Here is a 72,089-nt window from a genome sequence, read left to right on the forward strand (position 1 = left end):
AGTGGGTGGTGAGTGAGTGAGTGGGTGGTGAGTGGGTGGTGAGTTGGTGGTGAGTGAGTGGTGAGTGGGTGGTGAGTGGGCGAGTGGGTGGTGAGTGGGTGGTGAGTGGTGGTGAGTGAGTGAGTGGTGAGTGAGTGAGTGGTGAGTGGGTGGTGAGTGAGTGGTGAGCCAGCCACACAGTCACTTTCACACACACACAGTCACACACACACAGTCACACACACAGTCACACACAGTCACTATCACACACAAAGATGAAGACAAAGATCCCCCATATAGCCTTAACAGACTGTAGGGGCAAGTGCTGTTACCGAGCAGCACCTATGAAGGCCGGAACGGTACACGAGGGGGTGGGTGGCCAGCACCACGCCCGACCGCCTTTGTCTCCCTAGTGGCGATGTTTACACATCGAACCTTGTACTCATTTGAGGCTGAGTCGACCTAGGGGAGGCCCGGGACCGGTTCAGATAATCGTCACTGGTGTTGGCTGTGAGCGGGAATCGAACCCGGGTCGCCAGGTTCATAGCGCAGCGCGCTAACCGCTACACTATCGCTCCCCACACACAGTACACACACAGTCACACACACACAGTCACACACACACACAGTCACACACACACAGTCACACACACACACAGTCACACACACACACACAGTCACACACACACACACAGTCACACACACAGTCACACACACGCAGTCAGTCACTTTCACACACACACACACAGTCACACACAGTCACACACACAGTCACACACACACAGTCACACACACACAGTCACACACACAGTCACACACACACACAGTCAGTCACTTTCACACACACACACAGTCTCACACACACACAGTCACACACACAGTCACACACAGTCACACACTGTCACACACACACAGTCACACACAGTCACACACACACAGTCACACACACAGTCACACACAGTCACACACACAGTCACACACACAGTCACACACACACAGTGGGGAGGGGGAGGTCAGCCCCCGTGCACCTAGCCTGGCACAGGGAGGTCAACACGTGACAACTGGGTCTGCCCACGTGACCTCCTCGTGCACCTAGCCTGGCACGGGGCGGTCACCTTCTGTAACAGGAAGCCATCTTCCGTGATGGGTTTTCATTCCACCAATCAAAAGAGGGGTTGGGGGGGGGGGTGACGCGGCAACGCCGGCAGCCAATCGGTGGAGCGCCTCGCGACAGCAGGGGGCGTCTGAGGTCGCCGTGGTGTTGAGAGACGCTCGGACATCGCCAAGCAACAACAACAACTACTACTTTTATATCTACTGCTGCTACCTTGTGAGTATTACTATCACAACTAATACTACTTATATATCTACTGTTGCTACCTTGTGAGTATTACTACTGTTATTATCACTACTGCTACCCTGTGAGTATCACCACAACAACAACAACTACTACTTATATATCTACTGCTGCTACCTTGTGAGTATTACTACTGTTATTATCACTACTGCTACCCTGTGAGTATCACAATCACAACTAATACTAATACTACTTATATATCTACTGTGGCTGAGTGTCACTGTGAGTGTCACTGTGAGTGTCACTGTGGCTGAGTGTCACTGTGAGTGTCACTGTGAGTGTCACTGTGGCTGAGTGTCACTGTGAGTGTCACTGTGAGTGTCACTTTGAGTGTCACTGTGAGTGTTACTGTGAGTGTCACTGTAAGTGTCACTGTGAGTGTCACTGTGGCTGAGTGTCACTGTGAGTGTCACTGAGTGTCACTGTGGCTGTGTCACTGTGAGTGTCACTGTGAGTGTCACTGTGGCTGAGTGTCACTGTGAGTGTCACTGTGAGTGTCACTGTGGCTGAGTGTCACTGTGAGTGTCACTGTGAGTGTCACTGTGGCTGAGTGTCACTGTGAGTGTCACTGTGTCACTGTGGCTGAGTGTCACTGTGAGTGTCACTGTGAGTGTCACTTTGAGTGTCACTGTGAGTGTTACTGTGAGTGTCACTGTAAGTGTCACTGTGAGTGTCACTGTGGCTGAGTGTCACTGTGAGTGTCACTGTGTGTGTCACTGTGGCTGTGTCACTGTGAGTGTCACTGTGAGTGTCACTGTGGCTGAGTGTCACTGTGAGTGTCACTGAGTGTCACTGTGAGTGTCACTGTGAGTGTCACTGTGGCTGAGTGTCACTGTGAGTGTCACTGTGAGTGTCACTGTGGCTGAGTGTCACTGTGAGTGTCACTGTGAGTGTCACTGTGGCTGAGTGTCACTGTGAGTGTCACTGTGAGTGTCACTTTGAGTGTCACTGTGAGTGTTACTGTGAGTGTCACTGTAAGTGTCACTGTGAGTGTCACTGTGGCTGAGTGTCACTGTGAGTGTCACTGAGTGTCACTGTGGCTGTGTCACTGTGAGTGTCACTGTGAGTGTCACTGTGGCTGTGTCACTGTGAGTGTCACTGTGAGTGTCACTGTGGCTGAGTGTCACTGTGAGTGTCACTGTGAGTGTCACTGTGGCTGAGTGTCACTGTGAGTGTCACTGTGAGTGTCACTGTGGCTGAGTGTCACTGTGAGTGTCACTGTGGGTGAGTGTCACTTTGAGTGTCACTGTGAGTGTTACTGTGAGTGTCACTGTAAGTGTCACTGTGAGTGTCACTGTGGCTGAGTGTCACTGTGAGTGTCACTGAGTGTCACTGTGGCTGTGTCACTGTGAGTGTCACTGTGAGTGTCACTGTGGCTGAGTGTCACTGTGAGTGTCACTGTGAGTGTCACTGTGGCTGAGTGTCACTGTGAGTGTCACTGTGAGTGTCACTGTGAGTGTCACTGTGAGTGTCACTTTGAGTGTCACTGTGAGTGTCACTTTGAGTGTCACTGTGAGTGTTACTGTGAGTGTCACTGTAAGTGTCACTGTGAGTGTCACTGTGGCTGAGTGTCACTGTGAGTGTCACTGAGTGTCACTGTGGCTGTGTCACTGTGAGTGTCACTGTGAGTGTCACTGTGGCTGTGTCACTGTGAGTGTCACTGTGAGTGTCACTGTGGCTGAGTGTCACTGTGAGTGTCACTGTGAGTGTCACTGTGGCTGAGTGTCACTGTGAGTGTCACTGTGAGTGTCACTGTGGCTGAGTGTCACTGTGAGTGTCACTGTGGGTGAGTGTCACTTTGAGTGTCACTGTGAGTGTTACTGTGAGTGTCACTGTAAGTGTCACTGTGAGTGTCACTGTGGCTGAGTGTCACTGTGAGTGTCACTGAGTGTCACTGTGGCTGTGTCACTGTGAGTGTCACTGTGAGTGTCACTGTGGCTGAGTGTCACTGTGAGTGTCACTGTGAGTGTCACTGTGGCTGAGTGTCACTGTGAGTGTCACTGTGAGTGTCACTGTGGCTGAGTGTCACTGTGAGTGTCACTGTGAGTGTCACTGTGGCTGAGTGTCACTGTGAGTGTCACTGTGAGTGTCACTTTGAGTGTCACTGTGAGTGTTACTGTGAGTGTCACTGTAAGTGTCACTGTGAGTGTCACTGTGGCTGAGTGTCACTGTGAGTGTCACTGTGTGTGTCACTGTGGCTGTGTCACTGTGAGTGTCACTGTGAGTGTCACTGTGAGTGTCACTGTGAGTCTCACTGTCACCCTGGTTGTCCACAGCTCCGTCTCCGGCAGGAGGAAGAGAACGATGACTCAGATCACGCCGTCTGCAGCGTGCCCACAGGTGTGGGGGTGTGTGTGTGGGGTGTGTGTGTGTGACCCTGTGTGTGTGTGTGACTGTGTGTGTGTGTGTGTGACCCTGTGTGTGTGTGGGGTGTGACACTACGTGTGTGTGTGGGGGGGTGTGTGGGGGTGTGTGACCCTGTGTGTGTGTGTGACCCTGTGTGTGTGTGACCCTGTGTGTGTGTGACCCTGTGTGTGTGTGGGGGTGTGTGCGTGTGTGTGACCCTGTGTGTATGTGGGGGTGTGTTTGTGACCCTGGGTGTGTGTGGGGGTGTGTGCGGGTGTGTGTGACACTACGTGTGTGTGACCCTGTGTGTGTGTGTGACCCTGTGTGTGTGTGTGACTGTGTGTGTGTGTGTGACCCTGTGTGTGTGTGACCCTGTGTGTGTGTGTGACTGTGTGTGTGTGTGTGACCCTGTGTGTGTGTGACCCTGTGTGTGTGTGTGACCCTGTGTGTGTGTGACTGTGTGTGTGTGTGTGACCCTGTGTGTGTGTGTGACCCTGTGCGTGTGTGTGACCCTGTGTGTGTGTGACCCTGTGTGTGTGTGACACTACGTGTGTGTGGGGGTGTGTGCGTGTGTGTGACCCTGTGTGTGTGTGACCCTGTGTGTGTGTGTGTGACCCTGTGTGTGTGTGACCCTGTGTGTGTGTGACACTACGTGTGTGTGGGGGTGTGTGCGTGTGTGTGTGACCCTGTGTGTATGTGGGGGTGTGTTTGTGACCCTGGGTGTGTGTGGGGGTGTGTGCGGGTGTGTGTGACACTACGTGTGTGTGACCCTGTGTGTGTGTGTGACCCTGTGTGTGTGTGTGACTGTGTGTGTGTGTGTGACCCTGTGTGTGTGTGACCCTGTGTGTGTGTGTGACTGTGTGTGTGTGTGTGACCCTGTGTGTGTGTGACCCTGTGTGTGTGTGTGACCCTGTGTGTGTGTGACTGTGTGTGTGTGTGTGTGACCCTGTGTGTGTGTGTGACCCTGTGCGTGTGTGTGACCCTGTGTGTGTGTGACCCTGTGTGTGTGTGACACTACGTGTGTGTGGGGGTGTGTGCGTGTGTGTGACCCTGTGTGTGTGTGACCCTGTGTGTGTGTGTGTGACCCTGTGTGTGTGTGACCCTGTGTGTGTGTGACACTACGTGTGTGTGGGGGTGTGTGCGTGTGTGTGTGACCCTGTGTGTATGTGGGGGTGTGTTTGTGACCCTGGGTGTGTGTGGGGGTGTGTGCGGGTGTGTGTGACACTACGTGTGTGTGACCCTGTGTGTGTGTGTGGGTGGTTGTCTGTGTGTGTGTGACCCTGTGTGTGTGTTTGTGACCCTGCGTGGGTGTGTGTGACTGTGTGTGTGACCCTGTGTGTGTGACCCTGTGTGTGTGTGACCCTGTGTGTGTGTGGGGGTGTGTGTGTGTGTGTGTGACCCTGCCTGGCACAAGCGTCGTGGTGACATCACCGCCACTTAGTGGCGAATGGCGGTTGTTGTTGTTGTTGACCCTGTGTGTGTGTGTCTGTTAGATATATTTTGTCACGTGATTTTGTGGTAATTTATTGAAGGTGGAGGGGTTACCAGCCCCTCGCACCCATCCAGAGCCCCCATTTAGCCGCTGTGGTAGCTACAAACACCTTGAGGGGAAAAGCCAATCGGAATTGGCCCTCCCCCCACAGCACTGTCCACGACAGCATTGCCCGTCCGGCACTACGAGGATGTAGGGGGTTGTCTCCTCGGCCACGGTCTTTCCCTCCCTTCTCTACGCTTGCGAAACGTGGACCCCCCTAACGGAACATCTTCGCCGGTTATAAACACTTAGGCTGGCCTGCCTACGATCCATCCTGGGTTTAACCTGGCTGGATTGTGTTAGGAGCTCACAAATCCTTTAAAAGATCTGGGCAAGGTCCCATCTGTGAGCTTCACCGGCAGGCAAGGCTGCGTTGGCTGGGTCATGTAGCCGCATGCCCAGCCACCGCATGCCCAAACAGCTTTTGTTCGGCCGGATCGAGGGGGCTAAATGGGCTCGGCACCTCCTGCCAGCGGGCGTTGGACACTTCACGTGGCCTCAAGGTGCACATAGCCTGGCACAAGCGTCGTGGTGACGTCACGTAGCCACGAAGTTACGTCGCCGCCACTTAGTGGCGAATGGCGGTTGTTGTGACCCTGTGGGTGTATGTGACTGTGTGTGTGTGGGGGTGTGTGGGTTGGTGCCTGTGTGTGTGACCCTGTGTGTGTGTGGGTTGGTGCCTGTGTGTGTGACCCTGTGTGTGTGTGTGGGTTGGTGCCTGTGTGTGTGACCCTGTGTGTGTGTGGGTGTGTGTGGGTTGGTGCCTGTGTGTGTGACCCTGTGTGTGTGTCTGTGTCTGTGTGGGGGCGTGTGTGACCCACCACGGTGGTGGTGGTGGTCGGGGTGGTGGTGGTGGTGATGGTGACGATAGTGGCGATGGTGGTGATGATATCGGTGGTGGCGATGCCGATGGTGGTGACGGTGGTGGCGATGGTGGTGGCGATGGCGGTAGTGGTCACACTGAGGAGCGCTGGGCACCAGCCCTCGTCTCTCTGCCTCCCACAGGTCCACTGCCGCCACTGTACGGGGGAGGCCGAGACGCCTGCACGTGGAAGAGGAGCTGGCGCCGGTGATGGTGGTGATGGTGGAAGTGGTGGTGGTGGTGGTGATGGTGGTGGTGGTGGTGGAAGTGGTGGTAGTGGTGGTGATGGTGGTAGTGGTGGTGGTGATGGTGGTGTTGGTGGTGGTGATGGTAGTAGTGGTGGTGCTGGTGGTAGTTGTGGTGCTGGTGGTGATGGTGGTGCTGGTGGTGGTGCTGGTGGTGATGGTGGTGGTGATGGTGGTGGTGGTGGTGATGGTGGTGGTGGTGGTGGAAGTGGTGGTAGTGGTGGTGATGGTGGTAGTGGTGGTGGTGATGGTGGTGTTGGTGGTGGTGGTAGTGGTGGTGCTGGTGGTGGTGCTGGTGGTGATGGTGGGGGTGATGGTGGTGATGGTGGTGGTGCTGGTGGTGGTGCTGGTGGTGATGGTGGTGGTGGTGATGATGGTGGGGGTGATGGTGGTGATGGTGGTAGTGATGGTGTTGCTGGTGAGAAAATGGAGGAGGAGGAGGAGGAGGAAGAGGATGAGGGTGAGGAGGAAGAGGTGAGGGTCAGGACGCACACACTCACCCACGTGTGTGTGTGTAGGTGTGTGAGTGTGTAGGTGTGTGAGTGTGTAGGTGTGTGTGTGTGTAGGTGTTTGTGTGTAGGTGTGTGAGTGTGTAGGTGTTTGTGTGTGTGTGGTGTGTAGGTGTTTGTGTGTATGTGTGTGTGTGTGGTGTGGTTTAACTCGTGGTTTCGTGGACCCCCCTAATGGAACATCTTCGCCGGTTAGAAACATTTAGGCTGGCCTGCCTACGATCCATCCTGGGTTTAACCAGACTGGATTGTGTGAGGAGCTCACAAATCCTTGAAAGATCTGGACAAAGTCCCATCGGTGAGCTCCTCCGGCGGGCAAGGCTGCGATTGCTGGGTCATGTAAGCCCGCATGCCCAGCCAACGCATGCCGAAACAGCTTTTGTTCGGCTGGATTGAGGGGGCTAAGCGGGCGCGGCTCGGGCTAGAGAAGAGATGGAGTGATGTAGTACAGGAGGACGTGGAGCTGAGTGGACTTGCCGATGACTGGTACCAGCGGTGTCAAGATCGGCCTCTGTGGAGGAGGCTCGTGAAGGATGCTACTGGGCAGTTGGAGGTAGTCGCCCTCCAACAACAACGGAGGGCGGAGGAGCGACGCTCACAACAACGAGCGGAGTGCCGGGTGGCTAAAGCACAGCAGGTTGGCACAGTAGGGGGCACAGGTGGTGCATCAGCCAGTCATCTCAGTCAGTTGACCTGTGGCACCTGGGTCTGCCCCGTGACCTCCTGCCAGTGGGCATTCGCCACTTCACGTGGCCTCAGGGTGCACATAGCTTGGCACAAGCGTCGTGGTCATGTCACCACCACTTAGTGGCGAATGGCGGTTGTTGTTGTGTGGTGTGGGAAGCTGTAAGCCCCAGGCTACTTTGGGCTCGCCTTCCCATCAACCAGAGGCGAGGAGTGGTGGTCGTGGTTACTTAAGCCCCCACCGAAGACGGACATCTTTTGGGAGGATGCAGGCAAGGTCGATGAGTCAGATGCCTTCTATGACCTCCTGTAACAGGTGCTGGCTAAAGTGGCCCCTCGGGATAGAGTCGTCTTGTTTGGTGACTTCAATGCCCGAGTTGGTCATGATGCTGGCAACTGGTCTGGGGTGATTGGAAGGCATGGGCCAGATCAGCTCAATAACAACGGTAGGAGGCTGCTATTTTTGTGGAGCCCATGGGCTTGTAATTACCAACACGCTGTTCCGGCATCGGCGCATCCACACAACATCATGGATGCATGCCGGGTCCAAGCAAGAACATCTGCTGGACTACATAGTGACAGAACAGCGGATGCGGGCCGATGTCCTTCATGCCAGGACCTACCGTGGAGCTGATCTGCCGACTGACCATCGACTTGTCATCTGTAAGATGCGCCTGCCATTCTTCCACTCCGGTGGTGGGTGTACACCCAGGACCCCATTTCAACCTAAGGCGGCCTGGTCTCAACTAGTTGATGAAAGTTGCAAGCGAGAATTTCATCATCGCTTGCGGCTGGGGTTGGCATCGTCCCTCACTCCTCCAGATGTCGAGGGTAAATGGGCGAGGTTTAGGACTGTGACTCATGCAGCTGCAATGGCTGCTTTGGGTACGCGGTCCACACCTCCTCAGAGACCCTGGCTGACAGAGGACAAGTTCAGGCTGGCTGAGAAAAAGCGACAGGCCCACTCTCATTGTCTACAGCATTCCACGTCAGAGAATGAGGAGGCTGGCCGCAGCCTTCTCTCGGAGGTTCGGAGAACTGTGAGGCGCTGCAAGGATGGGTGGTGCTCGTGGGTTTTTGAGGCGATGGAATCTGCCTCAATGGCCCGTGATCACAAATCGCTCTTTAATTCCATCAAAAAGTAACCTGCAGCGGCACACCTATTACCATCATTAGGGGAAAAAAACGGTGATCCAATCTCCAACCCCCAGGAACAGGTTTTCAGATTTGCTGAGCATTTCTGTGAGGTCCTGGGGAAGGTGAAATCCCTCGGCCTGGAAAACATCATGGGACAAAGTGGGGATGACCCTGCTGAGGCTGAGGTGCCGCAAATATTGGAAGCAGAAGTCACCCCCTGTGAGTGGCTGGCTGAGGTGCCATCTGTTGAGGAAGTACTGAAGGCGATCCAGAGCCTGAGACCAGGAAAGGCACCGGGCAGAGATGATCTCCCAAGCGAAATGCTGAGGGATGGTGGCATTTGTGCATAGACTGCCCTACATGACATCATAACAACAGTCTGGACCACTGGATGGGTTCTGCAGGATTTGAAGGATGCCCTGGTGGTCCCCCACTTTGTAGTAAGGGGACCGCACAGACTGTAACAACGACAGGGGCATATCACTCCTCAGTGTGCCTGGAAAGGTCCTGACAAGAATTATTTAACATCGCTTTGCCAGGCACGCTGAGGAGAGGCTTGCAGAGCTCCAATGTGGTTTTAGGAAAGGGCGTTGCTGCACAGATGCCATATTTTCTTTCCGTCTGCTAAAGCAGAGGTGTAGGGAATTCCAGCAAGACCTACATCTCTGCTTTATTGACCTGGTCAAGGCCTATGATACCATCAGTAGGCCTGGCTCTGGGTTGGTCTTCGTGCTTTTGGAGTCCCTGACCCGCTGCTCACGATCATTAAGGACCTTCAAGATAGTGAGCGGGCCTGGGTAAATTTACGTGGCCGGGAGTCGGATCCATTCCCTGCTCACTTTGGGGTGCGAGAGGGATGTCATTTGGCTTCGACATTATTTAACATCTATTTCGACCACATAATTCGCGAAGCCTTCAATAGCTATACCGGAGGAATTTTCATCTGGTACAGATACAATGGGAGGCTGATCGATGCCCGGGTGGCTCCCTATTGCTCAACCATGTTATGTATGCCGATGATCTGGTAATTACTGCTTACTCAGCGGAGGAGTTGGAGGCGCTGCTGCTGAAACTGGAGCTTGCCACTAAGAGGTGAGGACTTACCATCAGCCCCACTAAAACTATGCACCTGCCAGGGTATTTTGTACCATCGGGCACTCAACCCCCACAACCCAATTGGTGATAGGGCAGTTGTGGAGAGAGTGGAGAGTTTCCCATACCCGACCAGTGTGCTCATGACCGGCTCCGGTTAAACAGCAGCGGTCTCCAAATCAGTTGAGCGGCATTATCTTTTAATAGGTTGCGTAACGCTGTGTGGAAGCTACCTGGTCTGTCGCTCCGCACGAAGCTTCGGGTCTTCTCAGCCACGGTCATTCTCTCCCTTCTCTATGCTTGCGAAACGTGGTCCCCCCTAATGGAACATCTTTGCCAGTTAGAAACATTTAGACTGGCCTGCCTATGATCCATCCTGGGTTTAACTAGGCTGGGTTGTGTGAGGAGCTCACTTATCCTTGAAATTTCTGGACAAAGCCCCATCGGTGAGCTCCTCCGGTAGGCAAGGCTGCGTTGGCTGGGTCATGTAGCCTGCATGCACAGCCACCGCATGCCCAAACAGCTTTTGTTTGTCCGGTTCGAGGGGGCTAACCGGGCGATGCACGGGCTAGAGAAGAGATTGATTGATGTGGTACAGGAGGATGATGAGCTCCAACAACAACGCTCACAACAAAGCGGAGCGCTGGGTTGGCTAAAGCACAGCAAGTTGGCACAGTAGGGGGCACAGGTGGTGCATCAGCCAGTCATCTCAGTCAGTCGACCCGTGGCACCTGGGTCTGCCCTGTGACTTCCTGTCAGCGGGCGTTCGACACTTCACGTGGCTTCAACGTGCACATAGCCTGGCACAAGCGTCGTGGTGATGTCACCGCCACTTAATGTTGTTGTTGAGTTGTAGGTGTGCAGATGTTTGTGTCTATGTGTGTGTGAGTGTATAGGTGTTTGTGTGTGAGTGTGTATGGGTCTCGGCAAGTGTGTCGATGAGTGTGTCAGTGAGTGAGTGAGTGTGTGTGTCGGCAAGTGTGTCGATGAGTGTGTCAGTGAGTGAGTGTGTGTGTGGGCACGTGTGGCGATGAGTGTGTCAGTGAGTGAGTGAGTGTGTGTGTGGGCAAGTGTGTCAGTGAGTGAGTGTGTGTGTGGGGCAAGTGTGTCGATGAGTGTGTCAGTGAGTGAGTGAGTGTGCGTGTGTGTCGGCAAGTGTGTCGATGAGTGTGTCAGTGAGTGAGTGAGTGTGCGTGTGTGTCGGCAAGTGTGTCGATGAGTGTGTCAGTGAGTGAGTGAGTGTGTGTGTCGGCAAGTGTGTCGATGAGTGTGTCAGTGAGTGAGTGAGTGTGTGTGTGGGCGGGTGTTTGTGTGAGTCTCTGTGTCAGTCTATGGGTGTTTATGTGAGTCTATGGGTGTTTGTGTGAGTCTCTGTGTGAGTCTGTGGGTCTCTGTGTGAGTCTATGGGTGTTGGTGTGAGTCTATGGGTGTTTGTGTGAGTCTCTGTGTGAGTCTGTGGGTCTCTGTGTGAGTCTATGGGTGTTTGTGTGAGTCTATGGGTGTCTGTGTGAGTCTCTGTGTGAGTCTATGGGTGTTTGTGTGAGTCTCTGTGTGAGTCTATGGGTGTTTGTGTGAGTCTATGGGTGTTTGTGTGAGTCTCTGTGTGAGTCTGTGGGTCTCTGTGTGAGTCTATGGGTGTTTGTGTGAGTCTCTGTGTGAGTCTATGAGTGTTTGTGTGTCTATGGGTGTTTGTGTGAGTCTATGGGTGTCTGTGTGAGTCTCTGTGTGAGTCTCTGTGTGAGTCTCTGGGTGAGTCGATGGGCCTCCGTAGCAGGTGAGGTAGACAACATATTCTAGCCACTGTCTCATTGTCACCTCTCCTCCGCCCCCCTTCCCAGGTGCTGCGTGGCAACCACAGCCTTGGTGAGTAGCACCGTAACTATACACTACACTATACACTACACTATACACTACACTATACACTACACTATACACTACACTACTATACACTACACTATACACGACACTATACACTACACTATACACTACACTATACACTATATACTACACTACACACTACACTATACACTACACTATATACTACACTACACACTACACTATACACTACACTATACACTACTATACACTACACTATACACTACACTATACACTACACTATACACTACACTATACACTACACTATACACTACTATACACTACACTATACACTACTATACACTACACTATACACTACTACACTATACACTATACACTACACTATACACTACACTATACACTACATTACACTATACACTACACTATACACTACTACAATACACTCTACACTACTATACACTACACTATACACTACACTATACACTACTACACTACACTATACACTACACTATACACTACACTATACACTACACTATACACTACTACATTATACACTACACTCTACACTACACTATACATTACACTACACTATACACTACACTATACACTACACTATACACTACTACACTACACTATACACTACACTCTACACTACTATATACTACACTATACACTACGCTATACACTACTACACTATACACTACACTATACACTACTACACTACATATACACTACACTATACACTACACTATACACTACTACACTATACACTACACTATACATTACACTATACATTACACTATACACTACACTATACACTACACTATACACTACTACACTACACTATACACTACACTATACACTACTATATACTACACTATACACTACACTATACACTACACTCTACACTATACACTACACTATACATTACACTACACTATACACTACACTATACACTACTACACTATACACTACACTATACACTACTACACTACACTGTCTAACTGGAGGTGTTGTGTCTGACCCCCACCCGTGTCTAACTGGAGGTGTTGTGTCTGCCCACCAACCCCCGTGTCTAACTGGAGGTGTTGTGTCTGACCCCCCTGTGTCTAACTGGAGGTGTTGTGTCTGACTCCCACCCCCCGTGTCTAACTGGTGGTGTTGTGTCTGACCCCCCTCCGTGTCTAACTGGAGGTGTTGTGTCTGACCACCAACCCCCGTGTCTAACTGGAGGTGTTGTGTCTGACCCCCCTGTGTCTAACTGGAGGTGTTGTGTCTGACTCCCACCCCCCGTGTCTAACTGGAGGTGTTGTGTCTGACCCCACCCCCCGTGTCTAACTGGAGGTGTTGTGTCTGACCCCGTGTCTAACTGGTGGTGTTGTGTTTGACCCCCCCCGTGTCTAACTGGAGGTGTTGTGTCTGACCCTACCCCCGTGTCTAACTGAAGGTGTTGTGTCTGACCACCAACCCCCGTGTCTAACTGGAGGTGTTGTGTCTGACCCCCACCCCCCCCCCTGTCTAACTGGAGGTGTTGTGTCTGACTCCCACCCCCCGTGTCTAACTGGAGGTATTGTGTCTGACTCCCACCCTCCGTGTCTAACTGGAGGTGTTGTGTCTGACTCCCACCCCCTGTGTCTAACTGGAGGTGTTGTGTCTGCCCCCACCCCCCGTGTCTAACTGGTGGTGTTGTGTCTGAACCCACCACCCGTGTCTAACTGGAGGTGTTGTGTCTGACCCCCCGTGTCTAACTGGTGGTGTTGTGTCTGACCCCCACCCCCCATGTCTAACTGGAGGTGTTGCGTCTGACCCACCCCCCGTGTCTAACTGGAGGTGTTGTGTCTGACCACCAACCCCCGTGTCTAACTGGAGGTGTTGTGTCTGACCCCCTCGTGTCTAACTGGAGGTGTTGTGTCTGCCCCCCCGTGTCTAACTGGAGGTGTTGTGTCTGACTCCCACCCCCCGTGTCTAACTGAAGACACCCAGAGGCTGCGTCTGATGCTGTCTTTGCCACAGCCAAGTACCAGCGGTGGTAACCACAGCGGCAACGAGGTGAAGACGGCCTAGCCCTGTGTCTGTGTGTCTGTGTGTGTGTGTGTCTGTGTGTGTGTCTGTCTGTGTGTCTGTGTGTGTGTGTGTCTGTCTGTGTGTCTGTGTATCTGTGTGTGTGTGTCTGTGTGTGTGTGTCTGTGTGTGTGTGTGTGTCTGTGTGTGTCTGTGTATGTCTGTGTGTGTGTCTGTGTGTGTCTGTGTGTGTGTGTCTGTGTGTGTGTGTCTGTGTGTGTGTCTGTGTGTGTGTCTATGTGTGTGTGTGTCTGTGTGTGTGTGTCTGTGTGTATGTCTGTGTGTGTGTGTCTGTGTGTGTGTCTGTGTGTGTGTCTGTGTGTGTGTCTATGTGTGTGTGTCTGTGTGTGTGTGTCTGTGTGTGTGTCTGTGTGTGTGTGTCTGTGTGTGTGTGTCTGTGTGTGTGTCTGTCTGTGTCTGTGTGTGTCTGTGTATGTGTGTCTGTGTGTGTCTGTGTGTGTGTGTCTGTGTGTCTGTGTGTGTGTCTGTGTGTGTGTGTCTGTGTGTCTGTGTGTGTGTGTCTGTGTGTGTCTGTGTGTGTGATCCCAAGTTCGATTCCCGCTCGCTCACAGCCATCAACACCATCAGTGACAGCCATTTTTAGAATCGGTCCTGGGCCTCCCCTAGGTCGACTCAGCCTCAAATGAGTACCTGGTGCGATGTGTAGTCAACATCGCTAGCACTGGGGAGACAAAGGCGGCCGGGCGTGGTGCTGGCCACCCACCCCCTCGTGTGCCATTCCGGCCTTCATAGGTGCTGCTCGCTAACAGCACTTGCCCCTACAGCCTGTTCCAGGCTACACGGGGGATCTGTGTCTTTATATGTACGTACATACGTACCGCTGGTGACGATGGTCACGGTGGTGATCACGATGGTGATGATGATGACGATGATGATGGTGATAGTGGTGGTGATGATGATGATGGTGGTGATGATGATGACGATAATGACGATGATGATAATGATGACGATAATGGTGGTGATGATGATGATGACGAAGATGATGACGATGATGATAATGATGACGATGATAATGGTGGTGATGATGATAATGGTGGTGATGATGCCGATGATAATGGTGGTGATGATGATGACGATAATGGTGATGATGACGATGATGATGATGGTGGTGGTGATGATGATGACGACGATGATGACGATGATGATAATGATGACGATGATAATGGTGGTGATGATGATGGTGATAATGGTGGTGATGATGACGATGATGATGATGGTGGTGATGATGATGACGATAATGGTGATGATGACGATGATGATGATGGTGGTGATGATGATGACGAAGATGATGACGATGATGATAATGATGACGATAATGGTGGTGATGATGATGGTGATAATGGTGGTGATGATGACGATGATGATGATGGTGGTGATGATGATGACGATAATGACGATGATAATGATGACGATGATAATGGTGGTGATGATGATGAAGATGATGACGATGATGATAATGATGACGATGATAATGGTGGTGATGATGATGACGAAGATGATAATGATGACGATGATAATGGTGGTGATGATGGTGATAATGGTGGTGATGATGCCGATGATAATGGTGGTGATGATGATGACGATAATGGTGATGATGACGATGATGATGATGGTGGTGATGATGATGACGAAGATGATGACGATGATGATAATGATGACGATGATAATGGTGGTGATGATGATGGTGATAATGGTGGTGATGATGACGATGATGGTGGTGGTGATGATGATGACGATAATGACGATGATAATGATGACGATGATAATGGTGGTGATGATGATGACGAAGATGATGACGATGATGATAATGATGACGATGATAATGGTGGTGATGATGATGTTGATAAAGGTGGTGATGATGACGATGATAATGGCAGTGATGATGATGACGAAGATGATGATGATAATGGTGATGATAATGACGATGATGATGATGACGATGGTGATGCTGGTGATGGTTTTGATGTTTCTTTAGGATTATCTGCGTGACGATCCTGTGTACCAGCTCAGTGTTGAGGAAACAAGAAGACTCGCCACACACAGATACTCAGCCAGCCTCGACCAGACGTCAACACAGTACTCATTACTCTCATCGTCATCACAATCAACATCATCGTCGTTATCATCACCATCATCATGTCCATCATGATCATCATGATCATCATCGTCACACACTCACACACACACTCTCATACTCACACACTCAAACTCACACACACACACATACTCACATACTCACGCACTCACTCTCATACTCACACAGTCACTCACATACACACTCAATTAAACACACTCACTCATACTCACATACTCACACAATTAAACACACACTCACACACACACTCTCATACTCACACAGTCACTCACATACTCACACACTCATATACTCACACTTACATACTCACACACTCACACACACATACTCACACACTCACATACACACACTCATACACACTCACACACACTCACACACACTCACATACTCACACACTCACACACACCCACACACTCACACACACACATACACACACATACACACTCACACATGCACACACATACACACACATACACACACACACATACACACACATACACACATACACTCACATACACACACATACACTCACACACACATACACACACACATACACACTCACACTCACATACACACACACTACACACATACACACACACATACACACACACATACACTCACACACACATACACACACACTCACACACATACACACATACACACACATACACACAAACACACACACATACACACATACACACACTCACACATTCATTTCCCCCCCCCTCTCGCCCCCCAGCTGCATCATTTGCCTGGAGGTGCTTGTGGATGGAGCCGTGATGTGCAGGCTGCCCTGCCAGCATGCACACTTCCACGCAGCCTGCATCCACACCTGGCTACAGGTGATGCCCACCAGCTCGTGGTGGTGGTGACGATGTTGATGATGTTGATGATGCTGGTGATGATGATGTTGTTGTTGTTGGTGATGCTGGTGATGCTGGTGATGATGATGATGCTGGTGATGATGATGATGCTGGTGATGATGATGTTGTTGTTGGTGATGCTGGTGATGCTGGTGATGATGATGTTGTTGTTGATGATGCTGGTGATGATGATGTTGTTGTTGTTGGTGATGCTGGTGATGATGATGTTGTTGTTGTTGGTGATGCTGGTGATGCTGGTGATGGTGATGTTGTTGGTGATGCTGGTGATGATGATGATGTTGTTGTTGATGATGCTGGTGATGATGATGTTGTTGTTGATGCTGGTGATGATGATGTTGTTGATGATGCTGGTGATGATGATGTTGTTGATGATGCTGGTGATGCTGGTGATGATGATGTTGTTGTTGATGATGCTGGTGATGATGATGTTGTTATTGATGATGCTGGTGATGATGTTGTTAATGATGCTGGTGATGATGATGTTGTTGTTGATGATGCTGGTGATGATGTTGTTGTTGATGATGTTGTTGTTGATGATGCTGGTGATGCTGGTGATGATGATGTTGTTGTTGGTGATGATGATGTTGTTGTTGATGATGCTGGTGATGATGATGTTGTTGTTGATGATGCTGGTGATGATGATGATGATGTTGTTGATGATGCTGGTGATGCTGGTGATGATTATGATGTTGTTGTTGATGCTGGTGATGGTGATGTTGATGATGCTGGTGATGATGATGATGCTGGTGATGATGATGTTGTTGTTGATGATGATGCTGGTGATGCTGGTGATGATGTTGTTGATGATGCTGGTGATGCTGGTGATGATGATGTTGTTGTTGATGATGCTGGTGATGATGATGTTGTTGTTGATGCTGGTGATGATGATGATGTTGTTGATGATGCTGGTGATGATGATGTTGTTGTTGGTGATGCTGGTGATGATGATGTTGTTGTTGGTGATGCTGGTGATGATGATGTTGTTGTTGATGATGCTGGTGATGATGATGTTGTTGGTGATGCTGGTGATGATGATGTTGTTGTTGTTGGTGATGCTGGTGATGATGTTGTTGATGATGCTGGTGATGATGATGATGATGTTGTTGATGATGCTGGTGATGATGATGTTGTTGTTGGTGATGCTGGTGATGATGATGTTGTTGTTGGTGATGCTGGTGATGATGATGTTGTTGTTGGTGATGCTGGTGATGATGTTGTTGTTGGTGATACTGGTGATGATGATGTTGTTGTTGATGATGCTGGTGATGATGATGTTGATGTTGGTGATGCTGGTGATGATGATGTTGTTGTTGATGATGCTGGTGATGCTGGTGATGATGATGTTTGTTGTTGTTGATGCTGGTGATGATGATGTTGTTGTTGATGATGCTGGTGATGATGATGTTGTTGTTGTTGATGATGCTGGTGATGATGATGTTGTTGTTGATGATGCTGGTGATGATGATGTTGTTGTTGATGATGCTGGTGATGATGATGTTGTTGATGATGCTGGTGATGATGATGTTGTTGTTGTTGATGCTGGTGATGCTGGTGATGATGATGTTGTTGTTGATGATGCTGGTGATGATGATGTTGTTGTTGTTGATGCTGGTGATGATGATGTTGTTGTTGATGATGCTGGTGATGATGATGTTGTTGTTGATGATGCTGGTGATGTTGTTGTTGGTGATGTTGATGATGCTGGTGATGATGATGTTGTTGTTGGTGATGCTGGTGATGATGATGTTGTTGTTGATGATGCTGGTGATGATGATGTTGTTGTTGTTGATGCTGGTGATGCTGGTGATGATGATGTTGTTGTTGATGATGCTGGTGATGATGATGTTGTTGATGATGCTGGTGATGCTGGTGATGATGATGTTGTTGTTGATGATGCTGGTGATGATGATGTTGTTGTTGATGATGCTGGTGATGATGTTGTTGATGATGCTGGTGATGATGATGTTGTTGTTGATGATGCTGGTGATGATGTTGTTGTTGATGATGCTGGTGATGCTGGTGATGATGATGTTGTTGTTGGTGATGCTGGTGATGATGATGTTGTTGTTGATGATGCTGGTGATGATGATGTTGATGATGCTGGTGATGATGATGTTGTTGTTGTTGGTGATGCTGGTGATGATGTTGTTGTTGATAATGCTGGTGATGATGATGTTGTTGATGATGCTGGTGATGATGATGATGTTGTTGTTGGTGATGCTGGTGATGATGATGTTGTTGTTGGTGATGCTGGTGATGATGATGTTGTTGTTGGTGATGCTGGTGATGATGTTGTTGTTGGTGATACTGGTGATGATGATGTTGTTGTTGATGATGCTGGTGATGATGATGTTGGTGATGCTGGTGATGATGATGTTGTTGTTGATGATGCTGGTGATGCTGGTGATGATGATGTTGTTGATGCTGGTGATGATGATGTTGTTGTTGATGATGCTGGTGATGATGTTGTTGTTGTTGATGATGCTGGTGATGATGATGTTGTTGTTGATGATGCTGGTGATGGTGATGTTGTTGTTGATGATGCTGGTGATGATGATGTTGTTGTTGTTGATGCTGGTGATGCTGGTGATGATGATGTTGTTGTTGATGATGCTGGTGATGATGATGTTGTTGTTGTTGATGCTGGTGATGCTGGTGATGATGATGTTGTTGTTGATGATGCTGGTGATGATGATGTTGTTGTTGATGATGCTGGTGATGATGATGTTGTTGTTGGTGATGTTGATGATGCTGGTGATGATGATGTTGTTGTTGGTGATGCTGGTGATGATGATGTTGTTGTTGATGATGCTGGTGATGATGATGTTGTTGTTGTTGATGCTGGTGATGCTGGTGATGATGATGTTGTTGTTGGTGATGCTGGTGATGATGATGTTGTTGATGATGCTGGTGATGATGATGTTGTTGTTGTTGGTGATGTTGATGATGCTGGTGATGATGATGTTGTTTTTGGTGATGCTGGTGATGATGATGTTGTTGTTGATGATGCTGGTGATGATGATGTTGTTGTTGTTGATGCTGGTGATGCTGGTGATGATGATGTTGTTGTTGATGATGCTGGTGATGATGATGTTGTTGATGATGCTGGTAATGATGATGTTGTTGTTGATGATGCTAGTGATGATGATGTTGTTGATGATGCTGGTGATGATGTTGTTGATGATGCTGGTGATGATGATGATGCTGGTGATGTTGATGTTGTTTTTGGTGATGCTGGTGATGATGTTGTTGTTGATGCTGGTGATGATGATGTTGTTGTTGTTGATGCTGGTGATGCTGGTGATGATGATGTTGTTGTTGATGATGCTGGTGATGATGATGTTGTTGATGATGCTGGTAATGATGATGTTGTTGTTGATGATGCTGGTGATGATGATGTTGTTGATGATGCTGGTGATGATGTTGTTGATGATGCTGATGTTGTTGTTGATGATGCTGGTGATGATGTTGTTGTTGATGATGTTGTTGTTGATGATGCTGGTGATGCTGGTGATGAGGATGTTGTTGTTGGTGATGCTGGTGATGATGATGTTGTTGTTGATGATGCTGGTGATGATGATGTTGATGATGCTGGTGATGATGATGTTGTTGTTGTTGGTGATGCTGGTGATGTTGTTGTTGTTGATGCTGGTGATGATGTTGTTGTTGTTGGTGATGTTGGTGATGATGATGTTGTTGTTGATGATGCTGGTGATGATGATGTTGATGATGCTGGTGATGATGTTGTTGTTGGTGATGCTGGTGATGATGTTGTTGTTGTTGATTCTGGTGATGATGTTGTTGTTGTTGGTGATGTTGGTGATGATGATGATGTTGTTGTTGTTGATGATGCTGGTGATGATGATGTTGATGATGCTGGTGATGATGATGTTGTTGTTGGTGATGCTGGTGATGATGATGTTGTTGTTGATGATGCTGGTGATGATGTTGTTGGTGATGCTGGTGATGATGATGTGTGTCTCTCTGTCTCTCTCTGTCTGTGTCTCTGTGTTTGTCTCTCTCACTCGGTCTGTGTGTCTGTGTCTCTCTGTGTGTATCTGTCTCTGTGTGTATCTGTCTCTCTCCTACTCTCTCTCTGTCTCTCTCTCTGTCTCTGTGTGTATCTCTCTGTCTCTGTGTGTCTCTCTCTGTCTCTCTGTCTTTCTCTCTGTCTGTCTGTCTGTTTCTCTGTCTCTCTCTGTTTCTCTCTCTGTCTCTGTGTCTCTGTGTGTCTTTCTGTCTCTCTCTCTCTCTGTGTCTCTCTCTCTGTCTCTGTGTTTGTCTCTCTCACTCGGTCTGTGTGTGTCTCTCTCTCTGTGTCTCTCTCTGTCTCTGTGTCTCTCTCTCTGGCTCTGTGTCTCTCTCTGTCTCTGTGTGTCTCTGTGTGTCTTTCTCTGTCTCGCTCTGTTTCTCTGTGTCTCTCTCTGTGTCTCTCTCTGTCTCACTCTGTCTGTGTCTCTATCTGTGTCTCTGTCTCTCTCTCTGTCTCTCTGTGTCTCTCTGTGTCTCTCTCTTTCTCTCTGTGTGTCTCTCTCTCTGTCCGTCTCTCTGTCTCTGTGTCTGCCTCTCTATCTCTGTGTGTCTCTCTGTGTGTCTGTCTGTGTGTTTCTGTGTGTGTCTGTGTGTGTCTGTGTGTCTGTGTATGTGTGTCTGTGTGTGTGTGTGTCTGTGTGTGTGTCTGTGTGTTTCTGTGTGTGTCTGTGTGTGTGTCTGTGTGTGTGTGTGTCTGTGTGTATGGGGAGCGGTTGTGTAGCGGTTAGCGCTACGCTGCGCTATGAACCTGGCGACCAGGGTTCGATTCCCGCTCACGGCCAACACCAGTGACGATTATCTGAACTGGTCCCGGGCCTCTCCTAGGTCGGCTCAGCCTCAAATGAGTACCTGGTGCGGCGTGTAAACATTGCCACTAGGGAGACAAAGGCGGTCGGGCGTGGTGCTGGGCACCCACCCCCTCGTGTACCGTTCCGGCCTTCATAGGTGCTCGCTAACAGCACTTGCCCCTACAGTCTGTTAAGGCTATATGGGGGATCTTTGTGTGTGTGTGTACGTGTGTGTGTGTACGTGTCTGTGTGTGTGTGTGTATCTGTGTGTGTATCTGTGTGTGTGTGTGTCTGTGTGTGTCTGTGTGTGTGACTGTGTCAGTGTGTGTGTGTGTCTGTGTGTGTGTGTGTGACTGTGTCTGTGTGTGTGTGTGTGTCACTGTGTGTGTGTCTGTGTGTGTGTGTGTCTTAGGAGAGTGGCGTGTGTCCGGTGTGCCGTGACATCGTCATCGTACACTGAGGAGGAAGCTGCAGCTCCAACAAACCCTCAAAGTCTCCCTCACCACCAGTGTCTCACTGCCCAGTGTGATGGTAGTTGTGGTGACGATGATGGTGGTGGTGATGGTGACGATGATGACGATGGTGGTGGTGGTGACGATGGTGATGATGGTGATGGTGGTGACGATGGTGATGATGATGATGGTGATGATGATGATGACAATGATGATGATGGTGATGATGGTGATGATGGTTTGTTAGCCCCTGCCTCTGGTGATACAGGCTGCTTCAAACACAAAAAAGAAAGTAGTAGTAGTGGTGGTAGTTTTGATAGTTGTGGTAGTTGTGGTAGTGGTGGTGGTGGTAGTAGTGGTAGTGGTGGTAGTTGTGGTAGTAGTGGTAGTGGTGGTAGTGGTGGTAGTTGTGGTGGTAGTGGTAGTAGTAGTGGTAGTAGTGGTGGTAGTTGTGGTAGTAGTTGTGGTAGTTGTGGTAGTAGTGGTAGTGGTGGTAGTTGTGGTAGTAGTGGTAGTGGTGGTAGTTGTGGTGGTAGTGGTAGTGGTGGTAGTGGTGGTAGTTGTGGTGGTAGCGGTGGTAGTAGTGGTAGTCGTAGTGGTGGTAGTTGTGGTAGTGGTGGTAGTGGTGGTAGTGGTGGTGGTGGTAGTGGTGGTAGTGGTAGTAGTTGTGGTAGTAGTAGTAGTGGTGGTAGTTGTGGTGGTAGTGGTGGTGGTAGTAGTGGTGGTAGTAGTGGTGGTAGTTGTTGTGGTAGTTGTGGTAGTGGTGGTAGTTGTGGTGGTAGTAGTGGTGGTAGTTGTGGTAGTTGTGGTAGTAGTGGTGGTAGTTGTGGTAGTAGTTGTGGTAGTTGTGGTAGTGGTAGTGGTAGTAGTGGTGGTAGTAGTGGTAGTAGTGGTAGTGGTGGTAGTTGTGGTGGTAGTGGTAGTAGTGGTGGTAGTTGTGGTAGTTGTGGTAGTGGTAGTAGTTGTGGTAGTTGTGGTAGTGGTGGTGGTGGTGGTGGTAGTAGTGGTAGTGGTGGTAGTTGTGGTAGTAGTGGTGGTAGTGGTGGTAGTTGTGGTGGTAGTGGTGGTAGTTGTGGTGGTAGTGGTAGTGGTGGTAGTAGTGTTAGTAGTGGTGGTAGTAGTGGTGGTAGTTGTGGTAGTTGTGGTAGTGGTGGTAGTAGTGGTAGTGGTGGTAGTGGTGGTAGTGGTGGTGGTGGTAGTGGTGGTAGTGGTGGTGGTAGTAGTTGTGGTAGTAGTAGTAGTAGTGGTGGTAGTTGTGGTGGTAGTGGTAGTAGTGGTGGTAGTTGTTGTGGTAGTTGTGGTAGTGGTGGTAGTTGTGGTGGTAGTAGTTGTGGTAGTTGTGGTAGTAGTAGTAGTGGTGGTGGTGGTAGTGGTGGTAGTGGTAGTAGTTGTGGTAGTAGTAGTAGTGGTGGTAGTTGTGGTGGTAGTGGTGGTGGTAGTAGTGGTGGTAGTAGTGGTGGTAGTTGTTGTGGTAGTTGTGGTAGTGGTGGTAGTTGTGGTGGTAGTAGTGGTGGTAGTTGTGGTAGTTGTGGTAGTAGTGGTGGTAGTTGTGGTAGTTGTAGTGGTGGTAGTTGTGGTAGTAGTAGTAGTTGTGGTAGTAGTTGTGGTAGTGGTGGTAGTAGTTGTAGTAGTTGTGGCAGTTGTGGTGGTAGTGGTGGTAGTAGTTGTGGTAGTAGTAGTTGTGGTAGTAGTAGTTGTGGTAGTAGTAGTTGTAGTGTTAGTAGTAGTAGTAGTTGTGGTAGTAGTAGTTGTGGTATTAGTTGTAGTGGTGGTAGTAGTTGTGGCAGTTGTGGTGGTAGTGGTGGTAGTAGTGTATAGTAGTGTATAGTCTAGTGTACAGTAGTGTGTAGTGTAGTGTATAATAGTGTAGTGTAGTAGTATAGTGTAGTGTATAGTAGTGTATAGTGTAGTGTATAGTAGTGTATAGTGTAATGTATCGCGTAGTGTATAGTAGTGTATAGTGTAGTGTATAGTAGTGTATAGTGTAGTGTATAGTAGTGGTGTGTATAGTAGTGTAGTGTATAGTGTAGTTTATAGTGTAGTGTATAATAGTGTATAGTGTAGTGTATAGTGTAGTGTATAGTAGTGTATAGTGTAGTGTATAGTAGTGTAGTGTATAGTGTAGTGTATAGTAGTGTATAGTGTAATGTATTGTATAGTGTAGTGTTTAGTGTAGTGTATAGTAGTGTATAGTGTAGTGTATATTGTAGTGTATAGTGTGGTGTATAGTGTAGTGTATAGTGTAGTAGTGTATAGTGTAGTGTATAGTAGTGTAGTGTGTAGTAGTGTATAGTGTAGTGTATAGTAGTGTATAGTGTAGTGTATAGTAGTGTATAATGTAGTGTATAGTGTAATATATAGTATAGTGTATAGTAGTGTATAGTGTAGTGTATAGTAGTTTATAGTGTAGTGTGTAGTAGTGTATAGTGTAGTGTATAGTAGTGTATAGTGTAATGTATCGTGTAGTGTATAGTAGTGTATGTGTAGTGTATAGTAGTGTAGTGTTGTGTATAGTGTAGTGTATAGTAGTGTATAGTGTAGTCTATAGGAGTGTATAGTGTAGTGTATGGTGTAGTTTATAGTGGTGTATAGTGTAGTGTATAGTAGTGTATAGAGTAGTGTAAGGTAGTGTATAGTGTAGTGTATAGTAGTGTAGTGTATAGTGTAGTGTATAGTGTAGTATATAGTAGTGTATAGTGTAGTGTAGTCTGTAGTGTATAGTGTAGTGTATAGTGTAGTCTTTAGTGTATAGTGTAGTGTGTAGTTTATAGTGTAGTGTAGTGTATAGTAGTGTGTAGTGTAGTGTATAGTGTAGTGTATAGTAGTGTATAGTGTAGTGTATAGTAGTATAGTGTGGTGTGTAGTGTATAGTGTAGTGTATAGTGTAGTGTATAGTAGTGTATAGTGTGATGTATAGTAGTGTAGTGTATAATAGTGTTGTGTATAGTGTAGTGTATAGTTAAGTGTATAGTAGTGTACAGTGTAGTGTATAGTAGTGTACAGTGTATAGTATACTGTAGTGTATAGTGTAGTGTATAGTAGTGTATAGTATAGTGTAGTGTATAGTGTGGTGTATAGTAGTGTATAGTGTAGTGTATAGTAGTGGTGTGTATAGTAGTGTAGTGTATAGTGTAGTGTATAGTATAGTGTAGTGTATAGTGTATTGTATAGTAGTGTGTAGTGTAGTGTATAGTGTAGTGTATAGTGTAGTTTATAGTAGTGTATAGTGTAGTGTATAGTAGTGTATAGTGTAGTGTATAGTAGTGTATAGTGTAGTGTATAGTAGTGTAGTGTCATGTATAGTAGTGTAGTGTGTAGTGTAGTGTATAGTAGTGTATAGTGTAGTGTATAGTAGTGTAGTGTATTATAGTTTATAGTGTAGTGTGTAGTAGTGTATAGTGTAGTAGTGTATAGTGTAGTGTATAGTAGTGTATAGGGTAGTGTATAGTGTAATGTATCGTATAGTGTAGTGTACAGTAGTGTATAGTGTAGTGTATAGTAGTGTATAGTAGTGTAGTGTATAGTGTAGTTTATAGTGTAGTGTATATTAGTGTATAGTGTAGTGTACAGTGTAGTAGTATAGTGTAGTGTATAGTAGTGTAAAGTGTAGTGTATAGTAGTGTTGTGTATAGTGTAGTAGTGTATAGTGTAGTGTATAGTAGTGTATAGTGTAATGTATCGTGTAGTGTATAGTGTAGTGTATAGTAGTGTATAGTGTATTGTATAGTAGTGTATAGTGTAGTGTATAGTAGTGTATAGTGTAGTGTATAGTAGTGTATAGTGTAGTGTATAGTAGTGTATAGTAGTGTATAGTGTAGTGTATAGTAGTGTAGTGTGTAGTGTAGTGCATAGTAGTGTAGTGTATAGTGTAGTGTATAGTGTAGTGTATAGTGTAATGTATAGTAGTGTGTAGTGTAGTGTAGTCTGTAGTGTATAGTGTAGTGTATAGTGTAATGTATAGTGTAGTGTATAGTGTAGTGTATAGTGTAATCTATAGTGTAGTGTTTAGTGTAGTGTATAGTGTAGTGTATAGTGTAGTATATAGTGTAGTGTGTATAGTGTAGTGTATAGTAGTGTATAGTGTAGTAGTGTATAGTAGTGTATAGTGTAGTGTATAGTGTAGTGTATAGTAGTGTATAGTATTGTATAGTGTAGTGTATAGTAGTGTATAGTGTAGTGTATAGTAGTTTCGTGTATAGTAGTGTAGTGTGTAGTGTAGTGTATAGTAGTGTATAGTGTAGTATAGTGTAGTGTATAGTAGTGTAGTGTGTAGTGTATAGTAGTGTATAGGGTAGTGTATAGTGTAGTGTACAGTAGTGTATAGTGTAGCGTATAGTAGTGTAGTGTATAGTGTAGTTTATAGTGTAGTGTATAGTAGTGTATAGTGTAGTGTATAGTGTAGTTCATAGTAGTGTATAGTGTAGTGTATAGTGTAGTGTATAGTAGTGTATAGTAGTTTAGTGTGTAGTGTATAGTGTAGTGTATAGTAGTGTATAGTGTAGTGTATAGTAGTGTAGTGTAATGTGTAGTGTATAGTAGTGTAGTGTATAGTGTAGTGTATAGTGTAGTGTATAGTAGTGTAGTTTATAGAGTAGTGTATAGTGTAGTAATGTATAGTGTATAGTAGTGTAGTGTATAGTGTAGTGTATAGTAGTGTAGTGTATAGTAGTGTAGTGTATAGTAGTGTAGTGTATAGGAGTGTAGTGTATAGTAGTGTAGTGTATAGTAGTGTAGTGTATAATGTAGTGCATAGTAGTGTAGTGTATAGTGTAGTGTATAGTAGTGTTTAGTGTAGTGTATAGTGTACTGTGTAGTGTAGTGTATAGTAGTGTAGTGTATAGTGTAGTCTATAGTGCAGTGTATAGTGTAATGTATAGTAGTGTAGTGTATAGTGTAGTGTATAGTAGTGTATAGTGTAGTGTATAGTGTAGTGTATAGTAGGGTAGTGTATAGTGTAGTGTGTAGTGTAGTGTTTACTGTAATGTATAGTGTAGTGTATAGTGTAGTGTTTAGTGTAGTATATAGTGTAGTGCATAGTAGTGTTGTAGTGTAGTGTATAGTGCAGTGTATTGTGTGTAGTGTACAATGTAGTGTATAGTGTAATGTATAGTAGTGTATAGTGTACAGTGTGTAGTGTATAGTGTAGTGTATAGTGTGTAGTTTATAGTGTAATGTATAGTAGTGTATAGTGTGTAGTGTATAGTGTAATGTATAGTAGTGTATAGTGTAGTGTATAGTGTAATGTATAGTGTAGTTTATAGTGTAGTGTATAGTGTAATGTAGAGTAGTGTATAGTGTACTGTATAGTGTGGTGTGTAGTGTAATGTATAGTAGTGTATAGTGTAGTGTATAGTAGTGTATATTGTAGTGTATAGTGTAGTGTATAGTGTAAATTAGAACAGCATTAGAACAGCAGCAGTGTATCACTGCAGTGTATCACTGCTGCTGCTGCTGTCAGTGACATTTACTCCACGTGGGGTTGATAATGACCTCAAGCAAGAGGACCACAATGCAGCTATTTAGGAAATGCTGCTTATCCACACATAGCCGTTTTAAAATAAAACGTGTGCATTTTGTGTGCAACGTACGGGTTTTTAGCATGCCCTATTTTTTGGTTTTGATTTCGGTATTTTTTGCTCTTTGACAGCTTTGTTGATTGGAACTGAAAAGCTTGGTGACATTTTAGATAGGGGCTGCACCGTGCGTGGCGTGCCTGAGATGGTTATAACACGTGTGTCACTGGTGAGTGATTGGTGAGGGAGTTGGTGAGTGAGTTGATTATAACACGTGTGTCACTGGTGAGTGATTGGTGAGGGAGTTGGTGAGTGAGTTGGTTATAACACGTGTGTCACTGGTGAGTGATTGGTGAGGGAGTTGGTGAGTGAGATGGTTATAACACGTGTGTCACTGGTGAGTGATTGGTGAGGGAGTTGGTGAGTGAGTTGGTTATAACACGTGTGTCACTGGTGAGTGATTGGTGAGGGAGTTGGTGAGTGAGATGGTTATAACACGTGTGTCACTGGTGAGTGATTGGTGAGGGAGTTGGTGAGTTGGTGAGTGAGATGGTTATAACACGTGTGTCACTGGTGAGTGATTGGTGAGGGAGTTGGTGAGTGATTGGTGAGGGAGTGAATGGTGAGTGAGTTGGTGAGTTGGTGAGTTGGTGAGTGAGTTGGTTATAACACGTGTGTCACTGGTGAGTGATTGGTGAGGGAGTTGGTGAGTGAGTTGGTGAGGGAGTGATTGGTGAGTGAGTTGGTGAGTTGATGAGTGAGTTGGTCAGTGAGTGAGCTAACCACTGCACCACCACTCCCCACTCACACACACACAACGTGCACTATCCACTGCACCACCACTCCCCCCACACAAATTATTTCGCAACTCAATGCTGCCGTCTTGTGGTAAATAACTAGAATCTCACTCACCAACTCACCCACTCACCCACCCACCCATTCATCCACTCACTCACTCACCAACTCACTCACCCACCCACCCATTCATCCACTCACTCACTCACCCACACAACAACAACCGCCATTCGCCACTAAGTGGCGGTGACGTCACCACGACGCTTGTGCCAGGCTATGTGCACCCTGAGGCCACGTGAAGTGTCGAACGCCCGCTGGCAGGAGGTCACGGGGCAGACCCAGGTGCCACGGGTCGACTGACTGAGATGACTGGCTGATGCACCACCTGTGCCCCCTACTGTGCCAACCTGCTGTGCTTTAGCCACCCGGCGCTCCGCTCGCTGTTGTGAGCGTCGCTCCTCCGCCCTCCGTTGTTGTTGGAGGGCGACTGCCTCCAACTGCCCAGTAGCATCCTTCACGAGCCTCCTCCACAGAGGCCGATCTTGACACCGCTGGTACCAGTCATCGGCAAGTCCACTCAGCTCCACGTCCTCCTGTACCACATCACTCCATCTCTTCTCTAGCCCGTGCCGCGCCCGCTTAGCCCCCTCAATCCGGCCAAACAAAAGCTGTTTCGGCATGCGGTGGCTGGGCATGCGGGCTACATGACCCAGCCATCGCAGCCTTGCCTGCCGGAGGAGCTCACCGATGGGACCCTGCCCAGATCTTTCAAGGATTTGTGAGCTCCTCACACAATCCAGTCTGGTTAAACCCAGGATGGATCGTAGGCAGGTCAGCCTAAATGTTTCTAACCGGCGAAGATGTTCCATTAGGGGGGTCCACGTTTCGCAAGCGTAGAGAAGGGAGGGAATGATCGTGGCCGAGAAGACCTGAAGCTTAGTGCGGAGCGACAGACCAGGTAGCTTCCACACAGCGTTACGCAACCGATGAAAAGATATTGCCGCTCGACTGATTCGGAGTGAGACCTCTGCTGTTAAACTGGAGCCAGTCATAAGCACACTGCCCAGGTATGGGAAACTCTCCACTCTCTCCACAACTGCCCCATCACCGATTGGGAGTTGTGGGGGTGGAGTGTCCGATGGTACAAAATACCCAGGCAGGTGCTTAGTTTTGGTGGGGCTGATGGTAAGGCCCCACCTCTTAGTGGCACGCTCCAGTCTCAGCAGCAGCGTCTCCAACTCCTCCTCTGACTGAGCAGCTATTACCAAGTCATCAGCATACATAACGTGGTTGAGCAATAGGGAGCCATCCCTTGACCGCACCCGGGCATCGATTAGCCTCCCATTATATCTGTACCATATGGAGATTCCCCCGGTACAGCTATTGAAGGCTTCACGAACTACGTGGTCAAAATAGATGTTAAATAATGTGGGAGCCAGAGGACATCCCTGTCGCACCCCAAGGTGTACAGGGAATGGCTCTGACTCCCGGCCACGTAGTTTTACCCGGGCCCGCTCACCATCATGAAGGTCCTTAATGATCATGAGCAGAGGGTCAGGTACTCCAAAAGCACGAAGAACGACCCAGAGCCCAGGCCTAAACTCACCCACACACCCACTCACCCACCCACATACCCACCCACTCACCCACCCACCCATTCATCCACTCACTCACCCACACACCCACTCACCCACCCACTCACCCACCCACCCATTCATCCACTCACTCACTCACCCACACACCCACTCACCCACCCACATACCCACCCACTCACCCACCCACCCACCCATTCATCCACTCACCAACTCACCCACTCACCCACCCACCCACCCATTCATCCACTCACTCACTCACCCACATACCCACCCACTCACCCACCCACTCACCCACCCACTCACCCACCCACCCATTGATCCACCCACCCACCCATTCAGCTTTGTTGATTGGAACTGAAAAGCTTGGTGACATTGTAGATAGGGGCTGCACCGTACGTGGCATGCCTGAGATGGTTATAACACGTGTGTCACTGGTGAGTGATTGGTGAGGGAGTTGGTGAGTGAGTTGGTGAGGGAGTGATTGGTGAGTGAGTTGGTGAGTGAGATGGTTATAACACGTGTGTCACTGGTGAGTGATTGGTGAGGGAGTTGGTGAGTGAGTTGGTGAGTGAGTTGGTTATAACACGTGTGTCACTGGTGACTGTGCACATTTACGAGTGTTCATGCGTGTTTCGGCAGTAAAGGGAGTTTGTCTCTCTGTCTCTCTCTCTCTTAAGTTGTACGTCTCGTTTGAAACGACACCCTCAGTTACAACTACATCACCAAACTGCGCCCAGCCACACATCACTAAAGTACACTACACACTACACTACACCACACTACCACACCACTCCACCACTGCAGTACACTACACACCACACTACACCACAATACCACACCACTACACCACTGCAGTACACTACACACTACACTACACCACAATACCACACCACTACAGTACACTACATACTACACTACACCACAATACCACACCACTTCACCACTGCAGTACATTACACACCACCACTACACCACAACACCACACCACGACTGTAACACGTTGTACCACTACTACACCACACCATTACACACCACTACTACACCACACTACACACTACACCACACAACACCACCACACCACACAACACCACAACTCCACTACACCACACTACACCACACCACCACACTACACCACACCACACTACACCACTACTACACCACACTACACCACACCACAACTGTAACACGTTGTACCACCACTACTACACTACTACTACACCACACTACACCACACCACGACTGTAACACTTTGTACCACCACCACCACTACACCACGACTGCCCCGCGTACATTCTGACGGATTCTCACCCTGGACACCGACCGATGAGACGCTTCCCTTGGCGCCAGGGGCAGATGTGGTACAATAAAAGCGACCGGCGAAGGAATCCCCAGGTCTTGTCGGTGTTAGTTTGACACGTCCCCGTTGGCTGTCGCGACCAACGTCAACTCGTACAGCGAGCAGGAAACCGGGCGGAAAGTTCCTCCAGGATTTTATAATGACGACGACGATGAGCAGAGCTCTAAACTTATCGGCAAACTCTTACCAATTTGGCACGCGCACGCAGAGACAAAGATCCCCCGTGTAGCCTTAACAGACTGTAGGGGCAAGTGCTGTTAGCGAGCACCTATGAAGGCCGGAACGGTACACGAGGGGGCGGGTGGCCGGCACCACCCCTGGCCGCCTTTGTCTCCCCAGTGGCGATGTTTACACAACGCACCAGGGTACTCATTTAATGCCGAGTCGACCTAGGGGAGGCCCGGGACCGGTTCAGATGATCGTCGCCGGCGGCGTCGGCCGTGAGCGGGAATTGAACCCCGGGTCACCACCACCTGACACACACCACGTGACACACACCACCTGACACACCACCTCACACACACCACCTCACACTCACCACCTCACACGCACCACCTCACACACCACCTCACACACACCACCACACACACCACGTGACACACCACCTCACACACACCACCTGACACACCACGTGACACACCACCTCACACACACCACCTCACACACACCACCTGACACACACCACCTGACACTGTTGTATCTAGGCCCCTTTTCCATCTTAATGTTAACAGGTAATTTTCCGATACATATAGATACATGTTTCTATTGTTTTTTTTTATATAATAATGAATAAAAACACCAAACCAGGCCTCCGCATGGCATGTGGAGGTTCTCTTTACCATGACCCACTAATACGATTTTGACATTAAGAGCCCTCCCAGGGTCAGAGGGAGCAGATAGAGAGCAGAGCACAGCGGATTGCAAGGGGCTGACGTAAACACACCAAGCCAGGGTCACTGGGAGTTTGCGTTAGCCTAGATATAGTTCAGTCAAAAAGCTGATTGGTTCTACATTACTATTAAAGTAACTTAACATCGGAATTCAACGACAGGGTAGGCTAAAGTTATTGATCTTCACACCAACTTCAATTGAACCCTGCCAATAGCTACATCAATGTAACCATCAACCGTCTATTGGTTTAACATTAAATCTATTTTCATATTTTAATAATTTTTATACGACTGGACCCAAAGCCTATAACAATCAGGTTTTCCGAAGTCAACATGAATGTTCTAACCCAGACATGAGTGAATAATGAGCAGAGTGGATATAAGGTTGGAGAAGAAAGGAAAATAAGCGCAGCAAACTGCAAACGTAGGCAAAAAGCCAGGAACAACCAACCAACCTAACAACAGCAAGCCGGGGCTAGACAGGCCATCAAATTAGATAAATCCCGGGGTCAGAGGTCACAGACCAAGTGCTGAGAGGCAGACGAAAACCAGAACTGACTCCAGGGCTAACCCGCCCTCACCTACACGGAGTGACGGAAATTAATGAGGCCTTGAATTGGCGGCGTCAGCGAAAACAGCGGTCACTACGCGCTAGAGAGAGTGAGGGCCAAAGAGTGTAGAGAGACTGAAAAGAGAATAAGGGCGGGACCTTAGAGTGTCAACGCATTTCAGCGAAAATACCAGGCTAATAAAAATCACAGTGCATTATTTCCTACTTAACATTCGTGTTGGCACCATTCACCGAGGCTTACACAAAACATAAACTGCATAATGACTTGGGCGGTGTTAAACCCAAGGTTGGAAAGAAAGGGAGATTCCGGCCGTCTTTGTATCCCCGCAGCGCGGGGTAGGAGTGTGTATACGCTCGGGGGGAAAACCTTCCCTTGACATTAAGTACAATACCACAACGGAAGCTAACCCAGACCTTGGGTTACATACAGAGCATAACTGTGAAACTGTGAGGGATAAATGTTAACTTTAAAAACCTTAACCGTTTCTTGGTGCGTCGGTGAAAGTCGGAGGGAATATCGCCCCTCCCTCCAGGTTGTGTACCCAGACAGAGAGGCGCCTTCGAGACAATTTATAACATTTGATTGTTTTACTTGTGGGTTTTATGGAAGGAGGGTGACAACGGAATATGCACACAAGAACACACACTGACACACACTGACACACACACGGACGCAGATACATACGGACAAACCCTGACACAGCAAAAATCGGAAGAAACCCCGCCTTGTGGGCAGGGTCCGAGTGAAGGGATTTTTGGGCATAAAAAGAGGATCCTGAACATTGAAACCTCAGTTCGACCGGGGGGGTCGACTCAGGAGCGAGCTGCGGCCAACGGGTCGGCTCGACTCGTCCGCAGTTCATCGGAAACTCAGCTGAGTTCGATCGGCTCACCGGAGCCGGCCATCGGGGGCTCGACTCATTGGAGCAGCTCCCCATCTCATCTGCAGGCGGGCAAGACCCGCTTGACAGCTCAACTCGCCCCTGCGTGGGTCAGCCTCTGCCGACACGGAGGTCTCTGCTGCCGCCGGGGTGGTGAGGGTCGCTGTTTGGCGACAAGGCTGCGTGCACACCGTGCATCGCCAGCCGAGTGCACACCCGGGTCAACACTCAACCACCGTGCACGCTGCGAGCGAGCTGTGGCGCCATCTACCGACCGTATCCTGACCTGCAGCAGCGTATCGACGACATCCGAATCCGTTCAACACGGTGACCGCCGAATCGACTGATACGTATGACGCGCACCGCCCCCTCACCACACGACAAGCAGGCGTCTGTTTGACACGAAGTTCGACTCCGAACACTGACTATTCAAAACAATTCATGTCACTCAAACATACACGGGTCCTTAAACCAGAAGCCAACACTCAAGTCTATCGGGCATCAGTGGCTGTGAAGGCGTCACGACGAGACCGAGTGTTCATACATGTGTCGTTATAAGCATATCCATAGTTGTCCTCTTTACTATTTAGTGGGCTGTACTCTTAATCGCATAAATATGCAACAGATCCATCAATACGAATTTACTTTTGACACCTTCTCCCGTAGAGCCACGCTCTTGTGGGGAAGGGTGTGTCCCACCAGATCCTCATCAGGCGATCTGGTCCACAATTAATTAAAACTTGGTATCAGGTGAGGTCTTCAGGAGAAAGGAGCACCCCATCGCATGCCCTTACTCCAAGCCATTATGTAGTCAGATAATCTGCCGATGTATCTGTTGAGATTTGTGCCTTTGAGAATAATAACTGTTTTAATTGTTTTTCTTATCGTCGTATAATCTTTAAAGTACCTTTCGTTCGTAATCGCCGCACGTTCTCACGTACTCTACAGAATAATCACCTGTTCTGTGACCCAGTGTGCTAACAACGTGATAAGGGTTGCATATGATCTATGATCAATAACGATTGCGATACTGCGGGAATAATTCAAGTATAATCATTCATTATAAGTTACGTTTTTTGTTTAGTATAGCATTTCCATGTTCTAATAACTCTCTCTTTCACTAATAACCATCGCTTCATGCGGGGTCCATGTGTTATCAAAGTGAAATCGTACAGTCATTGATGATACTGTCTCATTGATGATACTGTTAAACTGACTAACCTCTATGGGGAGGATACTTTTCTTAAAACCAGAAAATTGGAGAAGCTTCGCATTAAGCGGATGAAATTGATATCTTCACTGGCGTTCCTCAAAAGGTGCAGAGATTCAAAGGTAATACCAAACGCAGTTAAAATAACACATCACATAAAGTCTTCTAAAGCTAACCAAATACTACACAAAGCTAGCAAATTATTATTAATAGAGACAATACAGCACAATAGGAGTGAATTATCTTCTTTGGTTCTTTCGGTAAAGTCACGTAGAATGAGAATAAAATAATAAATTGATAAAATAAAATAACACAATAATATTCTCACGACGTTTCGGCCACAACACAAGCGGCCTTCATCAGGTGAAGGGAGCGAGACTGTCTGGTAGGACAGCGCTGGAGTGAGAGAGCCACGTTCAGATCACGGCTTTTAAGCTGTGTGAGAGGAACAAAGAGCCTTGACGAAGGAATTAGCATAAAATTTAGCATTGAAAAGGCTGAATGATTAGCTTGTGACTGGTCACAGAAATAGCTATGTTAAAAGTCAAAGCATACACATCCGCAGAGGCACCCATTGTTAAAAGGAATTAGCATAGAATTTAGCATTGAAATAGCTAAATTAAGGCATTCGCTTGTAACTGCTACAGAAATAGTTACGTTGAAGTCAGAGCATACACATTCACCGAGGCACTTAGTACAAATCAAAACAGGAGAATTTAGCATTGAAATAACTAGGCGAATTTAGCATTGAAATAACTGGGTGATTTGCTAGTGACTGGTCACAGAAATGACTACAAATCTGAGCTATTCACAGTACTATATAGTGAACCAATAAAAACTAAAATATAAATTACCTTCATGTTATCAATAAACTCTATATTCTCCAATCAGCTAAGCTACCAACCATAAGTCGTTATATATCACAATGCTATATGGCGAAAAAATGGGTGGATTCTTACCCTCAAATTTCCGTACCACGGATAGCTACGGGCCCCGTTCAGACGGACGAGTTCGTCCATGGTCGGAACAGAGGAGGGGGAGAGAGACAGCTGCGAAGCCCTAGTATACTCCATGTTGTAAACCATACCATTAACCGTGGTGTGAGAGGTATTAAGAGGCAATGCTGGCGAAAGAGCTGCGGTCTGAAGGTCATCGTAAAATTACAATTAATTAAGAACAGAAATGATTTAACACATCTTTCCAGTGGTTACTGAGCCTGAATCCATCTTCTCGGTTGAAATTGTCTCTGTGCTTGTATATGTGAATGGCCTCATGAACGAATCTCTCATGGTAGCCAGTTGGTTTGCAAAGAACCTCCGTCTTGGAGAAGTCAATGTCATGTGAGCCCACTGAATTGTAACAGTGATCTGCCACGGCAGAGGAGTTCGTCTTACCGTGTTTCAAGTCTGCTTTATGTTCGCGGATGCGATCCGAGATATGTCTTTTGGTTTCTCCAATGTAGCTACTACCACAGAGGCACTTTAGTTTGTAAACGCCCGGGTACTGTATGTCTGGAAGAGCATCTTTTACAGATGGAAGTAAATCACGGATTTTGTGTACTGTGTTGAATCGGACCTGGATCTTGTGTTTATTCAGGATTTTGGAGATCTTTTTAGTGACCCCTGCAATGTAGGGTAAGGTGATGGTTTTGAGTGGCTCCACAAGAGGATCCTTCTTCATGACTGGAGTGATGGCTTTGCGGATTGTGTAGTCGGAGTAGCCATTAGCCCTGAGAGCCTGGTGTATGTGTTTGAGTTCACTGGTAATGTGTTCCTGGTCGGAAATGCATTGGGCTCTATGGTATAGAGTCTTGATGAGGCAGTTCTTCTGGGATGGATGGTGGTGGGAATCCGGTTTCAAGTAAGCATCTGTATGGGTAGCTTTCCTGTAGACAGAGTGGCTCATTGAACCATCATGTCTCCTTTTAATTAAGACATCCAGAAAGGGTAGTTTGACATCTTTTTCGACCTCCATGGTAAATCTGATGGGCAAACGGGATAGGTTTTTTTTATTATCTCTAAAAGTCTTTAAGTTGAAGGTTTGTAAGTAGAGTAGTGCCTGTACAAACTCGGGTGAACGTTTCCCCGCAGCGGCATCGCTGCATCTGACTGGCGGCCACGATGAGCTGGGGCTACCTCACGCAGCTGCTGGAGGAGGTTCATCGGCACTCCACCTTCCTGAGCAAGCTGTGGATCACCACCTTCCTCATCTTTCGCATCATTCTCACGACGGTCGCCGGCGAGTCCATCTACTACGACGAGCAGGGCAGCTTCTCGTGCAACACGGAGCAGCCCGGCTGCGAGAACGTCTGCTACGACAGCTTCGCCCCACTCTCCCAAGTCCGCTTCTGGGTGTTCCAGATCATCGCGGTCGCCACGCCCACCATCATGTACCTCGGCTTCGCCGTGCATCTCATCACCAGGTGCGGAGGTTCCCGGAGGGAGTTTTCACAGCGGGGGAGCTACGGTGGAAATTTGAATGGCTGCCCGCAGTTGGAAATGTTTTAATTTGTTTTTTAATTAGGCTGCGCCGTCGATTTGGTCACGAGTTTGAACGGTGAAAGGGCCGGCAAGGTTTCCCCTTGACTTAGGAACGGAGTTCCGTTCCCGAGCCCCCTGTCAGTATGTCCGAACGGCTAGTTCAGTTCAGGAGGGCGAATGTGCGCTGTGTTTAAACACGCATATGGTCAGCGTCGTAAAATATATTCTGCGGTTCAACAGCAAAAAGGGAAGCATTGTTAAACTCTTCAACAATAAGAAATATAATACATTTGCATGCGATATTATAATTGCATAGTGTATCTATATGTATAAAAGGGAAATTTGTGAATGTGTTCAAAATGTTTAGCGTACTTCCTGACATTTAACAAACTTGAGATTTGCCATGTGGGTACTTTCCATACTGTGCACCATGCAAACATTATAAAAATAGACTTGTTTTTTTTTGGGGGGGGGTGGGGGGGGAATGATGATGAAGTGTGGCGAGAATCGATATCTGGTGAGCTTTTGTGGTATCAATTAAACGGGAATAGGCCGATTCTAAAGAAATCTACAAACTTCAATTCCTTTGCGCGATCTAAAGAATCGAATCTTGGCGCACGAGCGTACGTTTTTTTTCCGCTGCGCTAATTTTTATGAATGAGGTAATGATCATCGTTTTTTTTTCATTTGTATATGTTATGTTTTTAAGTTTTGAGAAGTTTTTCAATATATTTTCCCCCGGGCAACGCCGGGTGCTTCCCGCTAGTAGTAAATAAAGCGTAAAATAAAGGAAGGTAAATATTTTCACTTACCTCGAGTCCCGATGCTGGCTTGCTTGTAGCGCACAGACATCTACACCAACAACCGCCGTTTGCCACTAAGCGGTGGTGACGTCACCACGGTGCTTGTGCCAGGCTACGTGCACGGTAAGGCCACGCACACACAGACACACGCGGACGCACACGGGGCCACACGCGCACAAAGACAAAAATCCCCCATGTAGCCTTCACAGGCTGTCGGGATAAGCGCTGCTCGTGAGCGGCGCCTCAAAGCACACGAGGGGGGTCTATGGCCAAAGCCATGCCGGGCTGCATTTTTCTCCCCAGTTGGCAAAGTTTTTACAAATCGCATCAGCTACTCATTCGAGGCTGAGTCGACCTAGGGTAGGCCCAGGACCGATTCAGATCATTGCCACCGGCACGGACACTTTAAGTGGTCTCTCAGAGGCGACGATCAGAAGTGAAAGTGGAATCCCGGACAGCCTCGTAGCTGTCGCTGTTCGTCGTAATGTCGCGTTTCATAGCGAGTGCATATTTCCATTTGCTCGCGACGTTTCACACCGAGGGGTGAAACTTAAACGCCGCCGCTCTCTGTCGTGGTAGGATCGAGTACAAGCGAGACGAACAAACCAAGCGAGCCAAGCGAGCCGGCGGCCCCGACCGCGTGGTTGAATGCACGGAGAAAGAGGAGGAGAAGGTGGAAGAGGTGGAGGGTGAAGAAGATGGCAAGGGGAAGCAGCACAACGAGCGGTGGTGGATCAAGACGGACGGCCTGATGGTGGCCTACACCCTCCAGCTGCTGGCCCGCACGCTGGCCGAGGTTGGCTTCCTGGTGGGGCAGTACCTGATGTATGGCTTGGAGGTGGCCCCGCGCTTCAAGTGCGTCCGTGACCCCTGCCCGAATAGCGTCGACTGCTTTGTGTCGCGCCCCACAGAGAAGACCGTCTTCCTTCTGGTCATGTACACAGTCGCCAGTCTCAGCCTCCTGCTCGAACTGTCCGAGATTGCCTACCTGGGGCTGGGCACCATCCACGACTCGCTGAGCGGGAGGCACCGGCTACGGAGCAGGTGGGGGGCCTCGCTGGCGCGGTTGGCCACGGTCGGGGGGGGGGGGGGTGCGGAAGAAGTTCGGCGCGCGTACGACCGACTGTGTCGGAGGTTGTCGGCTTCGGTGTTGGATCGCGAGAAACTAAAGCGTCGTCTCGTCAAAGCCGTCAACTTGTAGTAGCGGCGTTGCGTCACGTAAACGAAACGTGCCGGGTCGCTACCGGCTCGACACTCGCCGGCTGCGTGTCAGAGAGTGACCCCCAACTACGCCGACGATTCGAGTTTCCGTGACGTTTCGCCGATGATGACAACAGCAAAAAACATCATGGGACCTCCCTTGCCAGTAACAAAATATAAGAATTGGTTTTACCCTTTCTAGTAATAAAACAGCTGTGTGAACGTGATAACACCAAACGTAAACCTCTTGCAAGGAATCATCTCACTGCATTGGCCACGCACACGGTACTTGTAATGAACATGCAAACAGAAAAAAACATGCTCTGGTAGTCTACGAGATGATGATGCATTGTCTTTGAAACTGATTGTTCCACACCAGAGACAGCTTTCTTTAGAGCCTCGTGTGTCTCACCCCGAGCTGTCAATGTCTTCGTAGTGGCATTGTCCTCTCATCTAACACTGTTTGAGACTAGGCTCTAAACAAAGCTGTCTCTTATTCTTGGTTCTTTCGGTAAAGTCACGTGGAAGGGAAATAATAACGGTTCCGTCAGCTTCCCAACCGCTATATATAGATGTTGTGTATAGTTTATAGTGTAGTGTATAATGTAGTGTATGTGTTGATAGCTATATATATAGATGTTGTGTATAGTTTATAGTGTAGTGTATAATGTAGTGTATGTGTTGATAGCTATGTATATAGATGTGTGTAGTTTATAGTGTAGTATGTAGTGTATGTGTTGATAGCTATGTATATAGATGTTGTGTGTAGTGTATAGTGTAGTGTATAATGTAGTGTATGTGTTGATAGCTATATATATAGATGTTGTGTATAGTTTATAGTGTAGTGTATAATGTAGTGTATGTGTTGATAGCTATGTATATAGATGTGTGTAGTTTATAGTGTAGTATGTAGTGTATGTGTTGATAGCTATGTATATAGATGTTGTGTGTAGTATATAGTGTAGTGTATAATGTAGTGTAATGTAGTGTATGTGTTGATAGCTATGTATATATATGTTGTGTGTATTGTATAGTGTAGTGTATAATGTAGTGTATGTGTTTATAGCTATGCATATAGATGTTGTGTATAGTTTATAGTGTAGTGTATAATGTAGTGTATGTGTTGATAGCTATGTATATAGATGTTGTGTATAGTTTATAGTGTAGTGTATAATGTAGTGTATGTGTTGATAGCTATATATGTTGTGTGTAGTGTATAGTGTATGTGTTGATAGCTATGTATATAGATGTTGTGTGTGTAGTGTATACTGTATAGTGTAGTGTATGTGTTGATAGCTATGTATATAGCTGTTGTGGGTAGTTTATAGTGTAGTGTACAATGTAGTGTATGTGTTTATAGCTATGTATATAGATGTTGTGTTTGTAGTGTATAGTGTAGTGTATGTGTTGATAGCTATGTATATAGATGTTGTGTTTGTAATGTATAGTGTAGTGTATGTGTTGATAGCGATGTATATAGATGTGTGTAGTTTATAGTGTAGTGTATGTGTTGATAGCTATGTATATAGATGTTTGTAGTTTATAGTGTAGTGTATAGTGTAGTGTATGTGTTGATAACTATGTATAGATGTTGTGTGTAGTGTATAGTGTAGTGTATGTGTTGATAGCTATGTATATAGATGTGTGTAGTGTATAGTGTAGTGTATGTGTTGATAGCTATGTATATAGATGTTGTGTATAGTTTATAGTGTAGTGTATAATGTAGTGTATGTGTTGATAGCTATATATATAGATGTTGTGTGTAGTGTATAGTGTAGTGTACGTGTTGATAGCTATGTATATAGATGTGTGTGTAGTGTAGTGTATGTCTTGATAGCTATGTATATAGCTGTTGTGTGTGTAGTGTATACTGTATAGTGTAGTGTATGTGTTGATATCTATGTATATAGATGTTGTGTGTAGTTTATAGTGTAGTGTACAATGTAGTGTATGTGTTGATAGCTATGTATATAGATGTTGTGTTTGTAGTGTATAGTGTAGTGTACGTGTTGATAGCTATATATATGTTGTGTATATTTTATAGTGTAGTGTATGTGTTGATAGCTATGTATATCGATGTTGTGTGTGTAGTGTATAGTGTAGTGTATGTGTTGATAGCTATGTATATAGATTTTGATTTAAAGCTTTCGTGACTGCAGTAATTCATATTCTTAGCTCTTTCGGTAAAGTCACGTTGAAGGGAAACAATAAAATAATACAATATATATAAAACAATAAAAATTCTCATGACGTTTCGACCATAACACAAACGGTCGTCATCAGGTGTGTCGGTTCGCATTAATTAATTAATTTTTTGCAGTGTTTTTATTTATTTAAAAAAAACGTTAGCGCCACGCGCAGCGATTTGGCAGTTTATTTAGAAGGACGAGTCCATCTATGTTCTGAAAAGAGGAGGGGGGAGACGAAAAATTAATGTATGCTGTCTGAAAGCCACTGTAAGCGTGAACAATCAATTAAGACCTGAAATGGTTAATCAAATCTTTCCAATGATTGCTAAGCCAGAATCCATCTTCTCGGTTGGAATTGTCTCTGTGCTTGTATATGTGGATAGCCTCATGAACGAATCTCTCATGGTAGCCAGATGGCTTACAAAGAACCTCTGTCTTGGAAAAGTCAATGTCATGTGAGCCTACTGAATTATAACAATGATCTGCCACGGCCGAGGTGTTAGTCCTACCATGTTTAAGGTCTGCTTTGTGTTCACGGATGCGGTCCGAACCATGGCGTTTGGTTTCTCCAATGTAACTACTACCACAGAGGCAACTTAGTTTGTAGACACCAGGGTACTGTATGTCCGGAATCACATCTTTTACAGACGGAACCAGATCAGGGATTTTATGTAATGTGTTGAAACGGACCTGGATCTTGTGTTTATTCAAGATTTTAGAGATCTTTTTTGTGATCTCCGCAATGTAGGGTAAAGTGATGGTTTTGAAAGGCTCCTCAAGAGGGTCCTTCATGGTTTGAGTGATAGCTTTGCGGATTGTATAGTCGGAGTAACCATTAGCCTTAAGAGCTTGGTGTACGTGCTTGAGTTCACTGCCTATGTGTTCCTGGTCGGATATGCATTGGGCTCTATGGTGCAGAGTCTTGATGAGAGAATTCTTCTGTGATGGATGGTGGTGGGAATCCGGTTTTATTGTTTTATATATTTTTTATTATTTTATTGTTTCCCTTCAACGTGACTTTACCGAAAGAGCTAAGAATATGTATATAGATGTTGTGTGCACTATACACTGCACTATACACTGTACTATACACTACACTATACACTGCACTATACACTGCACTATACACTACATTACAATACACTGCACTATCCACTGCACTATCCACTGCACTATATACTACACTATACACTGCACTATACACTACACTATACACTGCACTATTCACTACACTATACACTATACACTGCACTATACACTGCGCTATACACTACACTATACACTACACTATACACTACACTATACACTACAGTACACTATAAACTACACTATACACTACTATCCACTGCACTATACACTACACTATGCACTGCACTATACACTACACTATACACTACACTATACACTACACTGTACACTACACTACACACTACAGTACACTATACACTACACTATACACTACTATCCACTGCACTATACACTACACTATGCACTGCACTATACACTACACTATACACTACACTGTACACTACACTACACACTACAGTACACTATACACTACACTATACACTACTATCCACTGCACTATACACTACACTATGCACTGCACTATACACTACACTATACTATACACTGCACTATACACTACACTATACACTGCACTATACACTACTATACACTACGCTATACACTACACTATACACTACACTATACACTACTATACACTACACTATACACTGCACTTTATACTACTATACATTACACTATACACTGCACTTTATACTACACTATACACTGCACTATACATGCGATATAACCAAAAAAACCCTCTATCATGGAGAGTGTATATATATTTTTTTGTTAATGAAAATACTCTTCTTGAAATTCGACTCGTTTCTAGGGTCGCAGATGCCGTCGAGCCGGAATCGACGACGGGTCCCAGAGCGATGTCACCGTCAGAATTGTGGCAGCTCCTTGACGAGGTGCAGCAACTTCAGACGGAGCTGGGAGTGACGTCGAGGCCCCACCAGGAGCCCCCCGAGCAAGACGCTGGCGACGCCTCCCGCAAGTCTTGGGTTTAGCGTGCTAGTATTACTCTCGGGCGTCGTTATCGCTCAATCGCTTTTTGCCATCCCACGTTCCATTTACTCGGCCCCCCCAATGCGCCGCCGCCATTTGGATCGTCTCGACTTTGAAGGTCTTCTTGACATTCTTCCGTCGAGATTCAATCGGAGGCGACCGTCTGCGCTTTTACGATTCGAGCGGCAGAGCGCGGGCACCCCGCTAACCCGCTCGCGACGGCACGGGGGGCACGCCGGCACCCAGCCTCGTGGCTCGGGGGATTCGGCGCTGGGTTTGTAACCCAGAGCGTTGAGAGTTCAAATCTCCTTAGAACGCGTTTTGTGTGGCATTGTGGCTTTCGCATTCGGCCAACGTATAAATGCACGAGTCGGGGGGGGGGGGGGGGGGAATGTTTGCGTGAGTTTTTAATCAATATGGAGGTGTGTTTTGATTAAAGCAACCCAAATATTTTTGTTACTTTAGCTTACTTCTTAATTTGCGTGAGTTTCTGTTTTCGTTGTTTTGTTAAACTTCCTCGTTCATCGGTGGATAAGAGGGCCTGAGTTTAGCGGGCACGTCGTTATTATACCGTAACAGCCTGCTCCGATTTATATTTTGTCAAACCAAAAGGCGTTTAAGATGCTGGCTATGCGGTTTGTGAACAGCTGTGGCCAGATCTGAACGGCAGGTGACACAGTGTTGTATGTATTGTTTTTCTGAAAAATATTCAATAATTTGGGAAATGTAAATTATTATTGTGTATTTCATGTTAATTGATGCTAATTGAGTAAGTTTAATGTGATCAATCGCACACACCCACTAAACACACGCACACCCCCACTAAACACAGACACGTAGGTAAAATAAAATAAATGAAAACTAAATTAAATCACGACGTTTTGGAGGCAACACAAGCTTCCGTTTTCAGATGGAAACCGTCAGCAATATTGCTTTGATACCAGGCTACAGTCTACATTAGTGGTTTATTATTTTATTTTATGATAGACAACAACCGCCATTGGTCACTAAGTGGTGGTGACGTCACCACGACGCTTGTGCCAGGCTATGTGCACCTTGAGGCCAAGTGAAGTGTCGAACGCCCGCTGGCATGTCACGGGGCAGACCCAGGTGCCACTGGTCGACTGACTGAGATGACTGAGATGACTGGCTGATGCACCACCTGTGCCCCCTACTGTGCCAACTTGCTGTGCTTTAGACAGACACACAGACAGGACAGGCAGACAGACACAGACAAGAGGAACACAGAGACAGAGAAAGAAAGACAGAGAGACACAGGCAGAGAGAGACACAGAGGCAAACAGAGATACAGACGTACAGAGAGATGTTGAATCGAACACACTTAACTCGCTCCATTGAAAGAGATTCCTCGATCTTTGCCCATCCCCGAAAGTCTTCTAGTTTCTATTTATTTCATTGTGTGTGGTGTGTACATGTAAGCAATGTGGGATATCGATGTACACGGATATGAACAAGATCAGCAGACAAGACGTCTTTCATACTCTTTGGTTCTTTCAGTAAAGTCACGTAGGTAGAAAAAATAATAATAAAAAAAGAAATCACGATGTTTCGATCACAACACGAGCAGTCATCCTCAGGCGAAACATCCCGACATTGTCGCGGCAGAAGTCACGTGAGTTACAGAACGTGACAAAGGTGCTCCCCCCCCCCCCCCCCCCCGTGGCTCGCCCCGCTCAGCTGAGCATTGTTTTAATGCGGTGGGCTCACGTGAAATGTATTCTGTAAAAGGAAGGTACTTTGAAAACCCACTGGCTTTACTCTTTTACAGTGAGGGAAAAAAGTATTTGATCCCCTGCTCATTTTGTACGTTTGCCCACTGACAAAGAAATTATCAGTATATAATTTTAATGGTAGGTTTATTTGAACAGTGAGAGACAGAATAACAACAACAAAATCCGGAAAAAGGCATGTCAAAAATGTTATAATTTGATTTGCATTTTAATGAGGGAAATAAGTATTTGACCCCTCTGCAAAACATGACTTAGTACTTGGTGGCAAAACCGTTGTTGGCAATTACAGAGGTCAGACGTTTATTGTAGTTGGCCACCAGGTTTGCACACATCTCAGGAGGGATTTTGTCCCACTCCTCTTTGCAGATCTCCAAGTCCTTAAGGTTTCAAGGCTGACGTTTGGCAACTCAATCTTCAGCTCCCTCCACAGATTTTCTATGGGATGAAGGTCTGGAGACTGGCTAGGCCACTCCAGAACCTTAATGTGCTTCTTCTTGAGCCACTCCTTTGTTGCCTTGGCCGTGTTTTTTGGGTCATTGTCATGCTGGAATACCCATCCACGACCCATTTTCAATGCCCTGGCTGAGGGAAGGAGGCTCTCACCCAAGATTTGACGGTACATGGTCCCGTCCATCGTCCTTTTGATGCGGTGAAGTTGTCCGGTCCCCTTATCAGAAAAACACCCCCAAAGAATAATGTTTCCACCTCCATGTTTGACGGTGGGGATGGTGTTCTTGGGGTCATAGGCAGCATTCCTCCTCCAAACACGGCGAGTTGAGTTGATGCCAAAGAGCTCCATTTTGGTCTCATCTGACCACAACACTTTCACCCAGTTGTCCTCTGAATCATTCAGATGTTCATTGCCAAACTTCAGACGGGCATGTATATGTGCTTTCTTGAGCAGGGGGACCTTGCGGGCGCTGCAGGATTTCAGTCCTTCACGGCATAGTGTGTTACCAATTGTTTCCTTGGTGACTATGGTCCCAGCTGCTTTGAGATCATTGACAAGATCCTTCCGTGTAGTTCTGGGCTGATTCCTCAGCGTTCTAATGATCATTGCAACTCCACGAGGTGAGATCTTGCATGGAGCCCCAGGCCGAGGGAGATTGACAGTTCTTTTGTGTTTCTTCCATTTGCGAATAATCGCACCAACTGTTGTCACCTTCTCACCAAGCTGCTTGGCAATGGTCTTGTAGCCCATTACAGCCTTGTGTAGGTCTACAATCTTGTCCCTGACATCCTTGGAGAGCTCTTTGGTCTTGGCTATGGTGGAGAGTTTGGAATCTGATTGATTGATTACTTCTGTGGACAGATGTCTTTTATGTATACAGGTAACAAGCTGAGATTAGGAGCACCCCCTTTAAGAGTGTGCTCCTAATCTCAGCTCGTTACCTGTATAAAAGACACCTGTTGTTATTCTGTCTCTCACTGTTCAAATAAACCTACCATTAAAATTATAGACTGATCATTTCTTTGTCAGTGGGCAAACGTACAAAATCAGCAGGGGATCAAATACTTTTTTCCCTCACTGTATATAAGTGTTGTGTCCTTAACTAACCACACGGAGACATCTGGTTGAGGCAACGCATTTATTATAACTCTTTCGAACTCGGCTCTACACACTACTGAAACACGAAGGGGTACGTCCCCTTCCTCCCGATCGCCTACGGGAGTGACAGCCTACCTTCTATCGCAGCCTGCACACTCCGGGCTCTGCTACCCACAGGTCCCTTAGCCCGGCGTTAAGGGAAGACTGGATGAACCGTCATAGCCAGGGTATGGGAGCTCACCTCTGGTCTGCTACAACCCGGCTCTGGCTAGAGCCTGGGGAGGGTCCCAGGGTGTCCGAGCCACCTAGGTCCGCTACAACCCGACTCTAACAAGAGCCTCGGTTGAGGGTCCCCGGGTGCCGGTCCAGTCTTCAGGTCTTCGGATGTCTTCAGGCTTGAGTTAGCGAACACTGCCTCGGCCCGTCCAGAGGGCCGGCCTTTTATCCCCAGGTCGGGGTCACCCCTCCCCTCCTGACCCCCCCCCCCCTCCCAGAACCTTCTGAAAGGTCTTAAGGGGCCTTAGGGACGGGTGGGGGGTCAGGGGTGTCAGTCTCCGTTCACAGGGGGGGGGGGGGGTTAACCTTTGGTCGACCCCTACGCACCGCGCTCTCTCTCGGCTGCCCCGTTGACCCGTGAACGTGGTGGCAGGTCAGCTTACAGTGCCTTGTTATGGCGCTTACGCACAACTTCGTGACGAACACTGCACGTTCCGTCATTTTCATGCATGGGGTGCTGCAAACCTACGCGCCCCCTGCATGAACGACGAAGGCGCAGGAACAGACGTTCAATCGTGTTGAAATCGATCTGCAGACGACGGTCTTCTCGCAAGCTTTGTGTCGCCTCATCTCGATCCCGCGATCCCAACCAGGTGAAAGTCCGCATCGAACCGAACCCCTGGCAAAGCCATCTACTTAACGACGAGAGAAAATTCACACGAAATATCGTTTTCAATGAATAAGCTGTTAATGAAGAAATACAATTATTTAATTCAAAACATAATACAATTCAAAGTTGTTTCATTTTCAAACTTCAAAACGGAGCATTGAGAGCTTGCGTGGATGCGTCGTTCTTGTGCAATTTATTTCGTGATTTTCCTGGCCCAAGGCCGCAAATGGTTGTGAGGGGCGCCGCAGGCGGTCAGCCTTGCTTCAACCCTTGGTTGTGAACATCCAGACGTTAATCAGCAAGGAGCATTTCTAGTCCTAGTTCGACAAAATCTACGTCAACACGTAATACAAAACTACAATTTGTGTTGTAGAGAATGAATCTCCTCTACGTGTAACCTTTGAGAGGTATGCCATGTAACTGATTAATGATCCGAGTGTGCTCCCTATTTCAAAGACAATGAGTTGCTCCAGAGGGAGAAGCTTCCTGAAAACACAAAATACCCTTTGACCTGTATGACAAGAACAATGAGTCTCACCTGAGTTATCTGTACAGGTTACTTCCAAAACACACACTTTGTCCTAACATCACTTATTCAATGTTTAACCCTCATAGACAAAATGGTACATGTATGCACACAATCAGACAAGTATTATTGACAGGCATATTAACAAAATTCAATTACTACACTGAAATATACTGCATCAGGTTACATCGCATTAACAAGAAGCTATTTTAGTATGTACAACATACTATTGCGCCATTCAAAACGAGTAGGCCATTGCATACTGGCGTCTGGGTCAAAATTTATCAAATTCTAAACATTACCTACAAACTCCACAACTAAGATGCCACATCAACCATCGCCTCCTACTGACAGGCTCTTGTGCACATGCAGGCCGGAGCAGGGCCACCACCTTGTGCCACACAGGGGCAGCTGCTACTTGGGGATGCTCTTCGAGTGTTTGAGACGAGATACGACACAAAACTCCGAATTGCCGAGGCGATTAAGCAAGCACCATATAAATGGAATTATTAGAACCTAGTGAATGCTTGGGAGCTTATTCGACTCTCGCTCCTGGTTAGAGATCTACCCAACCCACAGGTCCACAAAGACTGGCCGCTCTTACCCTGCAGGTTGAACCTAGGAATTGAGTGTTCAACTTCATTCTTGTCATTAAAGGCCTGTGATAAAGGTGCATCTATTGGAGCGACATCGTTTCAAGCTTACACATCTACCGGGTCTCCATTTGAGTTGTATTGTCTCGGAGGAAGTCCACCCACACCTCCACTTCCACAAACTGCTGGGAGTTGCCTCGCTCTGCCTCACAGTCAGAATTCACCTCCTGCTTCACGTTGCCTCCATCGATGTGAAGGTCCCATTTTGGAGCTGAATCTTCATCTTCACATTTTACCCTCACTTCTTCGCTCTTCACTTCTTCACATTTCACCTTGACCTCTTCAGATTTCACCTCGATACCTTTAAAAGTGTCCAAGCTGGGATTTTCTTCCGGTTGTTTCATGAGGGATGGGCTCATTGCGTCACTTTGACTTTCACAAGCTGATTTCAGACTCCACTCCTTGTGGATCTTCTGATGCTTTTGTGTTCTCTGGTGTACTTTAAGATTTGATGAACGTGCAAACGCCTTCCCACACACACTGCACTTGAAGGGTTTCTCTCCCGTGTGTGTTCTCTGGTGTTCTACAAGAAGAGATGAACGTGCAAACGCCTTCCCACACACACTGCACTTGAAGGGTTTCTCTCCCGTGTGTGTTCTCTGGTGTGCTACAAGAGTAGATAACTGTGCAAACGCCTTCCCACACACACTGCACTTGAAGGGTTTCTCTCCCGTGTGTGTTCTCTGGTGTTCTACAAGAAGAGATGAACGTGCAAACGCCTTCCCACACACACTGCACTTGAAGGGTTTCTCTCCCGTGTGTGTTCTCTGGTGTATTACAAGAACAGATAACTGTGCAAACGCCTTCCCACACACACTGCACTTGAAGGGTTTCTCTCCCGTGTGTGTTCTCTGGTGTTCTACAAGAGTAGATGAACGTGCAAACGCCTTCCCACACACATTGCACTTGAAGGGTTTCTCTCCTGTGTGAGTTCTCTCGTGCCGTGTCAAATTTCCAGTACGATCCGTGCTGTATGCACACCAGTCACAATGTTGCCTTGTAGTAACGAGCTGCGCCGAGCGCCTTTGCTCCATCAGACCAATTCTGCAGAGGAAGCGTCAGAGGAAGCGTCAGCTGCAGACATAAAAATATAATATCTACACCATCTACACGTCAGTATCGATACACAGAGGAAAGCATATATACACAGTAAAACGTGACTTACACGTCTATACTTATTCATATAGTCATGATATAGTGGAAAAGTGTCCCAAATTCAACACACGGGCTGTTATGGCACACAATACAGAGGGAAAATGGTTACAAACATGCCTGGAAGCCCTCGTATCTTCAAAATGAATGTTAACCAAAAACTCCGAGCACACAATTTCAGCTGTCTGGCTTCAAAAGGAATATTTATGAAAGCTAACTTCAGCTGACATAGCAAAGGGTGTTTAAAATAATACTATTTGTGTTATGCAGAAATGCATAAATTAATGTTCAATCGCAACTTAGAGGTGTGAAGACAGGCACAGATGTCCTTGAATGCTGGGGATGAACAGATCCGACTTCAGCTGCACGTGTGTGCTGTGTTAACTTCCTGACTCCATTCTTACAAAGAGTTGCAGAGGAAAACAAAACTAAACTACTGTTTTGATATAACCTCCGTGCTCAATAGAGTTAATAGACTTTACTGCAAACACAAACTTGACACTGTCACACACTCAAGAGGCGGAGCCAGGATTTTCAGGTAGGGGGGGCAACCCCTCCAGCAATGAAAAATGATAATTGTTAGTAAGTAAGGAGTTGTTAGTAAGGAGTTGTTAGTAAGTAATGACTTGTCCCTTACTTTTTATTCGACGCGTGTGATCGGCATTGCGCTCGCTGAAGGTGTTTGCCTTCAGGGAAGTCGTGTACTCTGTATACTCAACTGCGCAAAATTCTGTGAGTCGCTTACAATTGTTTTGCCGTTACTTATTGCCAATTATGGACTCGGACTGTTGTACTCTCATAGAGTCCCTGGCACGTAATAATATGCCACACGGTGGCAGTGGGGGTCACAAAATGCTGATTTATCTATATATATGAAAGGGAAATGTGTGGATACGTGTGTCTGTTTGAAATGTTTAGCATACTTCCCAACGTGCCACACACTTGAAATTTGGCATGTGGGTATGTTTCATACCGTACACAATGTAAAAAAATATAAAAATGGTCTTTTGTATTTTGGGGGGGGAATGACCATGAAGTGTCTGGCGTCAACCCGCAACACCTCTGAGTTAAGCGCTCTGCAATGCTTAGAGCTGTTAACAGCGTGCCGGGAGATTTTAGTTGGCGCTTCGCTCCTGGCCGATGAAGCCATTGGCTTCTCGGAGTTCAACACACATCCTCCGTGCGAAGAACGGGTAGAACTGCTATCTAAAATATGAAGCAGAACATTCCATCTGTTTGTTTGTGTGAAGCAGGAAAAACCTCTCCAATGCTGAGCTCTGGCGTCATGAAAATTTGCACAGCTAACACGGTCTGGAATTTCTAAGTGAACGTGACTATTTTCAGCTCGCCACGTCATTATTCCCTTCCCAAGTGGCCAAAATCGACCTAACGTAGAAGTCGGGTAAGGTTGAATTTCCTTGAGTGAAAACATCCGATTTAGGTAAATTTATTTGTTTCGGCTTTTTTCTTTCTATTTCAGTGAAATAGAAGAGAATGTGAAGTTAATCCAAGACAAGAATCCAAGTCCCGGGCGAAGCTGGGTAGTAAAGCTCGTTACTAATAAACCCCAATGATCCTATCAAAATTAGGGATTTCGATCGAATCGTTGGGGGGGCACGTGCCACCCCACCCCCACTGCCTCCACCACTGTCACACACTGGTATGATTCACAGGTGGTGGTTTGTCCAGACCCATGCCTGGCCACCTTCACCTGCTCAGTATTAATGCTTCCTCACTCCACCAAGTAGTTAATTGAGGATCAATCAACACAGCCGAGGCTGCGTGTCTCTCTTTCTCCCCGTGGTCGTGTGGATTTCCTTCCCGATCTCCCGGTCTCCCCTCTACATGTAGAGAATGAACACCGCCATGCATCTAGAGTGAACACCGCCATGCGTCTAGAGTGAACACCACCAAGCGTCTAGAGTGAATACCACCCCGTGTCTAGAGTGAACACCGCCACGCGTCTATAGTGAACACCACCACGCTGTTGACAAGCCCCACCTTGTTGTTATTGTTGTTGTGGGCAGGTTGCTTCTGAAAACAAGAGCGGTACAGCAGCTCAACGCGGGCGTGGCCTGGTAAAAAAATAAAAAAACTGTGAATATTAAAAAAAAAAGTTACAAAGTAGCGAGCCAGGTGAAGAGAAATTAAAACTTAAGCAAGATACTCTTTGGTTCTTTTGGTAAATTCACGTAGAAAAAATAATTTAATTAAAAGTTTCAGTTTCATTTATTTGGTATAGCCCTGTGAGCCATTCGGCTCTTGAATCGGGTGCAACCGCAACAAACAAAAAACATGAACAAGAAAACATCTTGAAGTGACTATGTGACTGTGCAAACAGAAAATCCAGGGAAAAACAGCAAAATATTCCACAAAAAGCACCGTACACCAACGCTGTGTGCAAATAGCATACGACGTTTCGATTGCAACACAAGCAATCATCATCAGGTACAAATGAAAGAGAAAACAAACCTAGTAAACTTAGAAATGTAATGCAATACAACACAGAGAGTCGGCTAACATAACAGTCAACACCCCACCTGGTTGATAACATTCTTCCAAAGATTGCTCAATTTGAGAGACAAAACACAGACACAGAGACTCATAGAGAGAGATAACAGAGACACACAGAGAGAGATACACACATAGGCACAGAGAAATAACGCCTCTGTGTTGAGGCCTTAAATAGAGAGAGAGGGGGGCAGAGAGGGGAGGGGGTGTAGAGATATTAGCATGTCAATGCAAGGCCGTAGCCATGGAGTCAACATTGGGGGGGACCAAATCTTCCAGGGGGTCTGGGGTCCCCCGCAGAAAAAAAAATCTAAATTTGAAAACTAATTTCCTGACATTTCATAAAATATTGAAAAATTTCACTAATACATGGGATGGATTTTTTTATTTGATACAATAATGTATAATGTTGTATTACATTGCTCTGTTTTTTCTTTTTTACCTTTTCTTGTTTCATAGTATGTAATGGCAGAGATTAGGGTTCATAAAGTACACTGCAATCATATAAACAGAAATCTATGCATTGTTATATGAAGACAAGTCCACATTTTGTGGCCAAGGTTTAGCAAATTGTTTTTATTAACATAGCATCGCAATTATTCTTTTAAAAAATATTTTTATAGCAATATATTGGGTGGACATTTTGAGCATATTTGATTATTGGGGGGGGATATGTCCCCCCCCCATATAATATAATTATTATAACATATTATAATTACAGCCTTGTGTCAATGAGAGATTTGGAACTTTGGTGACTGCAGGAATAATAACACGAGGACACAGAGAGAGAGAGAGAAAGCACACTTATGTTCTTGGTTCTTTCGGTAAAGTCACGTAGAAGGGAAACAATAAAATAATAAAAATATTAAACAATACAATTCTCACGACGTTTCGACAACACAAGCAATCATCATCAGGTGCAAAAACCATAGCAAGAAAATGTTCTTGCTGTGGTTTCCTGCTGTGGTTTCTTATTTTATTGTTTCCCTTCTACGTGGTGACTTTACCGAAAGAACCAAGAATATGAATCCCTGCAGTCACGAAAGCTTTAAATCAAAACCACACTTAATCAAATAAACTGAGTAAAATTTGGAAATGTAATGCAATCCAACACAGAAAGTCGGTCAACACACAATGAACGCATAGCCTGGTAGATTACTTTCTTACAAAGATTGCTCAACTAAGCGAGATAATTGAAGCAAACGCGATCAGGCGAGGGCAGGAGGCAAGGCCCCGCGTGGCTAGGCCCTGCGTTGTAAAGTTCCAACCTGGACATCGATTCCCATGCTCGCTGCTACTCAACTGACATCCCTATGAGAGAGAGAGAGGCTCTACCTTGGTAAACAACAACAACAACCACCACAACCACCACCACAACGACAATCGCAATGAGAATTTCTCACCTCGGATTTCAGTTCACGCGCAGAGCGGCAGATTCCTGTTACCTCGTGACGTCACGCAGCAGCAGGAGATGACGTCACTTGCGTGGTACAAGAACACTCCCCTCCCGCAACGAGCGGGTCTTAATTTAAATAAATTATGTTAATGAGCCCGGCCCATACGTGGAGGGATGGGGCGTGGGTGCTGAACCCGTCGCAATAAACTCGCGACGGTCGACACGAACACATTATGTTAATGAGCCGCCAGTCACCGGGCGTAGCTTTGCCCAAATAAGGATTGTACTTGAACAGATAACGCAAGTTGACCCAGGCAGAGGTGACGTCACGCTCAAGGGCGCGGTAGACGGGGTGGGGTGACTACCTTGGTGACATGACGTCACTGGCGAGGTACACCTCCCCCTGGCGTTTCACGCCGATGAGGTAATGCTGAGTAGTGACGTCACAGAGCGGGATTGGAGTTTAAGTTGATTTAGATTAATTTTCCATTGCTCCCTCCCTTGAACTCAGCAACAACAACGTGGACATTGCATCCCACTGGGATTTTTAGCACACAGCGTTGGTGTACGGTGCTTTTTTCAGGAACATTTTGCTGTTTTTCATGGATTTTCTGTTTGCAGAGTCACACAAAGTAGTAACTTTAAGATGTGTTTCTTGTTCTTGTTTGTTGTGGTTGCACTTGATTCAAGAGCCGAATGGCTCACAGGGGTATACCAGATATATATCAACTGAAACTATTGTGTACACACTGTGTGTGTATGTAAACTGTGTGTGTACACTGTGTGTGCGTACACTGTGTGTGTACACTGTGTGTGTGTACACTGTGTGTACACGTACACAGTGTGCACTGTGTGTGTACACTGTGTGTGTACAGTGTGTGTACACACTGTGTGTGTACACTGTGTGTGTGTGTACACTGTGTGTGTGTGTACACTGTGTCACTGTGCCTGGCACAAGCGTCGTGGTGACGTCACCACCACTTAGTGGCGAATGGCGGTTGTTGTGTCACTGTGTGTGTGTACACTCTGTGTGTACACTATGTGTCACTGTGTGTGTCACTGTGTGTGTATATACACTGTGTGTGTACCCTGTGTGTGTACCCTGTGTGTGTACACTGTGTATACACTGTATGTGTGTACACTGTGGGTGTGTACAGTGTATACCCTGTGTATGTGTACAGTGTATACACTGTGTGCGTGTACAGTGTGCGTGTACACTGTGTGTGTGTGTACACTGTGTATACACTGTGTGTGTATGCTATGTGTGTATACACTGTGTGTGTACACTGTGTGTGTGTACACTGTGTGTACACTGTTTGTGTCCGAACCCCCGGCAAGGCCATCTACTTAATGACGAGAGAAAATTCACACGAAATGTCCTTTTCAATGAAGTCTTCCAGATGTAAATTGATACAAGCTTTTAATGAAGAAATAAAATCATCTAATTCAAAACACAACACAATTCAAAGATGTTTCATTTTAAAACTTCAAAACGGAGCATGGGGTACTTGCGTGAATGCGTCCTTCGTGTGCCGTAAATGTTGTGACTTTCCTGGCCTGAAGGCCGTCAATGTGTTGGACCATTATTGGTGCACAGCGTCTCAACAACAGCAGTGGGGTTTGCTTCAACCGATAGGTAACGAACATCCAGACGTGAATCAGCAAGGATCATTTCTAGTCCTAGTTAGACAAAATCTACGTCAACACGTAAGACAAAACTACAATTCGTGTTGTAGAGAATGTACCTCCTCCTATACGTGTAACTTTCAAGTGGTATGCCTTGTAACTGATTAATGATCCGAGCGTGCTCCCTATTTCAAAGACGATGAGTTGCTCCAGAGGCAGACGCTTCGTGAAACACAAGAGTTCTCTGTACAGGTTACTTCCAAAACACACACACACTTTGTCCTAACATCACTTATTCAATGTGTGACCCTCAGACAAAATATTACATGTACGCGCACAATCAGACAAGTATTAATTCTAAATTATTGACGGGCATATCAACAACATTGAATTACTGCAGCGAAATTGACTGCATCACGTTACATCGTATTAACAAGAAGTTATTTTACAAATACGCACCGTCTGCTTAACAGTGTATGTACAACATACTATTGTTGTGTCATTCAAAACGGGTAGGCCGTTGCATGCTGGCGTCTGGGTCAAAATGTAGCAAACTCTAAACATTACGCTACAAATAATAGATCACGGAGTTTCGATGGCAACACAAGCAATCGTCATCAGGTGGGACAAGCACAGCAGCAATAAGAGGAAACTGCTGGAGTAGGCGCCTACTACTTCAGCAGTTTCTCTTGCTGTGGTTGTCCCACCTGATGACGATTGCTTGTGTTGTGATCTAAACGCCGTGATCTGTTATGTTTCTACTACGTGGTGACTTTACCGAAAGAACTCAAGAGTGTGGATTCCTGCAGTCACGACAGCTTCGAATCAAGATTGCCTACAAACTACACAACTGAGATGACACATCAATCATCGTCCCCTGCTGACAAGCTCTTGTCCACATGCAGGCCGGTGCAGGGCCACCACCTTGTGCCACACAGGGGCAGCTGCTACTTGGGGATGCTCTTTGAGCATTTCAGACGAGGTACGACACAAAACTCCGAGTTGCCGAGGCGATTAAGCGAGCAAAGCGTAAAAGAAATAATCATGAGAACATCGTGAATGCTTGGGAGCTTATTGGCTCTCGCTCCTGGTGAGAGATTGACCCAACCCACAGGTCCACAAAGACTGGCCGCTCTTACTCTGCAGGTTGAACCTAGGAAATGAGTGTTCAACTTCACATTCTAGTCATTAAAGGCCTGTGACAAAGGTGCATCTATTGTAGCGACATCGTCTCTGGCTTACACATCTACCGGGTCTCCACTTGACTTTGGATTGTCTAGGAAGTCCACCCACATCTCTACTTCCACAAACTGCTGGGAGTTGCCTCGCTCTGCCTCACAGTCAGAATTCTCCTCCTGCTTCACGTTGCCTCCATCAATGTGAAGGTCCCATTTTGGAGTTGAATCTTTATCTTCACATTTCACCATCACTTCTTCCCTCTTCACCATCACTTCTTCCCTCTTCACCATCACCTCTTCATATTTCACCTCGATAACTTTAAAAGTGTCCAAGCTGGGATTTTCTTCCGGTTCGTGTTTCATGCGGGATGGGCTCATTGCGGCACTTTGACTTTCACAAGCTGATTTCAGACTCCACTCCATGTGGATCTTCTGATGCTTCTGTGTTCTCTGGTGTACTTGAAGATGTGGTTGCTGTGCAAACGTTATCCCGCAGGGAATGCACCTGAAGGGTTTCTCTCCCGTGTGTGTTCTCTGGTGTACTTGAAGATTTGATGAATCTGCAAACGCCTTCCCACACACACTGCACTTGAAGGGTTTCTCTCCTGTGTGTTCTCTGGTGTTCTACAAGAAGAGATGAACGTGCAAACGCCTTCACGCACACACTGCACTTGAAGGGTTTCTCTCCCGTGTGTGTTCTCTGGTGTATTACAAGAGTAGATGAATATGCAAACACCTTTCCACACACACTGCACTTGAAGGGTTTCTCTCCCGTGTGTGTTCTCTGGTGTTCTACAAGATTAGATGACTGTGCAAACGCATTCCCACACACACTGCACTTGAAGGGTTTATCTCCCATGTGTGTTCTCTGGTGTATTACAAGAGTAGATGAATGTGCAAACGCCTTCCCACACACACTGCACTTGAAGGGTTTCTCTCCCGTGTGTGTTCTCTGGTGTATTACAAGAGCAGATGAATGTGCAAATGCCTTCCCACACACACTGCACTTGAAGGGTTTCTCTCCCGTGTGTGTTCTCTGGTGTTCTACAAGATTAGATGACTGTACAAACGCCTTCCCACACACACTGCACTTGAAGGGTTTCTCTCCCGTGTGTGTTCTCTGGTGTATTACAAGAGCAGATGAATGTGCAAATGCCTTCCCACACACACTGCACTTGAAGGGTTTATCTCCCGTGTGTGTTCTCTGGTGTATTACAAGAGTAGATGAATGTGCAAACGCCTTCCCACACACACTGCACTTGAAGGGTTTCTCTCCCGTGTGTGTTCTCTGGTGTTCTACAAGAGCAGATGAACGTGCAAACGCCTTGTCACACACACTGCACTTGAAGGGTTTCTCTCCTGTGTGAGTTCTCTCGTGCCGTGTTAAATCTCCAGTCCGATCCGTGCTGTATGCACACCGGTCGCATTGGAGCCTTGTCATACCGAGCTGCGCTGAGTGCATTTGCTCCATGAGACCAATTCTGCAGAGGAAGCATCAGAGGAAGCGTCAGCTGCTGACAGAAAAAAATAATATCCACACTATCTACACGTCAGTATCGATGCACAGAGGAAAGCATATATACACAGTAACACGTCACTTACACGTCTATACTTATTCACATATTCATGATATAGTGGAAAAATGTCCCAAATTCATCACACGGGCTGTTATGGCACACAATGAGAGGGCAAATGGTCATGAACATGCCTGGAAGCCCTCGTATCTTCAAAATGAATGTTCACCCAAAACTCTGAGTACACAATTTCAGCTGTCTGGCTGCAAAAGGAATATTTATGAGAGCTAAATTCAGCTGACGTAGCAAAGGGTGTTGAAAACAATACTATTTGTGTTAGGCAGAAATTCATAAATTAATGTTCAATCGCAACTTAGAGGTGTGAATCCAGGCTCAGATGTCCTTAAATGCTGGGATGAACAGTTCCGACTTCAGCTGAATGTGTGTGCTGTGTTAACTTCCTGTTTCCATTCTTATAAAGAGTTCCAGAGGAAAAGAAAAGTAAACTACTGTTATGATATAACCTCCGTGTTCAACAGAGTTAATAGACTTTACTGCAAACACAAACTGTACACTGTCACTGGGCAAACAGGCGGTGGCGTGTCTAGAATCATGCCTGGCCACCTTCATCTGCTGAGCATTAATGCTTCCTCACTCCACCAAGTAATTAATTGAGGATCAACGAACATATCCGAGGCTAACTGGAGTTTGCGTGTCTCTCTCCGTGGTGAGATGTTAACTACCTCACCTGGTATACAGGAGGTCGTGGGTTCGATCCCGACCCTGACGCCTGCTGTATATTTGGAGTTTGTGTGTCACTCCGTTTAGCGTCTTTGACCGATAGACATTGACACACGTATTCTTGTTTCTTTCGGTAAAGTTACGTAGACAGAAAATAACAATAACAGATAATACAATTACATTAAATACAGACCACTTGTGTTGCGATCAAAACGACGTGAGTTTTTTTGCTTTATTTACATTTTTTTTGTTATTTTCATTTAATTTTCTATCTACGTGACTTTACCGAAAGAACCAAGAATATTAATTCCTGCAGTCACCAAAGTTTTAAGTCAAAACATTCACACACGTTGACAAAGCCTCACCTTGTGTTGTTGTGGGCAGGTCGCTTCTGATAACAAGAGCGGTATAGCAGCTCAAGCGGGCTTGGCCTGGTGAAAAAGAAAATAAAAACTGCGTGAATATTTATAATAAAACAAAGTTACAAAGTGGCGAGCCGGGTGAAGACAAATTAAACTTAAGCGAGATAATTAAAGTGAATGCAATCAGGCGAGGGCAGGAGGCAAGGCCCCGGGTGGCTAGGCCCCGCGTTGTAAAGTTCCAACCTGGACATCGATTCCCATGCTCGCTGCTACTCAACTGACATCCCTACGAGAGAGAGAGAGGCTCTACCTTGGTAAACAACAACAACAACCACCACCACAACAACCACCACCACAACAACCACAATCGCAATGAGAATTTATCACCTCGGGTTTCAGTGCAGGAAGCGATAACTTCCTGTTACCTCGTGACGCCACGCGGCAGCAGGTGACATGACGTCACTTCCGGAGTACGAGACACGCTCCTAAATTAGAGAATGAATAAATTATGCTAATGTCGACATCCGTTAACGTCGTGAGTGCTGAACCCGTCGCAATAAACTCGCGACGGCTTTAACGGACACATTATGTTAATGAGCCGCCATTCACTGGGCGTAGCTTTGCCCAAATAAGGATTGGCACTGGAACGATATCGGCAGTGACCCAAGCGGAGGTGACGTCACGCTCAAGAGCGCGGTGGACGGGGAGGGGTGAATACCTTGGTGACATGACGTCACTAGCGAGGTACACCTCCCCCTGGCGTTTCACGCCAATGAAGTAATGCTGAGAGGTGACGTCACAGAGCGCGATTGGCGTTTAAGTTGATTTAGATTCATTTTCCATTGCTCCCTCCCTTGGGTGTGTGGGCTCAGCTACAACAACAAAGTGGACATTGTTGTGTATACACTGTGTGTGTGTACACTGTGTGTTTGTGTACACTGTGTGTGTGTACACTGTGTGTGTGTACACTGTGTGTGTACACTGTGTGTGTGTACACCGTGTGTGTGTACACTGTGTGTGTACACCGTGTGTGTGTACAGTGTGTGTGTGTACACTGTGTGTGTGTACACTGTGTGTATACACTGTGTGTGTGTACACTGTGTGTCCACTCTGTGTGTATACACTGTGTGTGTACAATGTGTGTGTGTACACTGTGTGTGTGTACACAATGTGTGGGTGTACACTGTGTGTGTATACACTGTGTGTGTTTGCACTGTGTGTGTGTACACTGTGTGTATGCACTGCGTGTGTGTACACTGTGTTTACACTTTGTGTGTGTACACTGTGTGTGTGTGTGTACACTGTATGTGTTTACACTGTGTGTGTACACAATGTGTGTGTTTACACTGTGTGTACACTGTGTGTGTGTGTACACTGTGTGTGTACATTGTGTTTACAGTATGTGTGTGTACACTGTGTATGCACTGTGTGTGTGTACACTGTGTATGCACTGTGTGTGTGTGTGTACACTGTGTGTTTACACTCTGTGTGTGCACTGTTTACACTCTGTGTGTACACTGTGTGTGTGCACTGTTTACACTGTGTGTGTGTGTGTGTACACTGTGTGTATGCACTGTGTGTGTGTGTACACTGTGTGTGTACACTGTGTGTGTTTACACTCTGTGTGTGTACATTGTGTGTGTATATACACTGTGTGTGTGTGTGTACACTGTGTGTGTGTACACTGTGTGTGTGTGTACACTGTGTGTGTGTGTGTACACTGTGTGTGTGGACAGTGTGTGTGTACACTGTGTGTACACTGTATGTGTGTGTGTACACTGTGTGTGTGTACACTGTGTGTGTGTACACTGTGTGTCCACTCTGTGTGTATACACTGTGTGTGTGTACAATGTGTGTGTGTACACTGTGTGTGTGTGTACACAATGTGTGGGTGTACACTGTGTGTGTGTACACTGTGTGTGTTTGCACTGTGTGTGTGTGTACACTGTGTGTATGCACTGTGTGTGCGTACACTGTGTGTACACTCTGTGTGTGTACACTGTGTGTGTACACTGTGTGTATGCACTGTGTTTACACTGTGTGTGTACACTGTGTGTATGCACTGTGTTTACACTGTGTGTGTTCATCTTTTTTGGTTCTTTCGGTAAAGTCACGTAGAATGAGAATAAAATAATAAATTAATAAAATAACACAATTAAATTCTCACGACATGTGTGTTTACACTCTGTATGTGTACACTGTGTGTGTACACTGTGTGTGTACACTGTGTGTTTACACTCTGTATGTGTACACTGTCTGTGTGTACACATACAGACACAGGCCACCACTTGGCAGTCCCGGGGAGTCCTCCACCCCCCCCACCACCCTCCACCACTACCCCCACCACCACCCCCACCACCCTTCACCACCACCCTCCATCACCCTGGTGGTGGTGGTTGTTGTTGTTGTTGTGATGTTCTGACACCAGTCAGATCAACACCTTCACAGCCACTGCTGCTGCTGCTGTTTGTTTATAGGCAGAAGGTGTTCACGCCACGTCCCTTTCTCTGTGTGTGTACACTCTGTGTGTGTGTACACTGAGTGTGTGTAGGTGTTCAAGCCACGTCCCTTTCTCTGTGTGTGTACACTCTGTGTGTGTGTACACTGAGTGTGTGTAGGTGTTCACGCCACGTCCCTTTCTCTGTGTGTGTACACTCTGTGTGTACACTGAGTGTGTGTAGGTGTTCACGCCACGTCCCTTTCTCTGTCACCATTTTAATTCTGGGCCAAAGAGGTCCCGCAAACATAAACATTTTCTGTTTAAAATGTAACACGACCATAACAAACAATGAATTATATTCTTGGTTCTTTCGGTAAAGTCACGTTGAAAGGAAACAATAAAAAATATATAAAACAATAAAACTCTCACGACGTTTCGACTGTAACACAAGCAGTCATCATCAGGTGTGAAAACCAACGGCAAGAAACATTTGAAAGAAGTGGCGGTTTGTATCTATTTATTTATAAACGTTAGCACCATGGAGAGCGATTTGGCAGTCATTCAGAAAGACGAGTCCATCTATGTACTGAAAAGAGGAGGGGGGAGACGAAAAATTAATGTATGCTGTCTGAAAGCCACCGTAAGCGTGAACAATCAAAAGACCCGAAATGGTTTATCAATACCTTCCAATGATTGCTAAGCCAGAATTCCTTCCTCTCGGTTGAAATTGTCTCTGTGCTTGTATATGTGGAGAGCCTCATGAACGAATCTCTCATGGTAGCCAGATGGATTGCAAAGAACCTCCGTCTTGGAGAAGTCAATGTCATGTGAGCCTACTGAATTGTAACAGTGATCTGCCACGGCCGAGGTGTTGGTCCTACCGTGTTTAAGGTCTGCTTTGTGTTCACGAATGCGGTCCGAGACATGGCGTTTGGTTTCTCCAATGTAACTACTACCACAGAGGCAACTTAGTTTGTAGACACCAGGGTACTGTATGTCTGGAATCACATCTTTTACAGACGGAACCAGATCACGGATTTTATGTAATGTGTTGAAACGGACCTGGATCTTGTGTTTATTCAAGATTTTGGAGATCTTTTTTGTGATCCCCGCAATGTAGGGCAAAGTGATGGTTTTGAAAGCCTCAAGAGGGTCCTTCTTCATGGTTTGAGTGATAGCTTTGTGGATTGTAGTCGGAGTAACCATTAGCCTTAAGAGCGTGGTGTACGTGCTTGAGTTCACTGCCTATGTGTTCCTGGTCAGATATGCATTGGGCTCTATGGTGCAGAGTCTTGATGAGGGAATTCTTCTGGGATGGATGGTGGTGGGAATCCAGACAGAGTGGCTCATTGAACCATCAATTTTTTTACCAATTCCACTTTACAGTAAAATTGTAGACACGGCACAATATATATTTCTGAATCTTTATTTTTACCAACATTTAAAAAAATATTCTCCGTTAAGGCAAAATTCTGAAATATTGGATTTTTGACAAAGCCTTGTGAATTCACCTTGTATCTGAACAAGTTCAATTTGTGCAAATATTTTTTTTCAAACGTATAAATAACAAAGACATTGCTTACAAATATCAGCTCTATGTTTTCAAGTCAATACAGTTTGGGTAGTGAATAAATTATAGTCTAAATAAGCTACACATGATGAATTGTAGGCAATTATAGTTATAATCAAAGACATTTTTAAACAATCACGTGGTCCCTGTAGTCGCCGTTAGAGACAATCTGCTTGAAAACAGTTTATCAAGATATATGAATACATTGATTCGAATAAGCAGAGTTGATTTCCTATTCATGGCATGCCAGTTATGTGTCAGTTTTCGATATCAACATCACCTTATAAAAGAATAACATTTAAAATACGCACAGACAAGTATTCATTCGTAATTATTGACAGGCATATTAACAAAATGTAATTACTGCAGTGAAATATACTGCATCAGGTTACATCGTATTAAGAAGAAGCTATTTTTAAAATACGCACCGCCTGCTTAACAGTGTATGTACAACAAATTATTGTAGTGTCATTCAAAACGAGTAGGCCGTTGCATGCTGGCGTCTGGGTCAAAATGTAGAAAATTCTAAACATTAGCTACAAATATCGCAACACAAGCAATCGTCATCAGGTGGGACAATCGCAGCAGCAAGAAGACAAAACTGCTGAAGAAGGCGCCTACTTCAGCGTCTTCTTCTTGCTGTGGTTGCCCCACCTGATGACGAGTGCTTGTGTTGTGATCTAAATGCCGTGGTCTGTTATGTTTCTACCCACGTGATGACTTTACCGAAATAACTAGACAGTGTGGATTCCTGCAATCACAAAAGCGTCGAATCAAAATTGCCTACAAACTACACAACCGAGATGACGCATCAATCATCGCCCCCTACTGACAGGCTCTTTTCCACATGCAGGCCGGTGCAGGGCCACCACCTTGTGCCACACAGGGGCAGCTGCTACTTGGGGATGCTCTTCGAGCGTCTCAGACGAGATAGACATGAAACTCCGAGTTGCCGAGGCGATTAAGCGAGCAAAGCGTAAAAGCAATTATCATGAGAACATCGTGAATGCTTGGGAGCTTATTAGCTCTCGCTCCTGGTGAGAGATTAACCCAACCCACAGGTCCACAAAGACTGGCCGCTCTTACTCTGCAGGATGAACCTAAGAAATTAGTCTTCAACTTCACATTCTTGTCATTAAAGGCCTGTGACAAAGGTGCATCTATTGGAGCGACATCGTCTCTGGCTTACACATCTACCGGGTCTCCACTTGACTTTGGATTGTCTAGGAAGTCCACCCACACCTCCACTTCACACAAACTGCTGGGAGTTGCCTCGCTCTGCCTCATAGTCAGAATTCTCCTCCTGCTTCACGTTGCCTCCGTCGATGTGAAGATCCCATTTTTGAGTTGAATATTCATCTTCACATTTCACCTTCACTTCTTCGCTATTCACCATCACTTCTTCACATTTCACTATCACTTCGCTCTTCACCATCACTTCTTCCCTCTTCACCATCACCTCTTCATATTTCACCCTGATACCTTTAAAAGTGTCCAAGCTGGGATTTTCTTCCGGTTCCTGTTTCATGAGGGATGGGCTCATGGTGGCACTTTGACTTTCACAAGCCGATTTCAGACTCCACTCCTTGTGGATCTTCTGATGCTTGTGTTCTCTGGTGTACTTGAAGATTTGATGAATTTGCAAACATCTGCCTGCACAGAGTACACTTGAAAGGTTTCTCTCCCGTGTGTTCTCTGGTGTACTACAAGAGCAGATGAATGTGCAAACGCCTTCCAACACACACTGCACTTGAAGGGTTTCTCTCCCGTGTGTGTTCTCTGGTGTACTTTAAGATGTGGCAACTGTGCAAACGCCATCCCGCACAGAATGCACCTGAAGGGTTTCTCTCCCGTGTGTTCTCCGGTGTCTTTGAAGATGTGACACATGCACAAACGCCATCCTGCACAGAATGCACCTGAAGGGTTTCTCTCCTGTGTGTGTTCTCTGGTGTACTTGAAGATGTGGGGACTGTGCAAATGCCTCCCCACACACTGCACTTGAAGGGTTTCTCTCCCGTGTGTGTTCTCTGGTGTTTTTTAAGAGCAGATGACCGTGAAAATGCCTTCCCACAAACACTGCACTTGAAGGGTTTCTCTCCCGTGTGTGTTCTCTGGTGTCTTTTAAGATTAGATGAATCTGGAAATGCCTTCCCACACACACTGCACTTGAAGAGTTTCTCTCCCGTGTGTTCTCTGGTGTGTTTTAAGAGCAAATGAACCTGAAAATGTCTTCCGACACACACTGCACTTGAAGGGTTTCTCTCCCGTGTGTGTTCTCTGGTGTTTTTTAAGAGTAGATGAATCTGAAAATGTCTTCCCACACACAGTGCATTTGAAGGGTTTCTCTCCCGTGTGTGTTCTGTGGTGTGTTTTAAGAGCAAATGACTGTGAAAATGCCTTTCCACACACACTGCACTTGAAGGGTTTCTCTCCGGTGTGTGTTCTCTGGTGTGTTTTAAGAGCAAATGAATCTGAAAATGTCTTCCCACACACACTGCACTTGAAGGGTTTCTCTCCCGTGTGTGTTCTCTGGTGTCTTTGAAGATGAGATGAATCTGAAAATGCCTTCCCACACACACTGCACTTGAAGGGTTTCTCTCCCGTGTGTGTTCTCTGGTGTGTTTTAAGAGCAAATGAATCTGAAAACGCCTTCCTACACACACTGCACTTGAAGGGTTTCTCTCCCGTGTGTGTTCTCTGGTGCTGTGTCAAATTTCCAGTCCGATCCGTGCTGTATGCACGCCGGTCGCATTGTTGACTTGTCGTACCGAGCTGCTGTGCTGAGGGCCTTTGCTCCATCAGACCAGCCTCAGCTGCAGACAGAAAATAAGAATATCCACACCATCTACACGTCAGTATCGAGCCATGGAGGAATTAATATATACAGTCACACGTGACTTACACGTCTATATTCATTCATATATTCATGAATAGCTGTACTACCCGGCTTCGCCCGGGACTTGGATCCACCACGTCCGGCCGCCTTTGTCTCCCCAGTGGCGATGTTCACACCACCACAACAGTTACTCGTTTAAGGCTGAGTCGACCTAGGGGAGGCCCAGAAGCGGTTCAAATAATCATCACCGGTGGTGGCCGTGAACGGGAATCAAACTCGGGTTGCCGGGTTCGTAGCGTAGCGCTAACCGCTACACTACAATGTGTTACTCTTCCACACACACAGACACACACACACAGACACACACACACAGACACACACACAGACAACGCTAACCGGTACACTTCAATGCGTGACGCTTCCACGTGCGAGGGTCACGTGACAGATTTGACGTCACAGCTCACTTGCCGTGGAAAAATCTATACATTATTGAGCTCCCCTCTACCCCCCAAAAAGAACCTAAAAGTGTATTTGTATAATGTTTGCACGGTGTACAGTCTGGAAAGTACCCACATGGCAAATTTCCAGTTTGTTGCATGTCAGGAAGTACGCTAAACATTTTGAACAGACAACACACACAATCACAACTTTGCCTTTATATATTTGGAGATGCAGTGAAAAACTTTCCCAAAATTCATCACGCGGTTTCAGTTTTTTTATTTTCAGTTTGATTTATTTTGCTTAGAGTCCCGTGAGCCATTCGGCTCTTGAATCGGGTGCAACCACAACAAGCAACAAAACAAAAACACGACCAAGAAAAACATCTTACAGTGATTATGTGTGACTGTGCAAACAGCACTGTCATGGCACGCAATGAGAGGGCAAATGTCATAAATATTCCTGTAAGCCCTCGCATCTTCAACATTAATGTTGCCATAGAAACGTTGTGGGGTTTTAGGCTTCATTGTAAAAAAGAAAAATTATTATCTGTTATTTTAATTTAATTTTCTATCTACGTGACTTTACCGAAAGAACCAAGAATATTAATTCCTGCAGTCACCAAAGTTTTAAGTCAAAACATTCACACACGTTGACAAAGCCTCACCTTGTGTTGTTGTGGGCAGGTCGCTTCTGATAACAAGAGCGGTATAGCAGCTCAAGCGGGCTTGGCCTGCTAACAAAAGAAAATAAAAACTGCGTGAATATTTACAATAAAACAAATTTACAAAGTGGCAGCGTCAGCTGCAGACAGAAAAAAATAATATACACACCATCTACACGTCAGTATTGAGGCACAGAGGAATGCATATATAGTCACACGTGACTTACACGTCTATACTAATTAATATATTCATGATGCAATGAAAAGTTTCTCAAATTCATCAGATTTGATGAACGTGCAAACGCCTTCCCGCACAGAGTGCACCTGAAGGGTTTCTCTCCACGGGCTGTTATGGCACACAATGAGAGGGGAAATGTCATTAATATGCCTGGAAGCCTTCATATCTTCAAGATGAATGGTAACGCAAATCTCTAAGCACACAATTTCGGCTGACTACAAAAGGAATATTTATGAAAGCTAAATTCAGCTGACATAGCAAAGGGTGTTGAAAACAATACTATTTCTGTTATGCAGAAATGCATTAATTAACGTTCAATCGCAACTCAGGTGTGAATCCAGGCTATGTCCTTGAATGCTGGGGATGAACAGTTCCGACTTCAGCTGAATGTGTGTGCTGTGTTCACCTCCTGTTTCCATTCTTACAAAGAGTTCCAGAGGAAAACTAAAAGAAACTATTGTTTTATATATCCTCGTGTTCAACAGAGTTAATAGACTTTACTGCAAACACAAACTTGACACTGTCACACACTGCCATGAGTAAACAGGTGGTGGTGTGACCAGAACCATGCCTGGCCACCTTCATCTGCTCAGCATTAATTCTTCCTCACTCCATCAAGTAATGAATCGAGGATCATCAACATAGCCGAGGCTATCCGTGTCTCTGTCTCTCTCTCCCCGTGAAGGTGTTCCCCTCCACACATTCAGAGTCAACAGCGGCACGCGCTTAGCGTCTTTGACCGATAGATACATTGACACACGTATTGTTGGTTCTTTCAGTAAAGTCACATAGATAGAAAATAAAAATAACAGATTAAATTTAATAAGATAAAGACCACTTGTGTTGCGATCGAAACGTCGTGGGTTTTTTGCTTCATTTTCCATTTTTTTTATTTTTCATTACATTTATTATCTTTTATTTTATTTTCTATCTACGTGACTTTACCGAAAGAACCAAGAACATTAATTCCTGCAGTCGCCAAAGTTTTAAGTCAAAACATTCACACACGTTGACAAAGCCTCACCTTGTGTTGTTGTGGGCAGGTCGCTTCTGATAACAAGAGCGGTATAGCAGCTCAAGCGGGCTTGGCCTGCAAACAAAAGAACGAAAATAAAAACTGCGTGAATATTCACGATAAAACAAAGTTACAAAGTGGCGAGCCGGGTGAAGACAAATTAAACTTAAGCGAGATAATTAAAGTGAATGCAATCAGGCGAGGGCAGGAGGCAAGGCCCCGCGTGGCTAGGCCCCGCGTTGTAAAGTTCCAACCTGGACATCGATTCCCATGCTCGCTGCTACTCAACTGACATCCCTACGAGAGAGAGGCTCTACCTTGGTAAACAACAACCACCACCACAACCACAATCGCAATGAGAATTTCTCACCTCGGGACGTCACGCGGTAGCAGGTGACGTGACGTCACTTCCTGGGAACGAGACACGCTCCTCCCACAATGAGCTGCTCCGTAACTAATTAAATTAGAGAATGAATAAATTATGTTAATGTTGCCGTCCGTTATGTCGTGAGTGCTGAACCCGTCGCAATAAACTCGCGACGGCTTTAACGAACACATTATGTTAATGAGCCGCCAGTCACTGGGCGTAGCTTTGCCCAAATAAGGATTGGCACTGGAACGATATTGGCAGTGACCCAAGCGGAGGTGACCTCTGTTCAAGAGCGCGGGGGAGGGGTGAATACCTTGGTGACATGACGTCACTAGCGAGGTACACCTCCCCTTGGCGTTTCACGCCAATGAGGTAAAGCTGAGTGGTGACGTCACAGCGGGATTGGAGTTTAAGTTGATTTAGATTCATTTTCATTGCTCCCTCCCTTGGGTGCGTGGGCTCAGCTACAACAACAACGTGGACATTATTGTGTATACACTGTGTGTGTGTACACTGTGCATGTATACTGTGTGTGTGTGTACACAGTGTATGTGTGTACACTGTGTGTGTGTACACTGTGTGTGTGTACACTGTGTGTACATTGTGTGTGTACACTGTGTGTGTACACTGTGTGTATACACTATGTGTGTGTACACTGTGCATGTATACTGTGTGTGTGTTCACTGTGTGTGTGTACACTGTGTGTATACACTGTGTGTGTGTACACTGTGTGTATACTGTGTGTTTACACACTGTGTGTGTACACTGTGTGTGTATATACACTGTGTGTATACACTGTATGTGTGTGTGTGTACACTGTGTATGTGTGTACACTGTCTGTGTGTACACTGTGTGTACATTGTGTGTGTGTGTACACTGTGTGTATACAATATGTGTATACACACTGTGTGTACACTGTGTGTGTGTACACTGTGTGGGTACACTGTGTGTATGTGTACACTGTGTGTGTGTACACTGTGCGTGTAGACTGTGTGTGTGTGTTCACTATGTGTGTATGTACACTGTGTGTATACACTGTGTGTGTGTACACTGTGTGTGTACACCGTGTGTGTACACAATGTGTGTACACTGTGTGTAACAGTGATCATAGGGACTGTGACCGAATTTTTAACAATAAACTACATAAATTATAACACCAAAATCTAGAGCCATATTTTAGGCCACTGTCCATAGACAGTGTTGAGTCTATGGACAGTGTTGAGTCCATGGGCAGTGTTGAGTCTATGGTGCAGTTCTGAGTCTATGGTGCAGTCTTGAGTCTATGGGCAGTGTTGAGTCTATGGTGCAGTGTTGAGTCTATGGGCAGTGTTGAGTCTATGGGCAGTGCTGAGTCTATGGGCAGTGTTTATCAGTTCTACAGAATCTGAGCCTCGCTCGCACTGCGTGTTCGCCTATCCGCACTACGATTTATAAAAGCGCCCTGCTAAGGCCTCACGTGATAACAGCCCCACCGAGTCGCCTGCCTGTGATTCGAGGCACGGAACGTCGAATCTCCTCCTCCACCACGACCACACGAGGACATTGTTTTGTTTATAACCTCACCACGAAGGAGGATATAGCTTAAGACCCCCTCCCCAGACACCTACGCAGCGTTGCGCTGGTGAGTGCCGCGTTGAGGCCTATTCCGGGAGTGTCACCGGTCTCGGCTAGATTGCCCAGCCGGCCGAGGCGGCACTTTGGCCGGCTACAGATGCCGCTGTCATGCGATGGTCTCCATAGAGACCTGGAAGATGGTCTCTAGGTTATGTTGTGGGTTAGCAAGCTTCCAAAGGATGCGTGAAGGCTGCCGCTAGGCCTTTGTAACGAATCTTTGCTGCGTGTTTTAAACTTGAATTATTTGCAATGCACGCGTGTCAATGTGCTCTAGAGGAGTTGTAGAACCCTAGCTGCCACTGCTATTCAGTGGCCTAAATTATGGCTCTAGATTTTGGTGTTATAATTTATTTATGTAGTTTATTGTTAAAAATTCGGTCACACTCCCTATGATCACTGTTACATTGCATTTATGGCTTTTATTTTGGTGATTTCGAAAAAAATTGTTTTGGCCATGTTTTTGTTTATTGTAGTACGGAGTTAGACTGATGGCTTTAATCTTAGTTGTCTTGTGGTTGTTGTTGTTATTTGACTTGCATCCCACTGGGATTTTTGCACACAGCGTTGGTGTACGGTGCTATTTCAGGAATATTTTGATATTTTTTTCCTGTATTTTCTGTTTGCACAGTCACGTAATCACTTTAAGATGTTTTCTTGTTCATGTTTTTTGTTTGTTGCGGTTGCACCCGATTCAAGAGCCGAATGGCTCACAGGGCTATACCAAATAAATGAACTATGAACTATGCGTCGCTCAAAGACTTCACTCGAGCGCGTCGTGTTCAAGCTCGCTTTGTCTACCTTAGGAGCTTACAAAGTGCCGCCCAATAATTTACTGTGCGTCTGCCTCTTAGACCGAGTGAATCGCTTGAACAAGTGCACATTCAGAAGCGTAAACTCTGCGAGTATCTCGTTTTAAATTTAGATTTAAAGCTTTCGTGACTGCAGTAATTCATATTCTTAGCTCTTTCGGTAAAGTCACGTTGAAGGGAAACAATAAAATATATAAAACAATAAAAATTCTCACGACAATTCGACCTGATGACGACCGTTTGTGTTATGGTCGAAACGTCGTGAGAATTTTTATTGTTTTATATATATTATTATTTTATTGTTTCCCTTCAACGTGACTTTACCGAAAGAGCTAAGAATATCTCGTTTTATTCATAGTCCGTGTTTCCAAGGATAAAACAAATTGCACATTCTCATTACCAATACATCGACCTGGCTGGCGGTCAAAGTTGCCAGGAGCCCCTTTCCCTGTCGGCTTGACATTTTTTTCAACTCAATTGTTTTTTTACACAGCTCTTGGACAGACGTGCGGCAGTGTTGGTTTCTATCCTGGAAGGTGCTCTCACTTCAGGGGCTGTTTCATTGATGGGAAAAAAAAACCTGAGCTGGGGGTGTAATCAATGTTGTTTTATTGATCTAGTTTAAAACAATCAGCACGAACATCGGTGCCAAACTAACACGATGTGAGGCGCTAGATTTGAAGCTTTCGTGATGTGCAAGGATTCATACTCTGGCTTATTTTCGGTAAAGTCGCGGAGGTAAAAAAAATAAAGTTAAACCCAAGTTAAACTTT

The 72,089-nt window shown here is 46.1% G+C and overlaps 3 protein-coding genes and 1 long non-coding RNA gene across 6 annotated transcripts in view; 3 read left to right on the forward strand and 1 right to left on the reverse strand.

The window, feature by feature from the left end:
- Positions 1-15,643: 15,643 nt before the first annotated feature.
- Positions 15,644-22,238, forward strand: LOC142919847 (uncharacterized). Its single transcript, XR_012938513.1, has 3 exons — positions 15,644-15,739; positions 16,498-16,600; positions 21,875-22,238. It is a non-coding gene; the product is annotated as an uncharacterized LOC142919847 (long non-coding RNA).
- Positions 22,239-36,820: 14,582 nt separating this feature from the next.
- Positions 36,821-43,857, forward strand: LOC116937292 (gap junction gamma-1 protein-like). Its single transcript, XM_032944355.2, has 3 exons — positions 36,821-37,148; positions 38,589-39,053; positions 43,299-43,857. The coding sequence occupies exons 1-3, from the start codon at positions 36,847-36,849 to the stop codon at positions 43,477-43,479; spliced, it is 948 nt and encodes a 315-aa protein (XP_032800246.2). The 5' UTR covers positions 36,821-36,846; the 3' UTR covers positions 43,480-43,857.
- Positions 43,858-47,744: 3,887 nt separating this feature from the next.
- LOC142919851 (uncharacterized) lies at positions 47,745-58,182 on the reverse strand. The gene is made up of 2 exons (XM_076062510.1): positions 57,356-58,182; positions 47,745-49,811 (listed from the first exon to the last, which is right to left on the reverse strand). The coding sequence occupies exons 1-2, from the start codon at positions 58,174-58,176 to the stop codon at positions 48,899-48,901; spliced, it is 1,734 nt and encodes a 577-aa protein (XP_075918625.1). The 5' UTR covers positions 58,177-58,182; the 3' UTR covers positions 47,745-48,898.
- A 12,134-nt stretch (positions 58,183-70,316) lies between these two features.
- Positions 70,317-72,089, forward strand: part of LOC142919852 (uncharacterized) — a 12,382-nt gene continuing 10,609 nt past the window's right edge. For all 3 annotated transcript variants that reach the window (XM_076062511.1, XM_076062512.1, XM_076062513.1), the window contains exon 1: positions 70,317-70,514. The gene's annotated coding sequence lies outside the window, so the exon portion shown is untranslated. The remainder of the gene's footprint in view (positions 70,515-72,089) is intronic.

Source organism: Petromyzon marinus, unplaced genomic scaffold (genome assembly GCF_048934315.1).
Source record: "Petromyzon marinus isolate PM22_M1 ecotype Great Lakes invasive population unplaced genomic scaffold, UKy_Petmar_22M1.pri1.0 PM_G_Scaffold_64, whole genome shotgun sequence".
Classification (NCBI taxonomy): Eukaryota; Metazoa; Chordata; class Hyperoartia; order Petromyzontiformes; family Petromyzontidae; genus Petromyzon; species Petromyzon marinus.

What these genes read in the sequence shown, in the direction of transcription:
- LOC142919851 (XM_076062510.1), bottom strand. Translation starts at nt 58,176, where the DNA reads ATGGAGCAAATGCACTCAGCGCAGCTCGGTATGACAAGGCTCCAATGC. An exon ending in TGCAGTGTGTGCGTGAAGGC is followed by an intron (nt 49,812 to 57,355) that starts GTTTGCACGTTC and finishes GTGTGCATACAG; the next exon opens with CACGGATCGTACTGGAAATT.
- LOC116937292 (XM_032944355.2), top strand. Translation starts at nt 36,847, where the DNA reads ATGAGCTGGGGCTACCTCACGCAGCTGCTGGAGGAGGTTCATCGGCAC. An exon ending in GCCGTGCATCTCATCACCAG is followed by an intron (nt 37,149 to 38,588) that starts GTGCGGAGGTTC and finishes CTGTCGTGGTAG; the next exon opens with GATCGAGTACAAGCGAGACG. An exon ending in AGGCACCGGCTACGGAGCAG is followed by an intron (nt 39,054 to 43,298) that starts GTGGGGGGCCTC and finishes ACTCGTTTCTAG; the next exon opens with GGTCGCAGATGCCGTCGAGC.